At 46.3% G+C, this 72,089-nt stretch overlaps 1 long non-coding RNA gene across 1 annotated transcript; it reads right to left on the bottom strand.

Moving 5' to 3' along the window:
- Positions 1 to 27,261: 27,261 nt before the first annotated feature.
- LOC146188628 (uncharacterized) lies at positions 27,262 to 63,671 on the bottom strand. The gene is made up of 6 exons (XR_014707248.1): positions 63,587 to 63,671; positions 44,951 to 45,099; positions 43,092 to 43,197; positions 36,666 to 36,757; positions 34,471 to 34,579; positions 27,262 to 27,496 (listed from the first exon to the last, which is right to left on the bottom strand). It is a non-coding gene; the product is annotated as an uncharacterized LOC146188628 (long non-coding RNA).
- Positions 63,672 to 72,089: the final 8,418 nt, after the last annotated feature.

Here is a 72,089-nt window from a genome sequence, read left to right as displayed (position 1 = left end):
CGAAAAATTGTATGTGTAAAATTGAAAAATAGGAAACTTGCTGTGTGGAGCAGTGAAATAGCACGAAGTAATAAAATTCCAGTGGAAATCAAAAAGAGAAATATGCGTGCAAGTCGATATAGTTGGAAGGAAGGGTAAGGGATGGTCGTTACTGGTAACACATTGGATTCCAATGAAAGAAATGCTTGCTCGGGAGTGGCAGAAAGTTAGTTGGACACGGGAAGTTCAGAAGACCGCAGAGTTCAAGTGGATGCATTTAGTACAGCATCTAGTACAGCCTTTGGGGTTAGTGCACTTTCAAAGATCCCCAGACGGTTGAAATTGCTCCGTAGCCCTCCCCCACAGCTTCCTTTTCTCTTTCCACTTTATATATCACCTTCCTTCCCTTACGGTTTAGTTCAGTCATCCACAGAAACAAGTGTGGCAGATAACGCGCCTTTCCCATCTTGTGAACCAATTATTATTATTATTAATGTTATTATTATTATTATTATGTGCGCTGTGCTCCCGCCCGTTTTTTGGCAAGCAGCAGTTTTTACGATGTGCCGACTGTGCGAAACGTGTTTACACGAAGTGCGTCACCTGGGCGGATGACGAGCTGCAACTTCTGAAGTCCGGCTCTCGGCCATTCTTGTGTAATTTGTGTGCGTCGTCGTCGTCTGACGGCGTTAGTCTTAGCGACGGTGGTGCTAGAGTCCCTGGTGCCCCGCTCCTGCCCAGCCACCCGACCGGTTTTCCCCCTTCAGCCGCGACCGGCGAACATGGCGGTGAGTTTGCCTCGCTACGGGCTCTCCTCCTCGACGCGCTTGAGGGAATCTCTTTTCTGAGCGATGAGGTTGCCCAGCTACGGGAAGAGAACGAGCGCCTTCGTGTAGAGAACTCGCGGGCTTTCGTACAACAAGCCGAGGTTATCGCCTCTTTACGTGCCGATGTTCGCGGCCTACGCCAGGAGCTTGTGCGGTGCGCTGCTTCGCAGTGTGAGCGTCCTCTCGTCGAGCGTCCTCTCGTTGTCTCCGTGGGCAATCCTACCCGTGAGGAGCAGCCATCTGTGGACTACTCCGCCGCTCTTCATCGAGGGATGACTCCCGGAGATATTCCCTGTTCATCTTCTGCCTCTGCTCCTCGCCGTGCGGTTGACTTACCCAGTGAGATGAAGAAGCACCGAAGTCGAACCATTACTGGCGCATCGAGCTCATCTGTCCTGAACGTTGCCATTTACCAAAAGAAGCGTCCGAAGACTATTTTCGTCTCTAAACTCAGTCCCGATACTACATCGGTAGACCTTACCAACCATCTAAAATCAGTGAATATTACTCCCATTTCCTGCCGGCAGCTGAAAACAAGGTACGACTCCTACTCGTCCTTCCATATTGAAGTTGATGAAGAATCCTACAGTAAGCTTGTTGAGCCTTCGATGTGGCCGATGGGTTGCATATACAAGGACTTTCGTGGGAAGCTTTACGACGATATGCTTCATCCCTCTGAACTGACGCAAAATTGCAGTGGCCCCTAATTTGGATATCTATTATCAAAACGCCCGAGGTCTTCGGACTAAGGGATCAGAATTTTTTTCTAGCGTCTTGTCCTCTTGTTATACCGCTGTTGTGGTTACCGAAACCTGGCTGTCAAGTGATATTCCTTCCAATGATTTCTTTCCAAATAATTACTCTGTTTTTCGTAGCGACCGCCCTGAAACAGGTCCCAAATCAAGAGGAGGTGGAGTGCTCATTGCTATTGACAGTTTTGTGAAGTGTGTTCGACTTTCCGATCTGGAAACTGTTGAAGAATGTGTGTGGCTCGAGCTCACTTTAAATCGACATGAAAAACTTTTACTTGCAGCTTTCTAGATTCCTCCGAATCTACCTCCTTCAGCCTATGATGATGTTCTGCTCTCAATCGAACATGTTATAACCCGTCATAGCAAACACAAACTTCTTATTTTAGGTGATTTTAATACTCCTGGTATCAACTGGAACTCACTTATTTCTTCTCACAACAATCATTACATATTAAGTAAGTGTAACGCTCTACTTGATTTCATAGCCTTTAACTCTTTGCAGCAACACAATTTCATTGAAAACTGTTGCGGTAATATTCTTGACATCTGTCTATCGAATTTTGAAAGTGTTCGAGTCTCGAGTTCGGACATACCGCTGACTCGCTGTGACAAATTTCACCCTCCGCTTCTAGTTACTACTGCTGTCTCTGCCTCACCTTCTACTAACTCAGATCGGGTGGGGAATTCGCCCCGTTTCGCGTATGCACGTGGTGACTATGTCGGTCTTTTCAATTTCTTCTCTTCCGTCGACTGGTCCCTTTTAAATGACATTAATGATTCAGATGGACAAGTCAGTCGCTTTACTGAAATAGTTCTTGATGGTATGCGTCGGTACATACCTTTGCATACTCCTACGCGTAGGAAGTTCCCTTCCTGGTTTTCAAGGGAACTAATAACGGCGTTAAAGCTCAAGGAACGGGCCCATCGTAAAGCGAAACGCCCTGGGTTTCACAATTGGGCAGATGAGTTTCGCCGTGTGCGTTCTCTTTGCAAACGCTTATACAAGCGGGACTACGACTCCTATCTTGAGTCTTTAGAGAGGTATGCCTCAAATCGTCCTAGTCAGTTCTGGCGTTACGTTCGCAAGCGTTCCATTAAATCAGATTTAAGTATCAGCTTAGTTGACTCTCAGGGTTCGGAAATTCGGGATGTTGCCGACAGTTTTGCACAACATTTTTCCTCCGTTTACAAACATCCACATTGTGATTCCGTTTGCCTCCCATCTGGTGCACTATCTAATTCCATTCTCTTTGACGAGGAGTTGATAACTGAGAGTCTTAAGCGTCTGAGACCATCTTTGTCTCCTGGACCTGATGGCATTCCAGCTGCCATAATAAAAGCCTTCAGTTATATCTTCGTACCAGTACTGACTGCCATATTTAATAACTGTTTAAAAAATGCTGCCTTTCCTCGCGTGTGAAAAATGGCACGCGTGTTTCCTGTCTTCAAGTCTGGAAACAAAACTGATGTTTCCAATTATCGTCCGATTTCTCTTCTATGTGCAACCTCTAAGCTTTTCGAATTAGCTTTGCACAGCGTACTTTCCTTCCATCTCAAACATATCATAGTACCGAATCAACATGGCTTCATGTCGGGTCGCTCTACTTCTACCAACCTAGTCACGTTTATGACGTATGCCTCTGCAGCAGTCCTTCAGAGGGGTCAGGTTGACACTGTGTACTGTGATATGAGCAAAGCTTTCGACGTTGTTACTCACTCACTACTTCTTGAAAAACTTCTACTCTCTGGCGTTGAAGTCTATCTCGTAGCGGTCCTACGCAACTATCTCCTTGATCGCTTCTGCTTTGTCAGTGTCAATGGACAGACTTCTTTCGTTTACCCTGCAACGAGTGGAGTTCCTCAAGGTTCAGTACTAGGCCCGCTTCTCTTCTCCGTTTTTATTAATGATGTTTCCTCGGCGATAAAGAACTCCTCGTTTCTTCTTTATGCTGATGATATAAAAATATTCAAGGTAATACATTCTTTTCAAGATTGCGTGTTGTTGCAATCGGACATATCTGCTTTTTCTGATTGGTGTGCGATGAATCGACTTACCCTCAATTCTTCCAAAACTAGGGTTGTGTCCTTTACTCGTAAAACACATAGCTTTCTCTACCATTATTCTGTCAATTCTGTGCTGTTGGATAGGGTTGATGAAATTAATGACCTTGGTGTACTTTTTGACCGCACCCTCAGCTTCTCCTCTCACACTAAACGCATTGCTCAGCGGGCTATGCGCACACTCGGATTCGTTTGCAGACTTTCGAGAGAGTTCCATACTCCACTTCCGTTCCTAAAACTGTACCTGTCCATATGCCTCCCGGTCTTGGAGTATGCGTCGGTTGTTTGGAATGGCACTTGCAAATCGAACTTGGACAAGGTTGACAGAGTACAAAAAAAATTTTTACGGATATTTCATTATCGCTTTCCTTTCGCAACTTCCCCCTCTCGCTCCACCAGGAGCGCCCAACTGAATCTTCCTTCCCTTCACTGCCGTCGTATCAGACTTGATATCATATTTCTGTACAAACTCCTTCATGGCCACATTATGTGCCCTCAGCTCTTAGAGTACATCCTACTGCGCGTTCCGCGAAAGAGCATGAGGGAATTCAGACCATTTCAGGTTTCTCCTCTTCATTCCCACTCCCCTCTGGACAGGATGCAGTGGTTATTTAACTCTTTTTGTCCTCACCTTGACATCTTCCAAAACTCGCTCTGTTCATTTACATTGGATGTTCGTAGCGTTGTATTCTAAATAGTACTTTATCACATATAACTCCCACTTTCTAGCCTTAAATTGTATTTACTTCACTTTTTGCTTTTTCTCCTGTTCAATGCTGTCTGTATCTTGAACTACTTTTTATCCGTTTCTTGCTTATATTTCAACTTTAAACTTTATATTCGAATCTTACTGTCCCTTGTTCAATTTTACTTCTTTATTGTATTATTCTGTATTTCTAGCCTGTGTTTTAAGTACCATGCACTTGTTGCGCCTGGAATGGTTGTTTATTTTATGTATATTTCTATATTACTATAATCAATGTCAGTTATCTGTTTTTTTTTTTCTCTTCTACCTACCGTTCTTTTTTTTTTTCTTTATTTCCTGGTGTGCTAAAAAATTCTCTCACTGTGTATATAAGTGATGATACTCATTGTTTGCTTAATTTCCGTGATACGTTTCGTCTCAGTTTCATTTCATGTATTATTTATTTCTTTTTTTTGTGTTCTCTCTGTGTGTGTAAACATGTTTGTGCTTTTTCATTTTTTTTTTTTGTGCTGCAGCACAAAGACCACATGGTTGTTCCTGCGCACATTAAATAAAGATTGATTGATTGATTGATTGATTATTATTATTATTATTATTATTATTATTATTATTATTATTATTATTATTATTATTATTATTATTATTATTATTATTATTATTATTATTATTATTATTATTATTATTCTGTGAGCAAAAAAGAATGCGTAGCCATCATTTCGACGATTGAAAAACGTCGGCCGTACGTACATGGTCGCCCGTTTTACTTTGTGACTGACCTTCAAGCCCTAGGAAGGCAGGTGAAAACTGTATTGATGAGTCTAAAATGGGAATTACAACCTACGGTTGGCTTGGCTTTGATCCTGTGTGGTGGCCAACAGTTCATGACATGCAGCGACCTTTGCAGCCCACTCTACCAGCCGCCTCTGTGAGGCCGGTCGGAGCTGGAGACCGTGATGCCCCAACCCTCTACGTCCGTGAGGTTCATCGGGATGACGGTTGGAATTCTTGCCATGGATATTAAACGTGGTCGAAATTGGTTCATGGAGCAGTACAAGGAGAACATTTGTGGTTTAAATGGCCGGGATGGATAAGGGCTAAAAAAGCTGAAAAAGGCAACGCGCAATCCTGGAGCTGTCTCCACGTAGGTTGTTGTTCCTTCGAGTGGTGGGAGTGCGAGTCTTTGCTCAATGTAGTCGAGCGCAATGTCATGACAAGCTCTATATTGGCTATCATCTTTGAAGGACCCGCCTGGCTGCCTGTTTTTTTTGGGGGGGCACTCAACCTGCCGGAGTACGGGATTCATATCATTTGCCGCTCTGGTTGATACAAATTCCAAAGCTCTCACCCTTTCTCGTTTGGCTTTTGAGAGTGTGACGCTTGGACCACCTGCCGCCTCCTTCGATACGTCTGCTCTTGACATATCCGACGTGCTTTGGGAACAGCGAAAGGACCTTTGGATACCATCTCTGATCGCCTTGCAATATAGCTCTCCCCATGCTGCGTATCAAAATCTGCAACGGCATACTCACCACTTTACAATTTGGAATTACCTTTGTATCGTCGCAACTGTCTGTCGGAGGGGCAAAAATTGCTCTCAGTTATTTCTCCTCACCTACGTTGAAATGTATGCAACAATTGTTATGGCAACCACAAGTGCGCAGCTCATGCTGGACTACTGAGAAATGCCGAGCGCTCAGAAGAATCTGCAGTGGAGAGATGAGAAAGCCTGAGTGCTGCTATTGCACTAGATATATCGCGCGCCCCTCGTCGAACACTACCAGCGTTCCATTGAAGGCACCAAATTTCACCTTCGTTCTATAATTAGTTTACACGAAAGGAAAGGCTGTTTATCTGTCATTGGCGCAATTCCTCTACTATCACCCTCAAACACGGTGTAATTTACTCTTACAACGTGCCCTCAAAGTAGAGACGGGCAATTATGATGTGCGTTTCACAATCCCGAGCGTTCCAAGCGCTCTGCTGGGGATCCGAGGGATGGAAGGTCGGTTCCCAATTTAGACAAGTTGTTGTTGTTGGTTGGTTCACAGGAAGGGAAAGGCGCAGTATCTGTCACACTTGCTCTGTGGACACCTGAACCGCGCCGTAAGGGAAGGGTTGGTTGGTTTGTGGGGTTTAACGTCCCAAACCAACTCAGGCTATGAGAGACGCCGTAGTGGAGGACTCCGGAAATTTCGACCACCTGGGGTTCTTTAACGTGCACTGACATCGCACAGCACGCGGGCGCCTTGCTTTTCGCCGCCATCGAAAAGCTGCCGCCGAGGCCGGGATTCGATCCCGCGTCCTTGGGAACAGTAGTCGAGCGCCGTAACCACTGCGCCACTCCGGCGGGGAGGAAGGTGGGAATGAAAGTGGAAAGAGAGAAAGGGGAGGCGTAGTGGAGGGCTACGGAGTGATTTCGACCACCTGGGGATCTTTAACGTGCGCTGACAACGCACAGCACACGGACGCCACTTTGTTTCGCCTCCATCGAAACGCAGCCGCCGAGGTCGGGTTCGAACCCGGAAACTCCGGCACAGTAGTCGGGCGTCTTACCACTGCGCCACCCCGGCGGGGCGTTCCCAATTTAGACAAGGTTTTCGGGATTTTATGTTTCTGATGACGTCGTGAGGGTAGTTGACAAAGGAAATCTCGTGGTATTTCACTCATCACAAAATAAAGGGTTTCATCGTGAACATAACTGCGATTGAGCTTGCGGTATTTGGCGACACATGTCCCAGATTTTGTGCCTCTATATAGTCTTGACCAGTACGGCAGTGGCGAGAGGCACTACATCACCCTACTACTCCTCACCTGCAACCTCTCTCGAACCCTGTTCGCCCTTTTGATCGCGTTGGGGTTAATATTTATGCTCCTCTTTCAATGAATGCTGGGGGCATCATTATATAATAGTCGTCATCGACTAGCTCACTTTGCAATTCGAAAACGTCTGCGTTAACACCCGCCTCCGAAAGGAATGCTGCGCTGTTCATCCTCGACACATCATTCCTTGACAAGGGACTCTCAAACAACTTCTGAGTGACCGCAGGTGAATTTTTCTTTCTAACGTAATCAAGCCAGTGCTTATATATTTCGGCGTTATTCATCGTACAGCCTCGGTTTGCCAGCCTAAGAACAACGGCTTATTGAGCGTTTTAATCCTGCCCTGTCTTATATACTCGCTGTGTAAATATGCCGTCATCGATTGAAATAAAAGTATTCGTTTCGTCCCCTACGCCTATAATACCGCTACTCATGCTGTCGCGGGGTTCTCCCGCTTCTTCCTTCTCTATTGACGGGAACCTCTCTGCACCATGGACGCGATTCTACCCTGCCACCTGGACGTTTCCGAATCAACGCCACTTTCCCAAGCTGTTAACTACGTCGAAGAATGCCGCCATTTGCCACAAAAACTGACCACATGAGACACAATGCCGACAGCAAATCAACAGTGAAGGCTTCATTAGAGCTGCCTCTTGAAAACAAGCCTCCCTTGTTTGGTTTATGTCCCATCTTCCACTCCTGCCTGTCAAAAAAAAAAAATTCCCACGGTATAACTGTCCTACCGCATCATGCAGCAGACCTCGCGTGTGAATTGCCTTGACGATTGACTCGGCTCCTCGTCGCACCTGCGTCATCGCAGTCGTGAGACAGTCCAGGTCGACTGTTCGAAGGCTTATTAGAACCCAAATATTATGCGTTTCTCTTGAGTCTCCAGGATGGCTCTTTCTCCGCCGCAGGGTTATTGTAGTAGAGCAGACTAGCGCTGACCACGTGCACGAATCCGAAGAAACGATGATGCCTATTTCTAGTGCGCGAGATTGGGCTGCTGGACCGCTGCTCTATCTCTCTCGACGTCCACCGGTTGCTGTATCTAAACTCGCCTCGCTGGTACATTATCTTGTCAAGCAGTAAATGTCCACGTCCTTTTTAATATAGGTTTATAAGTATATGTGCGCTTTACTCGCCGAAGATTACAGAAAATTATTAACGCTAATGAGCAATGGAATGGGTAAAATGTGTTCCACAATAAACTACACCTCTCTCGAGGTTTTGTGGAAATTCATTCCGCAAGGTTGAACTTGAAATTAGATACTACGGCTGAGTTGGCATTCTTAGCTGACCTCAGACTACTGGAAAATTCATTCTTTCAGTCAGAAGTGAAATTAAATCATTTACGGCAGAAGAAAACATGACATAGCTTGTTCTTTTTATGTTCCGGCTTTTTTACCTCCCGAAGGTTTTGATAGTGTTACTAATGTTACAATGTATATTGATGATAGTTGTTCCTGATGCTGGAGTTTTGTTATTAATGTGATTTGATTGGAACTTGGTGGTCACGGTAGGCATCCTATAAGATGTTTCAACGCAAAAAATAAAAGTTCTGAAGGTAGAAACTATGAGCAGATATTTCTATCAATCGGCAATAGTATGCTAATATGCCCTAGAATAGAAAGCGATGCTTTATTCTTAAGGCAGCTAAGACTATGAAGTGGGCCTTAGTGAACAGATTCGGATTAATCTTGACAACGTGGCAGGTCATTGTACCATCGCTAAGACCATCACTTCAGTTGTTTTTGCATTGGACGTCCATAAAAATGTGGCAAGAAAGAAGAAACAGATCCCCTTGGTTTACGCCATCTTTGTTGTATCAGGATGTTATATATACAGCTATTTACACTTGTCGAAATATTCTCGGTTGGGTGTTTTTCTCCACTCATGAGAATATGTTCTGCAGTACGTTATAAATGCTATACTATACTATTGACTATGCTGACTACACAAACTTGTGATTGTGCTCACCAATTACTTTTGCTCTGTACTTGGTGTCGAATTATAAATGCAAAGTAGCGAATAAAATGGAGATTCCTTATATAGCAATAGGATTGCCCCATTTCACTTTAGTAGCAAACTACCTATTTCAGAATCTGTAATCTCTGTAGTTAGGCAGTAATACAATTTACGCATTGAATCGAAGATCATTTATGCATAATAATTATTCGTTTTCCTATTCATTTTGTAAAGCCTGCTTTAGGTAACGTATAAAATATTACATAGTTGCTAATGAAAGATAAAGCGGATGTGTTCGTGTTTGAAAGAAATCGCGTGAGCGTAAAAGCCATAATTGCTCTGGGCACCAAAAGTGCTCAATAGTGCCTTTAACGAGGTCATTCATCTGTTTTTATATGCATATAGCGTAATGGCACAATTATTTAGAACTATTTCTGCGAGGCAATTGGTAATAAAACTGAAATTTCAGTAACTACTTAGTTTATTTGTAAATGTAGTGAGAGGGCTTTCGTATTGTACAACCAAGAATATAATAGAACGATAATGGCACAAAACAAAATTACTGGGCATTTTATAATTTTTGCACCTCCACTCTAGGAACTCGTTCATGATAACTGGTATTAAGAATTGCGCCTGAGCAAGGAACCTTTCTTGAAGAAAAAAAATTAACGCTTTGGGATATATTTGTCGTGCATTGCTTTTACCAAAGTATTACTGCATTTTGACACAAAGAACAGTAATATATATATATATATATATATATATATATATATATATATATATATATATATTGGTACTACTGAAGACTGTGTAGCACATAACTTTTGCACGTGTCTGCAGTTCTAATTATTTCTACCTTAAGTATATGGCGTATGTGTTTTATATTGATACGTGGCAAGGTTAGTCCACAAAGGTTAGTACAGGACGACACAGCACACAAAACACAGAAGCACAGCAGCGTCAACCTTCTAGCATCAACGTTGCGATCCCTTGTCTTCTTCTGTATCACTGTTGCTGATTGTTGTCTTCTTCAACGTTCAGCGGTGCATGGCATATGTGTCACAATATTTTTAATTTTTTTTAGAATTATGCAACTGTATATACTTCTTCAGGAAGAGCGTTGCTGATAAGCTTTCTACCGATTGCGAAGCAGTATTCAGTAATTATTGCGAAGAACCGTTTCATACTTATGACGTTAAGAAGGAAACGGCGTGCAAATAGAGTGCAGTGCGTCCAATGTTTGTATTGTCGGAGTGTAAACTTTTGGGTTTGCTCCCCTGCCAACCAGAGTAAACCTCCCCGCCTATTTACTGCTGGTATATACAATAAACATATCATTAAATCAAAATAGTGTTAATTTTTTTACTTTGTGTTTCTAAACCTGTGATAGTCCCCTGTCCCAAACACACCCAGCAGACCCTAGATATATGCACCGTACGTCTCAAGTCAGGGTTTTGCGCAGCAGAAGAGGTAAGCCAACTGATCAGTCAGAAAACCAGAGCCGAAAATGGGGTCGTGGTAGCCCTCGTTGATGATGATCAGGAAAACTTGGTAGCATCGGACCACAAAAACAAGAGCTCGTCGGTCAGTCTGCTATTAAGGTGTTGGTTACCTGTTTAGCCAATGCTCTTTTAGGAACTGGTCCATTTTACGTTCTCAGCCACTGCCATAGCACTGACAGATTGCCTGTGCGGACTATATTTTACTTGTTTCCAAGCCGCCTAAACTAGGCCTATATTACTGAAAAGCATAGAAAGCAAGTTGCCAGGAACACTATGTTCGGGAGAAAAGTCACGTTATTTCAAAACTAATAATTATTTCTGTATCAAGGATATTGACCGATAAACGAATGAAAGAAAAGCACTAAACGAGGGTAAAGACACGTAACAGCTTAGTGTTACAAATTTCAGCTTGCAGGAACGAGAAAAGTTGGTTTGTTGGTGTATTGGGGTTTTTGGCGCATAAGCGACTAGGGCTATCACGCATCAAGAACGACGTATTTTGTCTTTATGTTTAGGATGTGACTAACTCATTTTTAAATTGTTACATCTTGTTAACGTCAGTTGCTTCTTTTAGGAACCCAAAAATGTCAGAAAGTTCAACAATTCTGTCTTCTCCCAAATGCAGTCTCGAATGAAAAAAGATCTCTTCATTGTAAAATGGTGCAAAATATTTGTCTAATTTCTATAGTTTTGGTGCATGAGAGTAGAACGCGATTTATTGTTAATTCACTTCCGCACTCTTCAAATAAAGGTTTGTCTTCCTTTTTAAGAATGAAGCCATGAGTTAGGTGCGTGTGCCCGATGCAAAGCCGACATAAAATGACTTCAACAAAATGTTTTTGGGGCATGCATGTTGCCCATTCTTCAACGATGGTTTAACAAAGTGTAATATATTGTTTAATATATTGTTCTATGACATCTTTCATTTTGATCTCAGTTTTATCTTTATGAGCTTCATAGCATCTATATGTCGCATGTTGAGTTGTATTTCATCTTTAGAGGCTGCTGCGGCTCACGTGCCAGCTCTCTCGTAGCCGCGGATTCCAACATGGCATGGTGACCAGAAAAACGTAATTAATTACCCTTGTGTTTCTGCAGCTACATTATGTATTATGCCTCCGATTAACAGTTTTGTAGCATTTCTGCGATGAAGTGCTGTAATTACGCTCAGAGAATTCGTATAAATTATGCTGTTACCAATACTTTTCTGGTGTATTTCTTCTACAGCTACAAAAATGCATGACACTCAGCTGTGAAAACCGACGAACACTCAGGCAACCCTATAGTGCTTTCTCCCATTTACCTTGTACTGCAGCGCTTCCAGTGTAATGTGCTGTCTTAGAACTATCTGTATAGAATTCTGTATAATCTTTGTATTTTTCTTTTGTGTCAAGAACTCTTGTTCTATGTGTTCATGCAGTGTTTGTTTCTTATGAAAGTGGGTTAATGTGAAGTCGCACACAGAGGGAAAAGGCTACCAGGGTGATAGTGAGCTTATTTCGGGGCAGTATTAGGAAGTGAATCCATTATGTTTATTTCCTGGCATGCCTGTTTAAAACGGAGGATTAGTGGTTTGATTGCTGAGGGCTTGTTGTCAGAGAGGGTTCTAGATGGGAAGCTTGTGACTAACAGATGACATAGGTGTTTCGGTAAGGATCTTATTTTCTGTACATATACACGTGTAAGCATTGTTCTGTTTTTAAGGGGCTGTTCATTTGTTTCAATATAAAGGCTTTCTATTGGAGATGCCCTATACGCGCCAATTGAGCGGCGCAATCCAATGTTGTGCACAGGATCCAAGCGTTTAAGATACTATTGTCTCATTGAACCATACACAATGCTTTCCTAATCTAGGGTAGAGCGTATTAGAGATCGACAAATATGCAGAAGGCATGTTCTGTTTGATCCCTAGTGTTATTTGACAATACTTTCAGTATGTTTAATGACTGAGATGCATTCTTTTTATGGGCGGTAATGTGAGGTAGAAATGTCAACTTTTTATACTACGTAATGCCCAGAAATTTATGTTCATATCTTAATGGTAGTATGGTTGTCTTTAAGAGTAAAGTTGGGGCAGTATGCAAGTCTCGCCTGAGGGTGAACAGAACAGCCACTGATTTCTGTGGAGAGAATTAGAACCCAATTTTATCTGCCCATGTGGTTAGTCTTTTTACGATTAGCTGTACTTGCTGCTCAAACGTGGTTATGTTAGAGGACGTACATCCAACCTGCAGATTATCAACTTAAAGCGAGTACAAAATGGATGTCGGGATTTCTCTGGTTATTGAATTAAGTTTTACAACAAACAACCTATAGTACTTAAAATACACTGTTGGGAAACTCCGTTCTCCTGAATAAAGCTCCTCGAAAGGGTTGAGCCCGAGCATACTTTAAATGAACGGTTTGATAGGAAATCATTTAAAAAGGTTAACATCCGGCCTCGAATGCCTAGATCTGCAAGGCCACGTAGAATGCCACATCTCCAGGTTGTCATATGCCTTTAGCATCTCGAACAAGGCAGCAAGGCAGTGTTGTATGCGTAAATGCTTCTCGGACAGGATTTTCGAGTCTAAGAAGATGGTCTGTCGTTGAGTCTGCTTTTTCAAAAGCACATTGATGAATGTGTGAATGTTTACGTGATTCTAAAATAAAAGTTAGCCTAATGTTCAAAACATTTTCGAAAGATTTAGCAAGGCCACTCGTGAGGGCAATAGACCGGTAGCTAGTATAGTTTGGCGGCTTTGGTGAGCATGTTAGTTATTCTCTCATAAAATCGAAAAATCGCCTTTAAATACTGCATTTCGCAGGCTCGAAAATGAAACGTCAGTGAAGCTTCTACTTAACATGAAATATATCTAAGGCATTTAGTGTTACTACACAATGTATTGAAGCGCTGCTTTATCCAGTACGAAAACCTTTGCAGCTGGTGCTGGAATAGGTTCAAAACCTTTTCGTGAGTCCTTTGGGCTTCGCACTTCACTTTTCCATTGGCGCTTCATTAGAGCGTCAATTTATTTCGTGAACATGTACATAATTGTCACTGCAGCTTCGTTCTTGTAGTTACCGTTAGTATCAGTTTGAGGGTGGCATCTTGCTTCTGTGATAAAAACCCGCAGTTTTTATGGTATGACCGCGGCCAACTGTGAGCAAATCAATGAATCACAGGTAACGTAGACGTTTACTGCTGTATTTAATTTTGTAATAAACAGTGCACAGCAGCGGTAGAAGACATAAGCGCTTCTGTGTTGTCCCGTTGATACGTGCTGCCTTTTTGCAAACAGATATCCAACTTGCCCAAGCTGCTTTCCTGGCTGTAGTTATTGTTTGTCAAATCACGGTTGCTAATTTTTTTTAATTATTAAGCTACTAGGAACACGGAAGAACATGTAAAGAGTCGTTTTACGCTGCCTGCACTCTCTGGTTTTGCCATCATTTATTAATTGAGCAAACGGGAGCCATTATCTCCTTCACGCCGTGTACTGAAATGAGGATATTAAGTGTTTTATAGAATTGTATTGTAGTAAGGTTGATCAATCAAGTAATCTATGCAGTGAATGAGCGGAGCATCGGGCTAAATAGATTACAAACTTCTGATTTTAAACCGCCTTCTTTCATCTTCCGCTCTTATCATCCTCTGTATTGGTGGCCTCGGCCTTTCCTCTCTCTTAACTAATCTAGGCTCACGATGAGGCAAGGAAGGAAGATAAGATCTAAAATATTTCATTATGATTATTTTGTGGCTCCACAGCCCATGTGTATATTGTGGTCTTAAAAAGCCTTAGAAAGCCCCGAACAAAAACGCACTTAAATTTGCTGGTCGCGCGTGCTTCACTGGCTGCTTAAGATCAACATTGCCATATTGCATTTCAAGAAACAAAAGCATGGAACCGGCCTGTGCAGGTGTAAATATGTCGCTGTAGTCATTTTTCTTGCTTTCCGAAAAAAAAGGATGAGAATGTCATTCCTGGTGGCCGGTGACGCTTTTAGCTCATTATCGTTCTGATTATAACTACATGCACGGCCTTATGATCTTTTTTGAACACAAGCGTACCGATTTATCATATTTTATTCCAGAACTATGTGATTTGTCACAGCGGTAAATGAGAAAGGAATGTTTGATACATTTAGAAACTGCGGCGAAGACTAGTTGTTCGCAGATAGTCGCGAAGGTTGCCCGTGTAGCGGTAGCCTGTTGTGATTGTTTTTATCGGCGTTCGTGGTTCTATTGCACGCCCGCCTCTGACTAAGCACGAAAGTTGTGGCTGGCAGGTTTACGAGTGTCGCAAATTCCACAGGTCCAGTGAAGCGCCAAAATGAGAGGTGTGATCACTGGCTGCCAAAAGGTAGTCGCGCTACCGATAAAGAGCATGAAAGTAAATAGTCCGTTATTTGAATCTTGCTTAAGTTTCACTACCGAGTAAGACTGTGGTGTAGACGGAGTGACCACTAAGGAAGTAGAGCGCGTGTTAGGTGGCGCACAGTCTGTGATTTGGTGATGCTATCCAGGAACAGATCAGCTAGAAAAGGAGATATTATCTAAATGCCCGGTTGGTGATGTGACAGTTCCAGAGGTTATGCCTTTTTGTAAGCTTAGCGTGCGCTCAATGCCAAAGGAGCTTTCTATTAGTAGAACAAAAAGTAAACACTTTTCGAGCCCTACTGGCATCACATTGGTCGATGAGTTCTCTGATGTGTTACGTTGAGCGTACTTTTCGAGCATCGTTGTGGGTATAAGACGAAGGGCAAGGTTGCCATACTCATAGCCTCATTATTGACAGCCTCAAGGGAAGGCTGCAGCCTGCACGAGATACATTCTGGCTTCGCTGTGCGTCTGCTACTTCGGCGCACGGCCGAGCACACTGTGCTCCGTTCTCGCTGAAAATGCAATCGCGGAATTTTTTTAGTGCGTGCACGCTGAATAGTTATAACCATCTATATGTATAGCATGTACAAGGGTGTAAGTGTTTTTATTACTGTTTATGGTCCAGCAGTAATTACGTAGGCTGACAGGCCGAGCACGATAGCAGCCAAGTTGTAAGAATATCCATAGGCTTTATGTTTATAAGTAATGCATAACAAAAAACACTCTGTTTTCACCTTCCATATTCATTGAATTCCTTACTTTGAGGAGGTTATCCGTTTTCTTTTTCATAAAGCTAGGGTCTTCAAAACATTTTTTTCGGCTCCCACAACTGAAACTGTATATTTAATATGGTGTAACAAAACATAGATACTTGCATGCATACTATATACATACATATATGCACAATCTATCATTCTTGTTACGGATGCATCAGAGCACAAATTGTAGAACGGAAGGCAAGAATGACCGGGGTATTTTAACACACATAATAGGGAGCCAATGGCAATTAACTTCAAGAGCTTAATTTAAGCACTTCCTGCGTTTCGCGGTCTTTCGTCGGTTGAAGCAACATTGTCTGCAGGCTTGAAAACTAGAGATGTGTGTTGATTCTGCGGTCCAGAACGCGCCATGTTACCTCCAGATTCTGCGGTATGACCAGGACATGTGGAATCCACCTGGTGTTCATCTGGCGTAGTCTTCGACCGCGCTTGATCGAGTCGGCGTGTTCTTGCTTGGCATGTTCTTGCGTATTTTTGTTGGTACTCCATTCTTCCTCTTGCTCACATCTGGCGCTCCAGTGGCAAAACAAGAAAACGAACGCCGAAGAAAATAGAAGCAAACTATCGCGAACCGGAAACTCGCAGCTCTCTCTGATAACGACAGGCAGGCGGCCTCAGTTGGCCTATCGCCACGCGTTCCTCGTTTCGCGTTTCATTTGACGCCGGTAGTACGTACATACATACATACATACATACATACATACATACATACATACATACATACATACATACATACATACATACATACATACATACATACATACATACATACATACATACATACATACATACATACATACATACATACATACATACATACATACATACATACATACATACATACATACATACATACATACATACATACATACATACATACATACATACATACATACATACATACATACATACATACATACATACTGTAAGGTAACGCGAAGGTCGGACTTGGGAAATCAGGCTTTATTGCAGACCTGAAGCCTTGGTCGCACACTGCAGCCAAACACACTCCGCGATGACGATGGGTATCTACAAGAAGGAGCAGGATGAAGATGAAGCAGCACGTTCAGCCGTGTGTAAGATGAAGAGACACACAGTGCTCACACTATTTCGCCCGCGCAGTTGGCACGGCCAGCGTGGCCGCAATTAGTCCGCAGGATTGCGCCGAATAAAAGGTTTCATACGTGAAACGTGGACAACTTCAGTGCCATGGTAACAACAGTCCGGAGGAGGGTAAACAGGGGAGACCCGATAGCTGACCCGGGGAGGTTTTTGCAAGAACTCTGTAAGGACCAATGTAACGGGGCTGTAACTTGTCACAAAGGCCAAAAGTGCGTAATGGAGTCGAAAATAACACCTTGTCGCCGGGACGGAACGAAACTTGGCGATGGGTTGCATCATAGCGGTACCTGCGGTCTTCCTGGCTAGCTTCCGTGTTGACGCGAGCAAGCGGGCGAGATTTGGCCACTCGGGAAAGGAACTTGGTCAGGAAGAGAGGATGAGGAACTGGCATGTGTAGAAAGGAAAGAGGCGTCAAGAAAAGTAGCGGGAGAACGGCGGTAGACGAGGAAAAACGGGGTGTAACCTGTGGTCCGATGTACAGCCGTATTGTAGGCGAACGTAACAAAATGAAGTATTACGTCCTAGTTTCGGTGGTCCTGGCCGACGTACATAGACAACATGTCAGAAAGGGTGCGGTGGAACCGCTCAGTCAACCCATTGGTCTGCGGGTAATAGCTGGAGGTCAATTTGTGATGTGTGGTTGAGGCCTCAATAACTTCGGCTACAATCGTCGACAGAAATGTCGACCACAATTGCTGAGAAGCACTGGAGGGGTCCCATGGCGCAGTACGAGCGATTCCAAAAAGAAGGTCGCGACCTCATGTGCTGAGCCATTAGGCAGGGCAGTGGTCTCAGCGTAGCGTGTTAGGTGGTCGACGGCGGTGACGATCCAGCAAAACCTAGTGCGGACAATGGAAGTGGCCCGTATACGTCTATGCCAACAACGGCAAAAGGCGTAGCAGGGCAAGGTAGCGGCTGTGGTAGGCCAGCAGGAGGAGAAGTGGGCCGTTTGCGGCGCTGACATGGCAGACAAGAGGCGACGTATATTGCCACACTTGAGGCGAGGCCTGGCCAGAAGAAACGGGTTTTCACGCGGTGGTAAGTTTTATGAAAGCCTATGTGACCGGCTGTAGCATCATCGTGGAAAGCCACCAGGATACAGGTGCGAAGCGCTCTAGCAATAACGGGGACCCAATGGGTGCCTTCAGAGCAATAAATATAACGGGAGAGCACGTCGTTGTCAAGTTTGAACTTTTGGAGCTGCCTACTCATTCTAGCGGTAGGAGGGTGAGAAGCACCGGTGAGAAGGTTCATTAGAGAAAGACAGTAGGGATCTGCTCGCTGGTGTGAAATAATGGCGTGGCGATCTGGAGCAGGGGCAGGAGTAGCACAGGGGATGTTTGGATCTTTGGACGACATTGGGACGTCGAGGGTGCACGCAGGAAGGCGCGAAGAAGCACTAGGTGGTGTTCTGGGAGCTGGCAGCGGGAAAGAGCATCGACATCTCGATGTTTGCGACCCGATTTGAATATGACATCGAAGTGGTATTCTTGAAAACGCAGAATCCAACGGCCCAGGCGTCCAGTCAAATTTTTGAGGGTTGATAACCAGCACAAAGCGTGGTGATCGGTAACGATCATGAAATGGCGGCCGTAGAGGTAGGGGCGAAAATTCTGAACTGCCCAAACGACGGTGAGGCACTCTTTCTCAGGGATGGTGTAGTCGCGTTCCGCTGATGTTAGAGTTGGACTGGCAAACGCAATTACTTTTTCCGAGAAGCGGTATCACCTTGCAGAAGTACGGCACCAATACCGAGGCTGCTGGCATCGGTGGGGAGAATGGTAGCAGCTGTGTCGTCGAAGTAAGCGAGAACAGGGTCCGAAGTGAGAGCATTTTTTAGGGTTTGGAAAGCTTTTTCGCATTCTTCAGACCAATTGAAAGTAGTACGGTCGGTAGGAGGCGGTGGAGCGGTGCAGCAATGGTAGCGAAATTGGAATGAAACGGCGAAAGTATGAAGACAGGCGAAATAAACTGCGCAGTTCCTTAGTCCGCTGAGGGCGTGCAAAGTTCAAAACTGCAGCAAGCTTGTCAGGGTAGGGTTCGAATGCCATCGCGGCTGACGAGGTGGCCAGGATCTTGATTTCTTTCTTGGCGAAATACACTTTTTTGTGTTCAGCTGGAGACCGGCGGATGCCAGGCACGTTAATACTTGATCGAGGCGGCATAAATGATCAGAAAAAAGTCACAGAGAAAATAACTATGTAGTCCAGGTAGCACAAGCATTTTCTCCACTTAAACCCTCTAAGAACTGTGTCAATCATGCGCTCAAACGTATCGGGGGCATTACAAAGTCCAAAAGGCATGACATTGAATTTGTAAAGCCCATCGGGAGTAGCGAATGCGGTTTTTCTTTGTCGGCTTCGTGCATCGGTATCTGCCAGTAAGCGGAACGCAAATCCAATGTGGAGAAATATTGGGCGCCCTGAAGACAGTCGAGGGAGTCGTCAATTCGTAGCATAGGTTAAACATCTTTGCGAGTGACTTTGTTAGGTGCGCCGTAATCCACGCAAAAACGCACGGACCCATCCTTTTTTTTTAACCAAGACGACCGGAGATGACCAGGGGCTAGCTGAGGGCCGAATAATGTCTCGTCGGAGCATATCATTCACATTATCTTCTATGATTTTATGTTCTGATAAGAACACGCGGTAAGGGCGGCGGCTAACAGTAGAAGTACCTTCTGTAATAATGCGGTGATGTGCAGAAGACGTTCGGCCCAAAATCGGAGAAGTGACATCAAAGGAGGCTTGGTGTTTTCGATGTAATTCCTGCAAAGCTTGGCGGTGGGTCGCAGGAAGGTCAGAATTGATGGTGCCAAAGAGAACACAGAGAGAAGCATCGGAAGAAGCTGCTGGTGAGGAAGAGGGGGCGGTAAGGGTGGTGAGGGACACCGGGTGAATGTCCAGGGCACAAGGAAAACTTGTCCCTTTAGTCAGCACAATGGGCTCTGGGGAAGTGTTCGAAGCAGCGACAAGCGCTGTGCCATGCTCAAACCGAACAAGACTTGGTGGCAGCGCGATTCTGCGGGTCAGATGGCGATCAGAAGGCACGATTAGCACATCTCCGTTATCAATGTCAGTAAAAGTAAGCGCGACAAGTTTTTCGCATCCAGGGGGCAACACTGAGTTAGTAGCGGCAAGCAGGCGATAACGGGGCTCGGGAGGTTCAGAAGACGGATCGCTCTCTTTCATGTAAACGACCCTGTCGTGACACGAAATGCTGGCTGATGCAGCAGACAGAAAATCCCAGCCTAAAATAATTGGGTGAGCGCACGGTGACATCACGGCAAATTGTACGAGGTGGCGGACACCATCAACAAAAACTCGCACAGTACACATAGCAAAAGGCCGAATTATTGCACCATTAGCTCCACGGCATTCAGGTCCATCATAAGGCGTTTTCACTTTTCACAAGCAGGAGCACAAGTTAGTGTGTATCACAGAAACAGCGGTGCCCGTGTCAACCAAAGCCTCAACAGATAAACCTTCAATCCACACTAAAATGATTTTCCAGGGACGTTCCGGAGGATTTTTGGGATGGCCGAAGAGTGCAGTTTTCCCTCCTAAAACTGCAGTGGTCAGTTTTCCGATAGGCGGGGGGTCGTCAGAGAAGCTTGACGGAGAGGAGAGGTTGAGCGGCGAAAAGGCGAAGGAGAACGGCGTCTTGAGGGCCTGTAACCAGCAGGCTGAACGGGGCTTTGTGGCGGGGGTGATGAACGTCGGGGATTATCAGGGAATTAACGGTGGTTAGAGCCGGAAAAGCGAGGAGGGTAGTCTGCTTCAAATGAGTCGTAGCCGCGGCGTTCATTCTGGAGCCTGCGACGACAGAAGCGGGAAATATGGCCGCGGTACCCGCAGTAATAACAAACAGGGCGGGCTGGGTGCCAGTTCGGGTAGTATGTCGGCGCCGCGGTAGTTGGTGCCAATGCAGCGACATGAGCAGTGGTAGGCGCCGGTGGCGTAGGCGCTCCAACTACAGGGGGCAAGGATGTGACCTGGGCGTACGTTGACACCTGACAGATGGTAGGAGCGACCGATGTTGGGGGGGAATAGGTCATTGAGGCCAGCTCTTCTTTGACAATGCTACGCTTGCCGGCACTTGAAGGATGTGGTTCAGATGCAGGGCGGCACAAATTGCCTTGAGCCGAGAGCTCTTCACGAATTAATTCGCGTATAGGCGCACGGAGGTCAGCGTCGGCAGTGAAACCAAATGAAGTGGGATCAGGCTGCAGGCGTATTGACTGCAGTTCGTCAAGGCGTTGACAAGTCGATATGATGGCGTCGATTGTGGTAGGGTTCTGCACGGCCAGGGCGTTATAGGCGAGTGGCCCAATACCTTTAATGACGTGCCGAACCCGCTCGGCCTCTGGCATGGTCTCATTTATGCGCCAACAAAGTGCAAGAACTTCTTCTATATAAGAGGTATAGGTCTTATTAGACCGCTGAAGTCGGGCTTCTAGCTTCTTGGCGGACTCCGTGCGAACGGTAGGAGCGCAGAAAGTCTGGCGTAACCTTTGTTTAAAGGTAGCCCAGTCCGGAATCGTCGATTCATGATTTAGGAACCACGCTTCGGCCACATCCGTCAAATAAAAGGACACATTAATTAGTTTAAGAGAATCGTCCCCCCGGTTGAAAGCACTGACCCGGTCGCAGCTGTCGAGCCAGTCATCAGCGTCGTCGCCGCGGAGACCGGCGAACATCTGCGGGTCGCGCTGACGGCTACTGACAGTCCAAGTGGCAAGGGGAGCTGGAGTCGAGTTGGTAGAGGCCGGAATAGCGGAGAGGCCCTCTTGAGTCATGACGATGGTGGTCGGGGTCACACGGCGGCCAGAATGAAGCTTCAGGTGGATGCAGGTGACGAAGCAGCGGGGGAATCAAGGCGCACCTCCACCACGTGTAAGGTAACGCGAAGGTCGTACTTGGGGGATCGGGTTTTATTGCAGACCTGAAGCCTTGGTCGCACACTGCAGCCAAACACACTCAGCGATGACGATGGGTATCTACAAGAGGGAGCAGAATGAAGATGAAGCAGCACGTTCAGCCGTGTGGAAGATGAAGAGCCACACAGTGCTCATAATACATACACACACACACACACACATACATACATACATACATACATACATACATACATACATACATACATACATACATACATACATACATACATACATACATACATACATACATACATACATACATACATACATACATACATACATACATACATACATACATACATACATACATACATACATACATACATACATACATACATACATACATACATACATACATACATACATACATACATACATACCTTTTATACTGCAGGTTGCGTTACAGATACAAAAAGAAAATCGCAGACATAAGTAGATGTTACGGCCGTCGACATACTACCGTTTTATACTTATGTGAATAATATACAGGTATGGGATTTTACTCGCAAAGTTTCCGTGCCTAGAGCGCGGCATATATTACAAAAAAATCGCGATCGAAATCGGAATCGAGAAGCTCCTCCCACCGAGAGCGACAGCCAATTTGAAATGCTCGTGTCGCTCGTTTGACGTCAGAAGAGAAGACGCGGTGGAACTTCGTCTAGAATGCAAGGTCCAAAATCAAAGGACACCTCTTTCCTTTTTGTTTATGATAGACAAGTCGTCATCGCTGATGCAGAAGTGCTTGATGAAGATGTTACCGCACGAAAGCGACATAGGATAAATCATGTTTTCTTCAGCATAATGTGTACGGTCACAGTCACTGGGCTGGATGACCGGTTAGGTTCCTTGGCTGTTGTGTGAGGTTTTCGGTCTTTCGACGCCGGCGAAACTGATCAACGGATGGTCGCCCGGTCTGTTTTGATCGGAGGCCGAGCGAGATCTTGACGCTCGATGAGTTACACAGATGCGCTTGTCTGTAGCTTAACTATGTTAGAAAAAGGAAAACAAGCAGCTACACTTTGCATGTTTCCCATTCTCATCAGCAATGGCCTTGGCGAGGAATCTTGGTCGGCCCCGAACTGCCGGCCCGATCCGCGATCAGTAGGCCTAGCGCGAGTACGTGGGGTTCGGATCCTGAGTTTTGGCGATTACGGAGCACGCATTCAAAAGGTTTAGTGGTTGCATGTGGCAATCGAGTGTAGTTATGGCAGTACCCTATTGCAAAAACCAGCGTCTCCAGTGCGAAACCAGTAAGATTTTCGCGCTGGTTTTGCACTGGATCTGCTGGGCACGCTGGAGGTCTGCGATATTCACAGGAGCAGTAACGGGAAGACACTGGCTGCACTGGTGCGATGGGAGAAAAACGCTGGGATTAGCCTTCTGACGCTGGGTGTGTCGCTGGCATCCGCGATGCACTGGGAGAAGCGCTGTATGTGCGCTGGGGCCGCACTGGTCCCAGTGCCCCAGTATAGCCGGTGCGCCCTGCGGCGTCAGCCGGAGTAGCATCCCTCAGGGGCCAACAGGGCAGCAGCGTACTTTCAATCGACCATCGGGGGGCATATGAAAAATGTGGTTCAAGCAACGCTTTTTGCTGCGAAGTCGTTGCGCATTTGTAAGAAAACAAAGGCAGTATTTTTTTCTAGAGTTTCCATGTTTCGATGGGTCGTTTCGAGCGTTTCGAGAGCGACAACGATCGCCGCGCCTCGATCTCATGACAGACTGACGATTAATGCACTACTAAAGCTGGAATTGAATAATGTGGGCTACCATGCATAACCAACTTCACAGCTGATCTTAAGGGCACTCTAACACAATGATTACTGTCAAAATGTTCAATGCGGGCTCAATCGCAGGCGAGCGTAGCCTGTACCACGGCCCAGTATAAACAGCAGAAAGAAAAACTAAAACCAGGGAGAGAGTAGTTTACCGAGCGATGGGCCCATGAGAGAAAAAGCAACAACATACAGTGCTTGTAATACATAATATTTGGCGTGTTTCTCAAGCTTTTGCGCTCCTTCTTACTCTGCGTATCAAGCACCCGAGCCCTCGGTCATCGCAACGCTTCCCGCAATGTTTACATACAAATAAGGTTTAGTTACACGCAATTAGAGTCATCGCGGCGGCGCTTGCCGGTATTGAAGCTCGGTCGCACTTTTTTCCTTGAAGGCTTCTAATAAAGCTCCGTGTTCAGCGAAAATTTCGCCCACGGTAGCAGAGCACCACCCAAGAGCCAGCGTCGGTAAATTTGCCAGCGATGTCAAACTCCACATGTTAAAATGATTCCAGTGCACAAAATAGCGCGCGTAGGCATCCAGAACATTAGTTGCAAGTCATGAGAGCAGACAGCAAGCTAAAATGATCTAGAGGTTGCAATTGTTAGAGCGGTAGCAATGGCCTGTAGACTGCGAAACATGAAGTCCCGGCCTTATAAATGCGGGTCATGACATATGCACAAATGTTGCGTGGCCGAGTGGTTAGCGGGCTGATCTAGTGATTGATAAGTGCCTAGGGACGTAGTTCGAGGCGCGCTTGGTGCACTGATTTTTTTTTACTATTTCTAGGGGTTTTTTAGGTACCTAACTTGTTTCGTTACTTTTTACTTTTTAATTTTTATCCCACGCTTTTTTTTCTCCGGACGAACAGTGCGGAGCGTCCCAGTATGCCGCGTCCCAGTGCGCCCAGTTTCCAGCGTCATACTGGGACCATAATCAGGTATGGCGCTGGGACGCTGGCACCCAGTGGCACTGGTTTTTGCAATAGGGTAGTGACCCCAAATCGACGACTATTGACATCACAAAGCATGTGCACGTTCAGCGGGAAGTATCGATGTGTGTCGTGTGAGCGCGCCGGCAGCTGTCGGCGCCGCTTGTGGATACCCAGAGTAGGCAGGGGACGTAGCATCCACAGCACCTATTGCAGCGCAGGTATATTTTTTTTTGAACAAATAAAGGGGCAAATGGTGCGAAAAGTGGATAGTTTTTGTATTGGTAGCTAAGCACGCATTTTTTGCCACGTGAGCGAGGAGCATACATCCAGTCATTACAAAGCTATGTAAACAAACACATAGCTGGGCCATGAGCCCGTGCAGTCGTAATCCGCGAATCGGCGCATTCATGCGGGAGGTTAGAGCTCACATACACAACACTAAATGGTGTATGTTGACGCTCTGTAGAACCACTAGAATAACGCAAGGTGAGGCTCGGTAGTCGGTCGTATCGCACGCGCCGCTGCAGGTATGGAGAGTCGCAGATGCCGGTGGATGAGAGGCTCTTGTTCGGCACGGCAGGAAAGCGCATTCGAGTCGTGTTCGGTTTCGCGATGACAGTACGGAAGCAGCGGTGGTGGCTCATGCTTTCGTGCGCTGGCCAAGCTCAGACTAAACATAGGTTTGCGAAAATGCTTTACCAGCTGAAACTATGTAAGTTTGACTAACACGTGCATAGTAGAGCAAGTCACGAGGTATCGCTTCGTCCAATATTTCTGTCTACTTCTCTCATGTCGCAAGGTATGATATCGCATCAGCGTATGCTTGTTCGGGGTTTCCTCTCAGTTTTTGAACCAAAAGATTGACCGGCAATATCTTAGCAATCAGCAACACAACGCTAACCCATCACTCCTTTCGCCGCGCACACGGCGGCAGGAAACGTTGGACACGTCCCTTTTTATATGCCGGAACGCTTTTGTTGCTTAAGAAGCTGTAATGAAGCAAGAATAACATGCAACTCATGGTATGCTCAAATAATACAGCATGAGCCCATAAATTTCAACCTCCGCGACCATCTATAGACAAAGCTCACAATAAGTACTAGGATAACTAAGCTCGCATAATAGTGTGAAGGCTTTTCAAAAAAGGAGCATGATAATAAAATAGTTACTGAAAAAAAAAAAAAAAACTATCGATGACCACGGTCGACGGCTTGCATGCAAGACTTCAGCCGACACAGCGAGTAGCACACGACATGGGGATAATATCTCGTTGCGACGTAAGCGATCAGTGGTTGCCAAACAAGAAAGCCGCGTTCGATATTAGTAATAAAAATTCATTTTTAAATATCTACTGCACCGAATGAGCTCAAATTTGGCGGATTTTATAATTTAACGTGCGTTGAGTGAAATTAATTAATTATTTTAAGCTCAAAGGTTAGCTCTCAATAACGCTGTAAACGAAAATCTCAGTTGAAGTATGCAGCATCACTATTTTCTGTGTGTAAATCGTTGTAGCTGTGAGTTCCACTCAGCCTATGCTACGCCGGAAGACAGTCATATTCACTGTAATTTAGGCTTCATTGTACGCAACGCTAAATTAAGAATTAGTGCTGTGCGGAAATAAAATTCAGGGTGTGTGCGTGCAAGTTTAACGATTAGGGCAACGACCTCTTTGCGTGTGTTGAGCCACTTTGTGAGATTGAGCGCCTAACTAGGGAACAAAGGGCGGAGTTAAAAGGAGGATGATGTGCGCACAATCCATAGAAGCGGGGAAAGAAGTGATTTTGTGGCAAGAACCGTGCCTCCTATTTCCAGTGATGAAGGTGGATAAATGTTACCTTCCGAGGACTTATTAGTGATTTCTCAGCCATTCTAATGTACCATAGGAGATTATGTTCGAATCATGGCAGCGTTGCAAAATTCAGAAAAGAGTTTGCTTAGTTCATGAGAACCACTGTGTTATGTAGTGTCGTGGTCACGTTTAATATAAGGCTGGCGCAGAATGTTAGCTAATTTCTTACTAGGTGCACATCGTGTGTATAGTTGGTTTTGTGCTGTTTAACGTCCCAAAGCGACTCAGGCTATGAGAGACGCCGGAGTGGAGGACTCCGGAAATTTAGACCACCTGGGGTTCTTTAACGTGCACTGACATCGCACAGCACACGGGCGCCTTGCTTTTCGCCTCCATCGAAAAGCGGCCGCCGAGGCCAGAATTCGGTCCCGCGTCCTTGGGAACAGTAGTTGAGCGCCTTAACCACTGCGCCACCCCGGCGGGGCACATCATGTGTATAGACAATCTATCGAGAAGTGTAAATGATGACGCTGCTCTCCATGCTCCAAATGTTTTACTAAAGGGTGATGAGCTTTTTGTGCATGCTCTGCTGAAAAAACCTCTGACGTGCTAGGGATTCAGGAAACAGTTTCGTCTCAACAGCGAAAGCAAAGGTGATATACCCACGTTTCAAGATTTATTCCTCAATTTCTTTTTCCCCTTCTTCTTTGGACAAGCTGGAAAACGAATGTCGCAATCCGGCTACTGACGTTTGACAGAAAGCGCTCTTGTGTCCTCTATGCCGGACATAGCTGCAGTACGAAGGAAGGCATTTTGCATGGCCCTATTCAGAGCAATGATAACAGAATCTATGACACGTATTCGAACGTGTATTGGTACGTTGGCTGCCTTTTCGAACAGGCAGCGAAGTAAAGTATAAAACATGATTGACTATTTTTCTTGCTTTTCTTGAAGGAAATGCTGGTGTTTATTAATCAAGAAGCTTTACTTTCACGTTCTCTTGTTTTAGAATCCATTATTTACATTCTGCTTTATTTTAATTTACACATGGAAATTCCTTTTCAGCTACCATTGTCACCGTCTTCTTCTTGAGCAGACAATAGAGCCACAGCAGTCCGGGTAAGGCCGGCTACTGTCAGCTTGCGAGACAGCGCAGAATGGGTCGTTTGAAGTACGGCACCTGTGAGGAAAATGTCTTTTTTTGCACACTGCTGTGCTTTGTTGTACACATACGTTCATTAGTTAAGCCTGATATTCAAGCCACATTTCCGTTTCAGACAAATAAAATTGCTACATCAGATGTGATGACGATACTTAAGTTACCCAGGCTGTCCTCAACTTCTGCTTACTCTATGCGCTTATTATTACCAAGTGATTAGGTGGAGTCCGATTCAAAGAAACATTGACAGGGAGCGAAACGTTTTCTCACTTCATGCAAGAAGCAGGGAAAAGCACTAAAATAATTCTGCATAATGTGTAGAGAATAAATGTTAGGCCAGCGAAGCAGTTGGAGGTTTTTAAAAAGGTCAATTCCTCTCGGCAACGCTTTATTATAAATCTGTTTTTATGCAAGTTGTTCATGGTGTACTGTGATAGTCAGCACTTCAGCCATCGACATGCACCAGTGCGTTGTGCGACGAAGACAAAGAAAAAGTACGCTGGGCTCGCCGTTGCAAGGTCCTCTCCTCACAGCTCTCCATCTGAGCGTCAATAAACGCCCTATTACAATTGGCGGAGGTGCCGGAAACAATCCCAGCAAAACTGGAACTGCGAAGCCGCACACGGCCCTCTACGACCGCCATGCAAGACGAGTCCACTTCGACGCTGCCGGCCGTTCCACCCACGATCATGCGTTGTGGCGTCGTGCGCCAGCGTGACCCTTGCCTCTTCAGTGGCACGGCCGATCAAAATGTCGACGACTGGCTGTCATCGTATGAAAGAGTAAGCAGCTACAACAAGTGGGATTACTTACAAGCTCAGTAACGTCATATTCTATCTGACGGACGTGGCGAACCTCTGGTTTCGCAACCATGAGGCTGACCTGTCTTCTTGGTTGGAATTTAAAAAGAATTTCGCGGAAGTGTTAGGCCGCCCGGCAGTGCGTAAGCTTCTTGCCGAACAACGTTTACACGATCGTGTTCAGCGCGCTGATGAGACCTTTACCAGCTACATAGAAGACATCGTTGATCTCTGCAAACGAGTCGACCCGGCCATGCCTGAAGCGAACAAAATCCACTACATCCCCGAGGGCATTACTGAGGACGCCTTCCACATGCTTGTAGCGAAAGATCCCACCAGCGTTAGTGAAATCGTGAAGCTTTGCCAGAGCCACGACGAGCTCCGCAAGCGGCGCGCTTCTAGGCGCCGCTCCAGTGCGTGCGACGAAGGCGTATCCGCATTAGCCCTGGGTGGTTCGCCAACTTCTGAAGGGAGCCTGCTGAATCAAGAGACCAAAGATTTTATTCGTGAAGAAGTCGCACGTCAACTCTCACTCCTTCCCCATTTTCAAGACTCGGGCCGCCTAGTTCCTGAACTGGCTCCATCTTTGGCCCCTACTATACGTCGTGTCGTGCAAGAACACGTCGCTGATGTCTTGCCGTTCAACCCCGTGCTGCCGCCTGTGACGGCACCTCTCACGTATGCCCAAGTAACGGCTAGGCCACCAACTTCGCCCACGTCTGGCTCCTATGTGCAGGTCCCTGCCTACCGTTCACCGCCGCATGCTGGGCCTTCGTTCCAAGCCCCACCTTCAAGGTTCCGCCCACATCCTATGAAACCTTGGCGTACTATGGACAACCTTCCGATTTGCTATGCCTGCGGTCGGCCGGGCCATGTTGCACGCCTTTGTCGCCAGCGCCTCCAACCTTCACAGCCTGACATTCGACTTTACCCGTACGATACCGACTCACGCTCGCAAATGATTCCGCCCGGTTCTCAATTTGTCTCACAAGATCGCCAAACCTATGCCACTCGTCGATCACATTCTCCTCGGCGCCGATCGCTTTCTCCAATGCTGCGACGTCCTACCAGCACCGTTGAGGGAAACTAACAGTCGCAGTTCCGGGGGCAAGAACTGCGCTTGTTTCCAATTCCTCAAGTCCTCCGTGTCGTCCCGCTAATGTTATCAAAGTTTCTGTAGAAGGCGCCACAGTTCTCGCTCTCATCGATACCGGTAAGCCGTCTCCGTCATCAGTGAAGCGCTCTGCCGTCGAATTCGCAAAGTGACCACTCCGATTTCCGACTTTTCGCTCCGCACCGCCTCATCACAACACATTCACCCCTCCGCATCTTGCACAGCCCGTGTGCTCATTCAAGACGTCTTGTACCCCATCGAGTTTATTGTTCTGCCGAACTGCTCGCATGATATCCCCCTCGGATACGATTTTCTATCGACTCATCAGGCCGTTATTGACTGTGCTCGTGCGCAAATTGCCTTCGCCCCCCTATGTGATGCCCCCTTCTGTGATACTCCTCCCCGCACTGCAAAACTTCTCGTCGCCCATGACACCGACATTCCTCCATTTTCTGCTGCCCTCGTACCACTGTCTTGTGAGTGTGTAACTCCTTTGGGTGTGATTTTTACACCTTCCGAAGCCGCCTCCCGTCATCCCTGCCTCCTTTTTCCGTTCGCAGTTCTCGAAATTCAAGACGGCGAGAGTGCACTTTACGTCTCGAACCCATTTTCTTGCCCAGCAGTCCTGCTCCGTGGCGAATGCATTGGACGTCTTGAAGAGCTTGATCCCGGTCATATCACAACTCTTGCTGACTCAACCCCCTCCTTCGACGTTAGTCTGTGCTCTTGCGATGTTGCGACCGCTTCGACGCCCTCCGGCGTTTTCCAACATGGTATTGATGCTGATGTTCCACTTGCGCAACGTGATCAACTTGTCGCCCTCTTGCAGAACTTCGCTTCTTCATTCGACCTTCCTCAAACTGACTTTGGCCGCACGTCTGTCGTAGAGCACACCATCGACACCGGTAAAACCGCACCTTTGCGCCAGCGCCCCTATCGCGTGTCGGCTTCGGAGCGCCAAGTAATTGCTGATCATGTGGACGACATGCTCCGTCGTGGTGTCATTCGGCCATCCCACAGTCCCTGGGCTTCTCCAGTTGTGTTGGTATCTAAGAAAGATGGCTCCTTCCGGTTTTGTGTCGACTACCAGCGGCTCAACAAGATCCCGCGCAAGGACGTCTATCCTCTGCCACGCATCGATGACGCACTGGACTGCTTGCAGGGCGCCGAGTTTTTCTCCTCGTTGGATTTACGATCTGGCTACTGGCAGGTGCCTATGGATGACGCTGACCGCTCTAAAACTGCCTTCATCACACCAGATGGACTATATGAATTCAACGTCATGCCCTTTGGGCTTTGCAACGCCCCGGCCACATTTGAACGCCTCATGGACACTGTGCTTCGTAGATTCAAGCGGCGAACCTGTCTTTGCTATCTCGATGATATCGTAGTCTTTTCTACCGATTTTCAATCCCACCTGCTCCGACTGAAGGACGTTCTCACTTGTCTCGCTACCGCCTGCCTCCAATTGAATCTGAAGAAGTGCCGCTTTGCTGCTCGCCGACTATCTATTCTAGGTCATGTCGTTTCTAAGGATGGCATTCTTCCCGATCCCACGAAACTTCGTGCAGTTGCCGAATTCCCACGCCCAAAATCACTGAAGCAGCTCCGAAGTTTCATCGGCCTGTGCTCCTACTTTCGCCGCTTCATCTTAAATTTCGCCTCTATTATTGCTCCTCTCATCCAGCTCTTCTCCGACAACTCCGACCTGTCCACATGGACACCTGCTTGTGGTGACGCCTTCAACACTTTACGCCGTCTTTTGGTTTCGCCTCCCATCCTCCGCCACTTCGACCCGAATGCGCCAACTGAGATTCACACTGACGCTAGCGGTATTGGGATAGGCGCCGTTCTCACCCAACGCAAACCTGGTATCCGAGCCTATGTGGTGGCGTACGCAAGCCGCACCTTGACCAAGGCAGAGTCCAATTATTCTGTTACGGAAAGAGAATGCTTGGCCATTATTTGGGCCATCGGCAAATTCCGTCCGTATGTCTATGGCCGACCATTTTATGTGGTCACTGATCATCACGCTCTGTGCTGGCTGGCGTCCCTCAAGGACCCGTCCGGCCGCCTTGCTCGCTGGGCTCTTCGCCTCCAAGAGTATGACATTCGTGTCATATATCGCTCAGGCCTCAAGCATACTGACGCGGACGCTCTTTCGCGCTCACCGCTGCCTCCCTCTTCGTTGTCTGACGAGATCTGCGCCTACGATTTGTCTTCGCTTGCCACTATCGACATGGCCACGGAACAGCGGCGCGACCCGTGGATATCTACACTTCTGGACTTTCTTTCAAGTCACTCTCCAGGTTGTTTGTCTAGGGCGCTTGCACGCCAAGCTCACCATTTTTCAATTCGTGACAGGCTGCTCTATCGCCGCAATTATCTTCACGACGGAAGAAAGTGGCTTTTAGTCATCCCCCGTCATCTCCGGGTCGAAATTTGTGCTGCTTTCCATACTGATCCCCAGTGCGCCCACGGCGGAGTGTTGAAATCTACACGCGCTTGCGTCTACGCTTCTTCTGGCGTGGAATGTACCGCTTTGTCCGCCATTTTGTCCGCTCTTGCCAGTCTTGCCAACGTCGAAAAACTCCTCTCAAGTCTCCTGCTTCGTTGCAGCCGTTGCCCTGTCCTGCCCGTCCGTTTGATCGCGTAGGCATAGATCTATACGGTCCCCTTCCTACAACTTCAGCTGGCAACCGCTGGATTATCGTGGCAGTGGATCATCTGACCCGCTACACTGAGACATCATCATTGCCCTCTGCTTCCGCACGCGACGTGGCTGCCTTTATTCTGAAAAACCTGCTTCTTCGCCATGGTGCCCCTCGCGAACTGCTCAGTGACCGCGGACGCGTTTTTTTATCAGACGCTCTTGAGGCTCTCCTGAAAGAATGCCGCATCATACACCGCACCGCTACCTCGTACCGCCCTCAGACGAATGGACTGACAGAATGTTTCAACCGCACTCTCGGTGACATGCTGGCTATGTACGTGAACACCGACCATTCCAATTGGAACCAAGTTCTACCGTTTGTTACTTACGCATATAACACGGCGACACAGACCACTACTGGATTCTCTCCATTCTTTCTCCTTTACGGGCGCGAGCCACCCTGTACTACGGACACACTTTTTCCCTACCGCCCCGACGTTTCCGAATCTTCCCCGCTATCCGATGCCGTCACGTACGCAGAAGAATGCCGTCAGCTCACCCGCTCTCTCACAACAAAAAATCAGTGGCAACAAAAATACCTCCGTGATACCGGCGAAGCTTCGTCATATCTCCCGAACTCTCTGGTGTGGCTTTGGGTTCCCTCCACAACCCCTGGCCTTTCAAAGAAGTTTCTTGCTCGCTACCACGGGCCATATAGGGTCCTCCAGCAAACATCTGCAGTCAACTACGTAGTTGAGCCCGTCACGCCCTCTGCGGACTTGCGTCGCCGTGGTCATTAAACAGTTCACGTGAACCGATTGAAGCCATTCTATGACCCCGCTGTGCTTTCCGCGCCATAAGTCGCCAGGATGGCTCCTTTTTTTTTTTACCCGGGGGGAAAATGTACTGTGATAGCACTTCAGCCATCGACATGCACCAGTGCGTTGTGCGACGAAGACAAAGAAGAAGTACGCTGGGCTCGCCGTTGCAAGGTCCTCTCCTCACAGCTCTCCATCTGAGCGTCAATAAACGCCCTATTACAATGGTAACAAATAAATTAACTGTATGAAGCGCGACTAGACCTGCCGGGTACATGAATTTCCGCAGTACACTCTGTAACATGTTGAAATTAAGAAGCTCTAATCTAGACTTCTCGCTTGACTGGTCAATAAAGAGAGCAAAAGAGAGACTTTGGTTGCTGAGGTAGAAGACCTGGCTCTCCGCAATATAGAGCAAGTAACGATAATTACAATTTGCCGGCTTAACATAATGAGGGATAAAATTGGCTATGCTAGCGAATAATAAAGAATAATATGGACTCGCTCCACAAATTACAGTATATATAATGATTTTTACTGTATGTCTCTTGACTACTAATTTTAGCTTAAAAAGTAATACTCGCCTGAGGCAAATATAGCTTAGGGTTTTCTAATCATCCGCACGCATCTCGTACGTCACCTTGCGAGTTGTGTGGATGACACGAGCACTTATTAAACTGCCATTTAAATAATACTAAAGTAATTACTTTACATTTTGCCACTGGTAGGGTAACAAATAAAACAGCAGATTCAGATGTTCTGCTCAGTCAAGTTATCGCTCAAGTATGTAGTGCTATGCCCTCGTAACCGTTGAGTGACCACACAGTTATGACTGATTCTTTGGAAGATAATTGAAATTGCACTTGCTCTGTTTAGCTCGAGCTTTATGCTCGACTTAAAATAACAGTAATATTAACGCTATGATTACCAATATAAAGGTAGTCATACCAAGGTTAAATCGAGTGTTATGCGAGGACAGTTTTTATTATACTTTACGAGTGGAGTATTGACAAATAGTTTAACAAATATATCTACAGAGATCGTCTACGGTTCTTATGGGTATGAAAGTTTTCTTTCGGAGGTTTGTCCTGCGTTTACGTCAATTATTTTCGTCTTCCATAAGAAACCAATGCGATGTGTTTTTGTATCAATGTATCATATTTGCCTTTGGAAAGGGGTAAATGTATGGGATGTTATGGTGAAGTTCTACTCTGAAACGTTTTGGTGCTCGCATTTATATTGCTCTTTACCCTACCGGGTACCTTAAATTACTGCAGATCCCACCCATTCCGGGACATTTTCAAATTTTCTCCTGTATGAAATGCTTAAAATTCCAAGTACCTAAAATTACGCAGTGGGCGAGATTGGCAGGTACGTGCTTCTACCATTTGGATTATGTGCACCAGAAGAAAATTTGATTACGTTCACTGACAAAAGCAGACGCGGGTTCTACATAACTCATTACTGTTCCTGGAATGCTGTTTTCGTACAATAAATCAACCACTGAGTACCTTTATAACCTAGCGGCTGATATCTGCTTCTGGCTTTAAAAAGTAAAGATGACTTTAAATTCAGAGCTATTTCATTGTTTGATGCAATCGATATCTTACCTCTCAGTTTCAAGTGTTCCTTTTCTGCAGGTGTACTTTACACATGGTGACGTGCAGCTGAAGCTTTGTCCGTCTTCTAACAATACTCCATCTGGTGTCAGGCAACGGTCTGTGCAGGAAAACAACAGTTCACGAAGTGCAAATGCCGAAACATCCAATTTTCGTAGCAGAATAGCGCGGAGCTTTAGTACTTTGTGAAGAAATTTTTCTATCCTTTTCTTTAAAAAAGGCATTCTTTCTTACTTTATTGTAGAGACTAAAACGTGCTGTTATGACTTGCCAACAAGCAACTTTGGAATGTTAAAAAGTTTGAGGCGGCAAGGTTTATTTATTTATTTATTATACCTCAAAGGTACTTAGCTGGGACATTACGTGAGGGGTGGGGAAACATGGCAAAATGCATTTATGAGGGAAGGCTTGAAAGATGGGCTTCGATTGAAGAATTGAAGCGTGGCAGGTCACTGATGTTGGCAAAATGGTAAGGCAGGTGATTCCAATCATTGGCAGTGCGAGCGAAAAATGACTTTTGGTATGTGACAGTGCGCGTGGGCGGGAGATAAAAAGTGTTGGAATGGGAATTGCGGGAATAGCGGTAGGGTGGTCTGATAACATTATTGACAGGAGGCAATGAGTGATAAAATGTATGAAAAAGAATTAGAAGAGCAGTTTTATGACGTGATGACAGGGGGTAAGGCTAAGCTGCGCTTTTAATGATGTAATACTGCTGCTGTCATACTGTAATACTGCTGCTAATGAAGGCATGCTTTTACCATGTGCAGTTCCTTCTAATAGCGAATTGATGGGCTGTTCAGCTCCAGCTGGGAGGACATCCTCGATGAGTTAGATAATAAAAACCAGATCCAGAATTTATTTTTCGCAGGCTTTCAAAAAACGAAAACCTAGAATCCCTCGCTCGAATTTACTGTGACCATGTTCGTCAGCCATGTAAAATTTCCTCTAGGGAAGAAAAAAGCAACGAAAGACGACTACTTATGACGTTTTTGAAATAATTGAGCAAGTATGTATTGTCAGCAATATATGCTGACAAAACCAGTATGAAAATTTCCTTGTATGTTCCTAGAACTCCAAGTGTGTGAAGGTGTAAGGTTTTCTACGTCTAGCATAACTAGCAATGATCTATGTTTTTTTCACTAATGATTCGTTTTACTGTATCGATGGGCTCAGCATAGGAAAGTTGCGTAAAAGGCTTAGAGCGTAGTTATAGCCACAATTGCAGTTTATGCTCTGACACCGATGACGTAATAGGATCTTGACGCCGAAATTCTGATTAGGAAAATTAGTAACGCCCTAAACTTTATGTATTTGGCTGCCCTTCATTACAATGTTTGAAAAGAACTTAAAAGCTTCCTAACGATGAGTTTAATATAGGAAAATATTTGCACCAAGAAGCTATAGTTCTTAGCGGACATATAGTTTAGAAAACATTTCTATTTATGGAATTAACTAACCTGAAATAATTCATATATTTATGAAGATAGCCTAGTTTTAAAATGTAATGGCAACTGTCTAGTCCTGGAGAAGACTGTACCTAATGATATTCGAAACGACGAGAAACTATTTTTGTGAAGACCCGCAGAGCGCTAATATGAGGGTCGTTATCGCACATGGAACAGAAACAGTGCATTGGATGCGCATGAAGGCTCGACGTTGACAGACAGTCTGCTGCTGCCAAGTTGCCGATACCGCACCAAATTTGAACTTACTGCTCTGTATGCATTGTGATGCCCTATATTTTGCTTCTTCGCAATAAAACTAACATCTTTGCTTGTAGTTGCTGCATTGCCTTTCAGCAGGCTGTGGAACTAAATATTATACTGCACGTAACGCAATAACGCTTTGAGTAAGAATTGGCCTCAGCGGTCAGTCAATGGAAAGTATCATTAGCGCATGTGGAGCCTCACCGAGCTTCCTGCGTCTCTAGAACCGACGATATTTACAAGACGGAGAGGAAAAGTTGTGGTGTGTGGGGGTGACAGATTGCGTCGAACCTACAGACAATTACCCGCCATTCTATACTACGCAGCTTTCGCGATAGCATAAGATTTGGCTCATAGCCACACGATATACAACCGAAGAGAACGTGGACTCAGAACATTTTGAAACAACATAACACGTTTGGAAGCAAAATGCTTCGCCAATCTTCAAAAATGGGATTGTGTGTCTAAAACTCTTACATGTTTCTTCGAAGCACGTCGTCTGACAACACTCTGGAAATACTTTTCCCTCACTGGGCCTTTGTACACAATTTCGTTTCGGTTGCTTACACCTGAAATTCATTCGTACGCTTGTTAGTTTCATATCATCGCTATGTTATCACTTTTTACAGCTGATGATATACGTGACTCATATTCAAACGCAGATATTAACCACGGAAGCATGTATAGAAGTAGGAAGAAAGAGGACAAGGCGCTGTTTTACATTATTGTTTACTGGTAACTGGCATACGCAACGCACATAACATAATAATCATGTTCTAACAATAAAGATATCATGGCATTAACCCAGCATGCTGATGTTCGTCTTGTATTCTTCCGTGAAAATAACGAGACGATTAATCAATAGAAGGGAAAGGTGGATTTTTAACTTATGTATTGTTTGTTGCTTACTGCGTTAGCACTCAATAGGCGATCAGACTGTGAATAAGCCTTTGTGGGTGTTTCGAAATCCAACTCTTGGAAAGAAAAATGGCGTGAAAAGGCAAGACTATAGTATTGACAATCTACGCTTCGAGGACGGCGTCGAGGTAGGCGAGAAAGCGCACGTGCGTGATCGGAATTCCCTAGACTGCTTCCTCTTCGTCAGCGTCCAGAAAAGAGGGCTCATTTTCTTCTTCACAATGCCCGCCCTCCCCCCCCCCCCCCCCCCGAAAAAATGAAACCATTCTAGCGACTTAAGGGGACAAAGCTACAATGGGATCGTAGAACAGCTTAAGGCGCTGCACCTGTACAGTCTCGCTGCCACAGCGTCGCAAATCGGAAGTTGGCGGAACCGGCTCAACAATGTAGTTCACTGGTGAAGTGCTCTCAATGACACGGTAGGACCCATGATACTTAGAGATTAGTTTTGTTGAGAGACCAGGGCTGCCGGGTGGAACCCATAGCCATACGAGTGAGCCTGGCTCGAAGTGTGGTGCATTCTTCTGATCGGTGTCATGGCGATATTCTTGGCGCCACTGAGAGTCGGTCGTGAATGTGCGGGCAAACTGGCGGCATTCTTCGGCATACTGTACAGCTTCGGGCGCTGGGGGGCATTCTGATGCGTCGGGGTTGTAGGGGAGAACCGTATCAAGGGGAACAGACGAATGCCGACCGTTAAGCAAAAAGAACAGAGAGAAACCCGTGCTAGATTGCGTATCAGTATTGCACGAGTAGGTCACCCAGTGTGCGAATAAATCGTTCAGTAAGGCTGTTTGTTTACGGGTGGTAGGTGGTACAAGCACTAAGCTAATTGCACTAAGCGAGAAAGGCTTGAACGGCATTAGATAAGAAAGCACGGCTTCTGCCACTGAGCAATGCACGAGGAGCGCAGCACCGTGAAGGAGAATGAAGTTCTTCAATAACAAACCAGACACATTGCGGGCTGTTGCAGCTGGGAGCGTGGCGGTTTCGGCATATCGCGTCAGGTGATCGACGGCGACGATGCCCCAGCGATTGCCATCAGGTGTGTAAGAAAGAGGACCACATAGGTCAACGTTTTGCCATAGCACAGGGCAACCATATAGTGAGCGAATCAAGAAACAGGCACCGTATATTCCTAGTCTCCTAATAGGTTTTACCAGTCGGTTACTTCAACACATTACCATCGTACAACGTAGGGGGTGACTTTTTTTTCTGTCTCTGTCCCAATCGGTTCGATCGCCAGTGTCGCGGTGGGACGTACCAGCTTTATACCACGTGCATACGAAAGCTGCCCCTGCCTGGTAAGCTGAAAAATTTCCTTAGCTTTCGGCATATTAAAATGAATGTGATAAATACATCAATAAAAGTAATTCCCTCACTGTGAAAAAGAAATTAATTAATTCAATTTATGGCTCTTAACGTCCCAAAGTGCCTCGGCCTATAACAGACTCCGTAGTTAATAATTCCGGAAATTTCGGCTATCTCGAATTCCTTCACTTGCATTGATATTGCGCAGCACAAGGAAGCATTGTTTTTCCTCCATAGAAAAGCGGCTGCCATAGCCGAATTTCGTAATCTCATCCTAGGGCGAAGCATCCGAGCCCCATTACTACTTTACCAACACAGCAAGTGCGAAAAAAACTGTTCCAATATCTTAGGTTATTTTTAGATTTTAGTATTCACAGTTAATAGCTAAGGTTGGGAGAAATTGAAGAAATCCTGTTTACACATATCCGCAAACAGTCATAGCGAACCACATATTCCCCGATGCCAGAGCGATAGGTGTAATCTTAGTGGGGCGAGATGAACCCTGGACTACATAATTTGGGAATTCTCTTACTCTCCCGCGGGGACACACAATACCGGCATAGAGACCCAGGGAGACCCTGCTGCACAGCTTGGACCCTGAGCTCCACTACTACTCGTCTAACTGGCTGAAGGAGCTACGGGGATCCAAAACCCACTGAGGTTGCATTTGCGGCGGCGGCACCCGGTCCCTGACTTGCGTTTGCGGGGGTGGGTAGATCACCTTATCCGTTGGATGTTATAGATTGTTCTATCTATGGAAAATACGCGGCACCTGTGAGCATTACAGATTACATTGATGGGATTGTAACTGCATATTTGCTTGCAGGCTGCTTGCTAGTATCATTTCATTTCACTTGTGCGTCCGGTAATCTTCAGTACATAGCGGTGCCTTATACTCTCTGGTTTTTCCTCTGTTGCCTCTGGAGAAAGCATGCCTAGTGTCCCTTGTCAAATGCAAGGTAACTCCCAGAGGCGGAGCAGACCTATAATAAACGCGTATATTTACTTCGCTACCTGATGACGTATGCACGGGTATAAGGAATCTGTGCAGCGTACTGAACTACAAAATATTTTATAAAGATGCTTAGGTTTCTTTTGCAGCCGTAAGGCCTATTCTCACGTGGATGTTCAGGAGAAATCGCTTACTTATTAAACTGGCCCTGTATGCTACATGCTAAGGAGCAGCTTGTCGCATCGGTGTTTTTCCACGGCGGAGCCAACTACTTTTTGCACTTAGTCGTTGGTGTAGGGAAAAGCAGGAACTGAGAGCTATACCTGCCCCTTGGGCCCGGTCTATATCCTCAGCTTTCTACCACACTCCACATCATTAGGCGCCAAGTATCAGCTTAGCGCACGCCGATGAATACGCTAAGCCACTCCTAACTACTGTAAAAAGCTTCATTCATTTCGGAAGTATATATCATTCTCACTCACTACTGTTAATTTACATGCTATACACCAAAGGTATTATTTATTTACTGGATGTGATTACCCATCTCTGTACGCATCTCTACTCAATATTTCTCAACTGCAGACACTATTTCATCAAAACGAACCCTTTAAGAATCTCTATAAACCCCGTGAATTTATTCAGTCATTTCGATACTATTGAGCATTCTTATAAAGGGATGACATATAGTAAAACTAGTTGGTACACTGAATCATTTGGAACATTTTGAAAGCTATAATACTTTTCATTGTCCTCGATTATAAACACAGGTACCACCAGGAAAAAGAGCAATATAAAAAGACTGGCCGCAAATAAAAGGCACAGGCTGGTCCAGCATTAATGCGACATCGAAGCAGGAGATCGCGCTCTTAATTCTAGGCTTGTTTGAATCTGAAGTACCCGGATATCGAACATAAGTGGCTGGCTGTGAGATACACACCACCAGAATTATGTTTGTTACACCACTTTACATCTACGTGAGGCCGCTTCGGATGCTTACTTCGCTTCGGTGGACGACCCTTAACGAACCGCAACGGTGTTGAAAAAACGGCAGCACATGGCTTTGCGACAATGCGGAGAAGGCGAGTGCACTAAATTCAATGGACTAGCATACCTAATATTTGAGTTTATAGATTTGCTATATGCGTACATTGTTTTGCATGAATATAAACATAATTTGCATGCCCTCCCTGGAACGGTTTGTAGATTTTGCTAATAATGCTCAAATACGCGCCCTATGGTTTTCATTTTTCAGTCGGGCGTGTTATATTTAACAAAATTCAAGTTTATTATGTACAATTCTTTCACGATACTTATAGAAGCATTTAATAATAAAACACATATGCCTCACAATTGTCTAAAAACGCGCGGTTGACATTTATATACCTTCTGAATTGTTTCGTAAAACCACTTTGCATTTAATCCGCACTTGCCCTTCACGGTTATTTTCAGAACAAAAAGCGATTAGGGGTTTTCATAAAAGCCTCACAATTCCCGGTGCGAGCAGGAAAGAATAACGCAAAACTTTGCCATGTAGGGGAAGCTTACTTTATTCACATCAACATCCCTGTTATAATATGAAGCCATATTTCATTGGTTACTTATAGTGATGCGGTCGACATATTTTGGGACACCTTTAACGACCCAGGTAGCACAAAGTGGGCGATGAAGGGGGGCCCCTGGTGGGTTCGATGTAACAAAGCAGGACAGCCCCGGTGGGCTTAATGTGGGTGCTGCAAGAAGGGCCGACCTAGGCCTGAAGGGGGCTGTCGACAAAGCCCCGATGGGCCCCACTAGGGACCGATGCAGGCAGCCCTTGCGGGGCTGCCCACATTTTTCCCGCATTGCCAAAAGGACGCATCCTGCCAACTCCCCACGATGGTCCTACTTTGGACAGATTCGGGCAGCCGCTCAGGATTAACATTTATTTTTTTTATTTCGGTTAGCCCCTCATATAATGACAGGACCGATGTGGGCTCTATAGCGCAAGCCGCACTTGGGCTTGCCCACATTGTAACTATAGGGCTCCGATGCAGGAAATTGATGGAAAGCCCTTTTCCAAGTTTTCCAATCATTATTTTGCACATAATTAGGTAATTATTTTATGCTTGTCTGCTCAATTCTAAACAGCCACAATATTAAATTTTACAATACTTCCTAACATTATTCTAGCCTTAATGACTTTGTGTACATCTTGTTCAGGCTATGGAGATGTGTGTTCTGAACAGTAATTTTGTGCTGGGTTTTGCAGGCTATCCAAAGCAACCACATTAGGAGCAACAGTTAGCAATCAGTATGTTTTAGTATTTTTAGCGCAATTTGCATGAGCGCGAGAACTAAAGCCACGTAATATTTCTAACCGACTAAACATGGCAACAGCTGTTATACAAATCATCTATAATAGTAATATAGGGCAACATTTAATACAAGTAAAGGTTGGAAAGAATCATTACACAATTGCACGCACGTCTTTAGCCCCATTGCGGCCGATGCGGGACCTACAGCGGTTTTGTATGGGCAGCCCCAATTGGGCTGGGTGTTGTTTTTGAACCAAAATCCCACTTGCTGTTGCACGTGCCTTCACATTTCCCACAAGGGACCAATTTTGGTACCATGCGGGCACGCCCGCCTTCCAGCCCCATTACAGCCTATGTGGGACCTAAAGCGGTTTAGCTAAGGCTGCCTCATTTGGGCTTCAAGAGGGCTTGCCCAAATTGAGCTCGTGTTCGTATTTCACCTGCCCTCAAGTAACCTACAAGGGGCCGATTGGGGCAGCATGTGGGCTTGTCCATTTTTTTGCCCCCCTACGGCCGATGTAGGTCTCACAAAGATGTTATTGGGGCGGCCACATTTCAGATCTATGAGGGCTTTCCCATAAAGAGCCCACATTTAGGTTGGATTGCCCTCAAATATCCGACGAAGGACCCTTGCGGTTTAGATGCAGGAATGTGGGCTGCATTAGCCCGAGCAATGTCGCTATGGGACCAATGCAGGAGGAGCTGGGGCAAGCCCAAATGGGGCTTGCCCACTTTTGCCCCATCGGGGACCGATGCAGGTTTTATGATGGTTGCCCCAGCCCCACTTGCCTACATCGGACCTACTGGGGCCCCACATTCTGTGCTACCTGGGGAGTAAACCGGATGCCATGGTAATATAATTATTTGTGAGGAAGCGCACAGTAAAGAAAAATAAATGGTGCAGCTCACATAACGATACCTGACTCGAAAAAGGTGAACTCGTAACAAGAGCTTCTCAGAGAACAAAGAGTAAAACAAATTGCTCAAGGTCGCTACTGGAGCGTTCTAAACTGGCAAGAAGAATTTTAAAAAGCCTGTTTCCAGTCGCACTACACAAAACCTTGCCTAATTCTTTCTGCAATGTCCTCAATTTAAAAAACATCGTTTTCTTGTAGGGTTATTCCTTCGTGTTGCCCAATATTGAGAATAAGCATGTAGGGCTCTAGGCTGATGCCCTCGTGTTGGTTAAATATTATTTTGTTATCGCGCGAAATAATACGCAAGAGGGGATAATGTTTTAGATCTGATCGATTTCGCACCCCAAAAATATAAACGGATATGGATGAGTGACGTATTTATGACTGACTTATTTATAACATGTTCAGAAGTAACCAGGAATACAATAAGCATTCGAGTGCTCTCTCAGCAAGAAATGACATTAAATATTTTAAATGCATTAACAATAAACGAATAAAGTTTATGTCGTACTCAGAAATCACCACTTCTTGTTTCCTCCAATAGCACTCCAGCGACATGCAAGGATCCGTCAGGACAAGTGTCGAATTAAAGGTGTAATTTCTGTATTCGCATGTATCTGTAAGGAAAATATTTGCTTTCAGAGAGAAATAATACACAGCGCTTCCAGTGCTCTGGCACAGCAGAGAAGAATGTGATTCCTGCAGAATATTCTGTGTATAAGAAAAATTGTCATTACCAAGATGTTTGCTTCGTGATGTTTTTTCAGCAACTGCATCGCCAACAGTAAAATGTTTTTCAGCATGCATCGTGATCTCCTTTCTCCACTCTTGGGAAACATATTAGGCAATGCAAAACTACGCTGGACAGGCAGTCTTAGTTCAAACGTGGATCAAAGGAGCCTAGAAACAATCACCTCCCAGCACGACAATAAATCCACCACTGGTGAAGCGCAGTTAGCTATTTATTAGTTAATTTTACATTGCATCTAAAACAAGTTATAGAGCACTGCAGAATTTATGTTGGAGTAGTGCGAAAGCACGGATGCTGCTGTTGGTTGCTTCTGATTGCTTGTAGTAGCTTAATTCACTTCAAGTTTGCTCATTTTATTCCTTTGTACTTTCAAATTGCGCGCCAAGCCCTACCTATGCCCTTTTGCGGCTCTTTTTCCGGTTGCCTGACGTCACATCCTCCACCTCACATTAATTCATTTCTTGTTTATCTCTCTTAGTTTTTGGTACTTTCAAATTGCGCGTCATATCCTTCCTATGCCCCTTTTGGCTCTACTTCCGGTTGCGTGACGTCAGATCATTGACGTCATATCCACTACCGTACCCGTTTCTCTCTTTCCGCGGTCACTCCCACCTTCCTCTCTTCCCTACGGCACGGTTCAGGCGTCCACAGAACAAGTATGGCAGATACTGCGCCATAGCTTTCCGGTGAACCAGTTATTCTAACTTGTTACCTAGTTACTGTTTTGGCCTAATTATTTCTTCTGCAGCAACATTTCGTCAGCCTCTATCGATTGACACCCCTCATTAACCTCTATCACTTCTTAATTACCCGCAACTGCTGCGGACATGATCTTGTGAACGCGGTCTGCGTACATGGTTTGTGAACACGGTCTGCGGACAAAAATTTGTGAACATAGTGAATTAATGCTTTCGCGTTAATAAAGCGTAAAACGGTCAATAATTATTTTATATTGATGCCTGGCGAAGTTACGTTTTCGAGCCACATTCCTGCAGTTCCATGAGTTCAGAACAAGTAACCGTTTTTTGTTCAATGTGGGACTATATTGAAGCAGCGAGATGAAAGCAGGAATCAAAACTGAATTTATAGCCAGGGACGAGGCTTATGTAAGTGAAGCGAAGACGCGTCAGATCATGAATACTATGCTTTTAAAATTGATTTTACAACCTAATAAGAGCAAGAAAAATTACATGAATCCTTGAGCTCCGCCCGAATTGCGCGGGATAGCGGCCCATGGCCACCTGGGTTGCTGATTGCCAAATTAAAGTGGAAGTGCAGGTAATATTTAGAAAGCAACGTTCAGTCTTTTTACGCCGAGCCGCCATCTGTTTTGACAACGATATGTCAGATCGCGATCAGCTCCCGCAGCCGCCGAAAGCGGCCGCTTAATTTTCGGACATTGTACCTAATTCTGGGTTAAGGCGACGGCGATGACTTTCAGTTAGAAAGCATTAATTGTGAGGTTGAGATACTAGCAAAACCTTTGTCGTGCTTTTATTGCACAAAATTCGCCAGAAATAAATGACGGCGAATGTGCAAAACTGAATTCGTCTACTCTGGAAAGTACCTATCGCACTATATTTGGAATTCATGTTAGAAAAACGATTCAGAATACTTACGTTTAATTTCATCCACTTTGACATTCTGAACATAAACATATTTCACGTTTTCTAAGATGTTTGCACGACCAAGTGAAAGCAAGGAAAGCATGGCACAGGGCAGAATATTAGATCCTCTGTTCCTCATTTTGTCACTTCCGACAAGTGTTCTAGAATAATAAAAAGCAATTTAACATAATAAGGTTACACTTTTCTATTTAAAACTTCATCCTGTGTAAATGAATAAAGCAACCAGGCCAAAATAGGATCTCAAACCACAGAAGACGCTCCGTTTGGAGCTTATATTGTACTATCATAAGCAACATGAGCAAGAACACACGAGCGCGTGGCAGATAGCCTCGAAACCCACTTGGGGCGATACGGTGCGGCCGCTGTGGGAAACAAAGTGGAAAGGGAGCCGTGGTTCCGTTAACTGTTGTCACTCCCGCCTTACTGGCATTACTGCGAAACGGCAGCTGATTGCAAGACACCGGCCGCCTGTCGGAAGTGATGAGGCATTTTTACATATTGTTCTTCGCAGATTTGAACGTTTGCGTGAGAGGTGTGACTGGCCATATCATAGGCCATTAAAAAAACGTCGACCAGAAAAAGGTCATTACAGCATGCTTGCCAAGCACATACACCCAGAAAGAAAAAGTAAGAAACGAAAACGTAAACAGCGTTATCTGGCGCAGAACTACAGATACCACTGTTCACAATCTGCGCTTCAAAACCGCCTTATCATCGCTAGCGGCCGGTGCCTCGCAATCAGCTGCCGTTTCGCAGTAATGCTAGTAAGGCGGGAGTGACAACAGTTAACGGAACCGCAGCGCCCTTTCCCTTTTGTTTCCCACAGCGGCCGCACCGTATCGCCCCAAGTGGGTTTCGAGGCTATCTGCCTCGCGCTCGTGTTTTCTTGCTCATATTGCTCATGATAGTACATACCATATCCTGTTCCCAACACAAACCTGACGAATTCATTCTGTCTGGATCCTTCATTAGACTAAATATCGCAGCTTCTAAACTGAAACCGGACCGCCGGATGAGGTGAGCCCGACCACAATAACCATATCAGGGCATGGAAGCGCTATATGGGCAAGAAAACTTGCAGAAGGTTCAACCTATTTTGTATATGTCGTATAGATGCGTGTTCTTTCACGAAACCCAGGAGAGACCACACTTCGCATGAGCGAGAAGGGAGTGACGTCACACGGAGCACAGCTGGAGAGCCGCGTCGGAGCCGCCGCCTCCGCTATGGTACCTCCGCTATAAACCCTATTCACTATCAGGTTTCGCAGGTGGCAGTTGTGGTAACCCTGCATTGTGGAGACGCCATAACGTTGGGCGGTTCCAAACTAAAAGCACAAGAAAAAACGTTTCCGTCGCGTTTCGGCGCCGGTCTACCGGCGTCCTCCCAGCTGCGAACCGTTCATCTTTCATACACTTGAGATGCCGTTTGCGACGCAGTCCAACCAGAGCTCGGATTTCACATATGCCGTGTCATGATTCGCCGTAGGTCCCTCTCTCTCTCTTTTTTCTCCCTCTTTGATGTTGCATTGTGCGTGTTCGTGTGCTGTGCTGTGCGCCCCGCCGGGGTGGTGCAGTGGTAAGACGCCCGCCTACTGTGCCGGAGTACTCGGGTTCGAACCCGACCTCGGCGGCTGCGTTTCGATGGAGGCGAAACGAAGAGGCGTCGTGTGCTGTGCGATGTCAGCGCACGTCAGAGATCCCCAAGTGGTCGAAATTACTCCGTAGCCCTCCACTACGGCTCCTCTTTCTCTCTTTCCACGTTCACTCCCACTTTCCTCCCTTCCCTTACGGTGCGGTTCAGGTGTCTATCGAAAACAAGTGAGACAGTTACCGCGCCTTTCCCTTCATATAAACCAATCAGTGCACCTGCATAGGCGTCAAGTGAATAAACTCTATACATGCGCTAAGAGGGTGGGTCGGAGGTGCCGCCGCAAATCCAGCTACGCATGCGCCAGGAGGAAGTGACGTCACAAAGTGCGCAGCTAGCGCGCCATGGCCACTGCCGACTACTCCGCTGTGTCTCTTAAAGAGGAGAATGGAAAAAGCCTATCCTCTTTAAGAGACACCGCGTAGTCGGCGGTGTCTCTTAAAAAGGAGAATAGCAAAACCCTATCGCCTCGCCGGGGTGGTGCAGTGGTAAGACGGCCGACTACTGTGTCGGAGTTACCGGCTTCGAACCCGACCACGGCGGCTGCGTTTAGATGGAAGCGGAACGAATTAAGTGGCGTCCATGTTCTGTGCGATGTCAGCGCACGTAAAGATCCCCAGGTGGTCGAAATTACTCCGTAGACCTCCACTACGGCTCTCCTTTCTCTCTTTTCACTTTCACTCCCGCTTTCATCCCTTACGGCGCGGTTCAGGTGTCCACATAGGAAGTGTGACAGATACTGTGCCTTCCTCTTCCTGTGAACCAATTATCAATCATAAGCCTATCCTTCCTCTCCTATCATTTGATTCTCATCGTTTGCCTCTAATCGGCGTTCGGCGCAGTGCTACACCGCCCCTGCTGCATGGCGTTCCTTGGACGTGTTCACGCCTCCTCCGGAATGCTGATGGCGCCCCAGGCCACAGACTGCAAGCAGCGTTCCGTTTGGCCCCAGCGGCTGTAACGCTCACAGGGCCAACCCTATGTATGTAATTGCGCCGCGTTCATCACACCTCTCCTTCTAGCCATGCAACCAAAGTGGACAGCTATGAAGTAATTTCGACCACCTGAGGATTTCAACATTCACAGCACACGGATCCCTCTCCATTTTGCCTCCATCAAAACGCAGCCGCCGGCGGTTAGGTTCGAGCCCGGGTACTCTGCCTAGAAGTACGGTAATTTTGATGCGTTCAACGGAGTGCTGGTTGAGTTCAATGCGACGCCGGGTCGTTTGAAGCAAAATATTTCGCTTGAAATTCTGTTGAGCAGCGTTGGAACCCTGACATTTTTTTCACATTACCTCGCCGCCATGAGGCTGAAACCAACCCTAGAAGACGCTTAAGCTGATTGCGTTGATGGTTGCCAGCTTTTCAGTGTTAGCGTCTGCGTTGATTACAATTAGCAATCAATGAAGCTATTGCGTTACCAGGGCACTGAAATGGAACCTGTAATGCGAATGTGCAAGTGAAAACGTAGCCTTTCGCAAGGAATAATAAAATATGAGCCAGCATAATTTTATCGAAATATGCAGTGATAGCGGCATATCATCATATCCTTCATGTACACATAAAAAATGTTTATGCGAAAGTGAATGAATGTGAAGCTGCTTTCTACTAGCATTCCGCGGTGGTCCTTTAATGTTTCGGCGCGCGCGCCGCAGAAACCGGCGATCGAATGTTCTACAAGCTTCGAGAACACGACGCGACCGATTACGTAATCTCGGCCACCGCGCTGCGCCTCCTCGCCCTCGTCGTCATGGGCGATGTCACACGTGCAGTCCCCCGCTAGGTCCCGGCCCTCCTTCTCGCTTCGCGCGGGAGGGCCGCGCGTGCTGACCACGTTCGAGTAAATTCGAGGCCTCTCCAGAGGGACCAGGGAGGGAGGCATAGCTTTGGCAGCGCTAAGCTGTTTTCCGTTCCTGCTCCGCGCCTAGAAGCTTCTGCGCTGGCTATTTAAGAGCGCGCCGCGCAGCCATCGACGGTTCTCGTTCTGATTTTGGTTTGATTCTCGCTCGGAGAAGACAGCGTAGCAGGCAGGCCCCGACTGAGAAGTCGCAAAAAGAGCGATGCGCTCAGTTTGCAGTTAGTCTTTCGCCCAAACTCCTTTGTAAAGTGTGTCGTCTCTTTTGTAAATAAGTTTTCTGTATCTTGTGTTATTGTTATATAAAGTTCATTTTCCTTTTGTTACTGCAAGTTCGTCGTCCTACGTCTCATTGCGTGTTTGTGTGTGAACTGCACGTCGCCTGCCTAATCGAGGAGCACCATGGAGAGGTGCGGAAGATTCGAAGAACGAGAATAACCTGACGTTTACTTGAAGCTACAATATAAAATAATAAACTGACAATTCTGCCAGAGATGCCTGTATGTAGAAAGAATAATCTGGGTCCAAAGACGACGAAAAAGCAGCCAGCACAAATTATTGAGGGTATTCTTAGATATTGTTTATTTATTTACCGCACCCATAGTAAAACAATTCGGGCGAAGGCGTGGGGAATAGATGGGCTTCCCTATACAGTAGGTGTTTCTTGCTGTTTCTTCTGCCTTCGCTCGTACAGAGCGGTCTTGGTGACCACCGCTGCGTCCGTGGCTCAGCGACACATTGCGGTGCGGAGATGAGGGCTTCCCTTCTCGACTGAACACACTTATTTACACTTTTTATACAACGTATTTACAATAATGTCGTCGGGTGCGACATCAAACATAGAGGGCTAACTGCAACTGCTGAACTATCAGAGGCTATCAGGATCAGGCCTTGGCCTCCTGCTATACTTTAGGCCGGAGTCCCTTGAAACCTCCGTCAGCCTAGCCACTCTCCTCGAACAACCCGTCTGTCCTCGACTCTCGCCTGAGCCCCACTATGCTCCGAGCCCAACTGTCTCAACGCTCCTTCCTTAGCGCTCAAAATTCGAATCTAGTTCGTTGACCAATCAACGACTAGTCACTCTGTGGCGAATAACGAGCAGTGCTTCAAAATGGGCTGGCCAATCACTGTGCCGCATATACCCCTCTCCTATGCATGTTAAGTCATACAAACACAACAGCGCACATTAAAGATCCCCAGGTGGTGGAAATTACTCCGTAGCCCTCCACTACAGCTCCTCTTCTCTCTTTCCACTTTCACTTCCCATCTTCCTCCCTTCCCTCATGGCGCGGTTGTGGTGTCCACAGAAAACAAGTGAGACAGTTAACGTGCCTTTCCTTTCCTATAAATAAATCAGTTCAAAGCACGCACTAAGCGCCGAGTGGTTGCGCACACAAACACATACATCTGCGATTTACTCCCTCTCCAAAACCCTCCCACGCAAGCGGCACCAAGCAGTCGCAAAGACGAACGCCGTTGGTTGGTTGGTTGATTGGTTCACAGGAAGGGAAAGGCGCAGTATCTGTCACACTTGTAGCTGTGGACACCTGAACCGCGCCGTAAGGGAAGGGAGGAAGGTGGGAGAGAAAGTAGATAGAGAGAAAGAGGAGCCGTAGTGGAGGGCCACGGAGTAATTTCGACCACCTGGGGATCTTTAACGTGCACTGACATCGCACAGCACACGGACGTCGCTTCGTTTCGCCTCCATCGAAACGCAGCCGCCGAGGTCAAAGGAACGCCGTCGACGGTTACACTTTCGAAAACACACACACATATAAACACACACACGCAAACCTCAGGCCCACACATTCCGATCCCTGCTCTTGGTCGGTGGCGCGCGGGCGGCGGATTCAAAGGGACACAGAGGCGTCTTCCCGGGAAGACATGTCAACAGCGACTCCCTCTGCCGCGCGTTCTCCCCAGGACCGTGTTACGCCTCGTTTCGGGATTTATGGCCTCTGTGCCCTCTCCATTCGAAGCGGGAGACAAACGCCGAACCCACAACCACGCGCTTACGCTGCGCCTTCTACTTGTACTGCTCTGCCTCCCTCGCGGCACGGGACGGACAGGGCCGGCAGCGTCGCCCGCTGCCATGTGTTTTGGGCTTACTTCCGAGAAGCGGTCACCTGCGCGACCGTCATAAGTCAGCCCGCGTCAAGCTGCCCCTTGACCTTGGTCGCCCCTTCCGAATCTCGCTTCTGTGCGAAGCCAGCAAACTTAACTCCCATGAATAGCAAATGCCTTGGTTTAGAGTGCACAATACAATATACAGTCAAACTAGAAAAAGAATTTGAATTCACCTAGCGTGAATGCAAAAATGTCAACAACATTATCATCATCACGGTTAGCTAAACTGTTAAACACCAATTGTAGTCGTATGACCCAGTTACTCCTGCAAACTGTTTTGACAGAAAAAACATAATGGTAGCGAAGCGTTGTTGTTTTTTGTGAATTGAAACATACTGCTTTCAAGATGTGTGAGAAGTCTATTTGAGCGTGTATAAAGTTATAAAAGAATATCAGATCCGGTTTCTCTCTCATAGCTGAGAGGTTTTCGAGGTTGCACTTTAAGGAATACGTGTATACTCATAATATTAACGTCGGCCGAGGTATCCCTCATAATACATGCCTGCGAAACGACGTTGAACATTTAAAATTTTTTTTCTTCCAGTACCAAATAACAGAAGCAAATTCAACAAATTCAAGCTTTCGGAGCACCAGTGAAGAAAACAATCGCATCATACAATGGGTACCACTGAATCCGCGTGTATTCCTTACAATGAACTCACATACCCAGGAAGTAGAATTAATAATGTAGTTAGCATGTTCATCAAATCTCAAGCATGAGGCAACGTAAACACCGAGATCCCGAATTCTCTTCTCTTTCTTCAGTCTTTCATCGCCAACAGAATAACAAAAGTATACAGCATCGTGCTTCCTTGTAAATGAAGCAACTTTATTCTTGGGCGGGTTTAAATGAGACCAGTTCTAGTGCACCATTTTTCAACATTACAAATATCTTCTTGTAACGCTGCATATCCTTCTAAATCAGGAACAGGCATAAAAAAACTTCACATTATCTGCATATTGATACATATGTTCCATTTTGATAGTAGTGGACAAGTCGCTAAAAAAAATATTAAACAAAAAAGCAAACACGTACCCCGTAGGCACTAACCTTTTCAATCAGTAAGGAGTGATTTACCAAATCAGACGAATTAGAAAGATCGAAATATATACAGTCAACTTGTCCTCCCATCGCAACTACTGGAGTTGCATGATCGAGAAAGGACACCAATTTAGTTAGATTCAATCGATCTTCCTTTCGCAAAGTCATGTATAAATTAGATATATTTTTCTCGAACTAGAAAGCAAGTGGCTTTCGGAGGACATGTCTCAAATGTTTTCGCGAAGGTGGAAAAGAAACCAGTCGCTAGTTCTTAACATCAAGAGAGGTGTTACCTTTATGCTCAGAAATAATCACTCTTCTCCGGGAATACCATATGCGATAAGCATGGAATACAAATGTACGCCAGCACATCAATAAAGAACATAGTGCAACCTTTTAGAATAAAAGACGGCCCGCCGTTATGGCCAACAGACAATTTGGATTTCAACAGACACATGGCTTCGCGGACACCATGGAATGAAATAGACAGTAATGCACTGAAATCTTCTACAAACTCATTGCAAATGCTCCGCTTAAAGCTGGGAGCTAGGGATTATAACTGTGAAAATGGTCTGTGAACGCCTGCGCAATGATCAGACGCTATCCGGTCAGAAGAAGAGTTGATTACTTCAGTGGTCATAAATCGCGACCTACTGCTACTACACATATATTGCAAAATAACTTTTGGCAATGTGCGCCAACTGGGATTTGCCTGAAAAAAAAATCTGTCGCCGGGAAAATGTTTTGTGTGGTTAAAGGGAGATCAGCTAACTACAACTGCAGTCTCTGTACTTGAGGAAAACATGCAAAATGCGAATCAGCACAGTTAAGTATCAAAAAAAAAGAATTTAACCACTCTCCAGACGCTGGGCGTACAGCAAATCTGTGTTCCTAGTGGAGTGCGCTTTGATGCACAAATTATATGATCCGCTGGCATAGCCACCAATCTGTAGCTACCCGTACATTGATGATCGTGTGTGTGTGTGTGTGTGCCTTGCAGACTTTTGAAATTCGCGATAGTGGGGAAATGCTGAGGCATGGCGGGCTTATAGTATGCAACCCGGTGGTTTGAGGAATTTGCAGTTCGGAATTTGTTTTCAGTTGTAAAGTGCTAAAAAACAAAAAACAAGTCCAACCTAGTGTACTGGTTAGCTTACTCGACTGAGGCGTGGATGGAATGTGGTTCGAGTCCTGCCGTGAACGCAACGTGGTTTGTCATTGTTGAGTTTATTTTTAATCTAGCCATGTTATTTGACAGCTCTCAACAAATTTTTTTCTACAACCCGGGGCCGCATTTTCCTTAGATTCCAGGGAAGCTGGCTCATAGAAGGAAACCCTCAATGAGAGCTCCGCCCGTATCCTGATGGTTCAGGTAAAACAACACACCGGTATAGCAAATCTGTAATAGAATATCGCCGACTTTCTAGTGATTATTGGTAGGCTCCAGTCTTGACGTGTTCCATGCGCATTATTTGACTGGCCCAATGCACATTATTTGCAGACGATGCCCTGCCACCTATCTATTGGAAATTAAGATGTGCGAAGATATTAAACGTCACCCTCTAATATAAGCGACGCTTTTACCTACGACGTGAACGGGCGCACGCGATTCTCACAGCGGCATGTAATTCAATAAATTGACGAAGTGTCAGGTACACCTTCGATTAATAATAGAGTCGAATGATGAGCTAGTTTGTCACACATCTCTTGGATGAAGGCAGCAGAGCAGGTAACACCAACACAAAGCACAAAAGGCACACGCACGAACACAAGGACTACGCTGCGTCCTTCAATGCGCAAATGCGCAGCGTTGTCCTTGCGTGCGTGTGTGTACCTCCTGTGCTTTGTGTTGGTGTTACCTGCTCTGCTGCCTTCTTCCAAGAGACACCTTCGATTATTCGAAGCTTAGTCTTAACGACCACGTTGCATATGTGCCCTTCGCACTGTCATTGATGCCACATATACTGGATGGCCAACAACACTACCAAGAGAAAGTTTATTCATATTGTCACCAACACACGTAGCAAGCAGCACAACAACCGAGCTGGCCCTTTTTAATCAAGCGAAAACTCGAGAGAGACGAGGAAGACGTATAGCCACGTGCCAAGACATTCGGCCACTTGGTGGCGCCAGAAGATGGTCAGTGGTGTGGCATTGCCCCCCTTCGAAGGGGCATCGACCCGATGCCGCAAGCGTAGGGGAATAGTCGAAAAGCGGGACAAGTTATAGGGGAAAGTCTCTGGCTCTGGTTTGGACCCTGAAATGGTTTAACGATTGTAGTATGGCTTCATTCTTGCAACGTGAACTATTTCAGATTTCGGCTGCCGAGAGGAGCGTACAGTGCCTTGTGGTAGCACCTCGTAGTTCACCGCGCTGAGGCGGCGGAGCACCTCATAAGGTCCAAAGTATCGCCGCAGAAGCTTTTCAGAGCGCCCTCGCCACCGTATTGGGCTCCATACCCAGACTTGGTCGCCGGGCGTGTAAGTGACCTCTCGGTGTCGCAGGTTGTAACGCTGGGCGTCGTGTACTTGTTGGTGCCGAATTCGCTGTCGGGCAAGCTGGCGTGCAGCTTCTGCGTCACGAATAAATTCATCAGCCCCCACGACAGTGGAGGGAGCAGAATCTGGAAGAAGCATAGCATCCAGCATAGTCAAGGGTTCGCGTCCATGAACCAAATGAAATGGAGTGAAGCGTGTTGTTTCCTGGAGTGCAGTGTTGTATGCGAACGTGATGTACGGCAAAATTCGGTCCCAGTTCCCATGATCGTCGTCTACATACATAGAAATCATATCGGCAATTGTCTTGTTAAGCCGCTCAGTCAGTCCATTAGTTTGAGGATGATAGGCTGTTGTCTTGCGGTGGGTGGTGCCACTGAGTCGAAGTACCTCACTCGTGAGTGCCGACGTAAACGAGGTTCCTCTGTCAGTTAAGACGACTGTTGGCGCACCATGACGGAGTACAATGTTGTGAATGAAGAAATGCGCAACTTCATCTGCGGTACCACGGGGAATGGCCTTGGTCTCACAGTAGCGGCTAAGGTAGTCAGTGGCAACCGCTATATACCTGTTACCCATGGAGGACTTCGGAAATGGGCCCAGTAAGTCCATGCCGACCTTTTGAAATGGGAATTTCGGGGGATCGATAGGCTGTAAGAGCCCAGCTGGTTTAATGGGTGGTGTTTTTCGCCGCTGGCACTCACGACAGGTACGGACGTAGCGGTGCACAACGGCAGCTAGCCTGGGCCAGTAGTACTTTCGGCGTATCCGTGCCAATGTGCGAGAAAACCCGAGATGGCCGGAAGAAAGGTCATCGTGGCACGCACGAAGAACTTCGTCATGTAGCGTTGTGGGTACTACAAGCAGATAAGCAGTTTCTGTTGGACCGTAGTTCTTCTTGTAGAGCACACCATCACGCAGGCAAAATGACGACAGTCCGCGCCTGAAGAGCTGAGGAGGAGATGACACGGTGCCTTCGAGGTATTCAATGAGGGGCAAAAGTTCAGAGTCAGCCCGCTGCTTTCGGGATAAGGTGGACGTCGCGATAACACCGAGGAAAACGGAATCGTCGTCGGACCCGTCCGCGTGGCAGGGAGTAGGGGCGCGGGACAGACAGTCAGCATCACTGTGTTTCTTGCCGGACTTGTGCACGATTGTAACGTCAAATTCTTGCAACCGAAGGCTCCATCGAGCAAGCCGACCCGATGGATCTTTCAGGTTTGCCAGCCAACACAGAGAGTGATGGTCGCTCACTACACGAAACGGACAACCGTACAAATACGGACGAAATTTCATGACTGCCCACACAACAGCGAGGCACTCCTTTTCGGTAGTTGAATAATTAACTTCTGAACGGGACAAAGTGCGACTGGCGTAAGCAATGACACGTTCTGCACCGTCCTGCCACTGAACAAGGACCGCACCGAGGCCAACGTTACTGGCATCCGTGTGCAGTTCCGTGTCGGCCTCTTCGTCGAAGTGGCCAAGTATTGGCGTACATTGGAGACGGGACTTGAGTTCCGTGAAAGCATTTTCCTGGTCGGGGCCCCAAAAGAACGGCTCGGCGTCTTTTGTCAGGCGGGTCAGGGGCTCAGCGATCTTGGAGAAATTGTTAACAAAACGACGATAGTACGCGCAGAGGCCGAGAAATCGACGCAAACTTCGTTTATCCGCTGGTTTGGGGAATGAAGAGACAGCGGCCGTCTTCTCTGGATCTGGGCTAACACCTCGAGCGCTGACAATGTGGCCGAGAAATTTCAGCTCGTTAAAAGCAAAGTGGCATTTTTCGGGTTTTAGAGAGAGACCGGCAGATCGGATGGCCTCGAAGACAGCGCGCAAACGTTTCAGGTGCTCGTCGAACGTGTCCGAGAAAATCACAACGTCGTCGAGATATACGAGGCATGACTGCCACTTCAGACCAGAGAGTACAGTGTCCATCATTCGCTGAAATGTGGCAGGGGCCGAACACAGGCCAAACGGGAGCACTTTAAATTCATACAAACCGTCCGGCGTAATAAAAGCGGTCTTCTCACGGTCTCGCTCGTCAACCTCTATTTGCCAATATCCACTGCGGAGGTCAAGGGATGAAAAGTAAGTGGCATGGCGAAGGCGATCGAGGGAATCGTCTATGCGTGGCAGGGGGTACACATCCTTTTTCGTGACGTTGTTGAGGCGTCTGTAATCCACGCAAAACCTCAATGTTTCATCCTTCTTTGCGACGAGGACAACAGGCGAAGCCCAGGGGCTCGTCGACGGTTGGATAACGTCGTCCTGGAGCATTTCTGTTACTTGGCGGCGGATGGCATCACGTTCTTTTGAAGACACCCGGTAAGGACGCTGACATAGTGGACGTTGGTCATTGGCAACTATAATTCGGTGCTTCGTTAGTGGCGTCTGTCGGACCTTGGAGGTTGATGCAAAACAATCTCGAAACGAATTGACAAGATTCTCTATGCAGCGTTTCTCACTGGGCAAGAGGTTCGGGTTCACATCAGTCTGAATGGCTGTAGGCGTCGCATTGTCGGGGTCTGACGTGTTGGATAAAGCGTACTGGCCTGTACATTCTCTAAGTTCTTCAAACTAAGCGACCGTCGTGTTCGCCGTCAAATGTTGGGGTTCACATGTGAAGTTTGTCACTAGCACGTTGGCTTGGCCACGGACAAGTTCGACAAGGCCCCGAGCTACACAAACTTGTCGAGTTAGAAGCAGTGACATGTTAGCTTCAGCAATGCCACACGTGCCAGTGCTGTGATCACATTCGACTGTGACGAACTTGCTCGCACGCGGAGGGATCGTTATGTGGTCGTCACAGACGCGCAACATCGTTTTAAGGAAGTCCGTGTTGCTATCAACGGCTCGCTTGGTTGAAAACGATACCATGAGCTGCTCCCGAAGGTCTATAACAGCACCATACTCTTGAAGAAAATCCATGCCGAGAATCAGATCTTTGCAGCACTCTTGTAATACGGCAAATGTGCCAGTGAAAGTAAAACCGCAGATCTCTATGCGGCAAGTGCATATGCCAATCGGCGACATTACATGACCACCGGCGGTACGCATCATTGGCCCAGACCAAGGCGTTAGAACCTTACGGAGTGCCGTGGCTAGCTGGCTGCTCATGACGGAGAAATCGGCGCCGGTATCCACAAGTGCGGTCACATCACAACTGTCGGCGGTTACAAAAATTTCCCCGGAAACAATGCGTTCGCAGCACGTCGGTAAGTTCGTCGGATCGGGTCGTCGCCGCTCGGGCCGTCGCGTCAAATCGTCGGGTGGAGGCTGTTTAATCTGAAACGTAGCGGCGGCCCCACCCCCGGAGGTCGCCGTGTTTAGTTTTCCCGGTGAGGGGACGTGCCTCTGAATTGCCCAGAGGAAGAGTACCGACTGGGCGAAGCAAAACGCTTCGGAGATGTCGATCGCGACCGCCGTTGTGGTGACGTTGGCTGCATCTCGTTAGCAGCCAGGTACTCCTCAATCTCCTGTGGCCTTTCGCCATAGCGCGGTCGAGGCGCGTTTGGTGGGAATCCTCTCAAGCCCATTCTCCGGTATGGGCAATTGCGAAGAATGTGACCAGGTTCGCCGCAGTGATAACAGAGCGGCCGTCTGTTGGGCGTGCGCCACAAGTGCGCCTTGCTAATAGCGGGACGCTGGTATTGCTGTGGCTCGACGGGGCGCAGATCTTGTTGCTGCTCGACGGGGCGCATGTAGCGTGGCGGTGGTCCGACAACGGGACGGAATGGATTTGGCTCGGGAGCAGGTCGTCGTAAGACATCACTATAAGTCATGATGCATGACTCCGGTTGTGGTGCTGGTGGTGGTGGTGGCTGCACCGCTCGCCGAATTTCATCACGGATGATGTCCACGGTAGAATAATTATTTGCAGAGGGAGCATTCAAATGGAGGTTTTGCAGCTCTTCGCGGACAATGCTCCTCACAAGCTCCCGCAATGCCTCGTCCCTGGCTGCTGGCACGGACGCGCAGCAGGGTGTGGCCGCTACGCTTGCCTGGCGGCCGTATTGGGTACTCCGTTCCTGCAGGGAACGTTCCATGCTGGTAGCTTCTCTTGCGAAATCAGCGACAGTTCTTGGGGGGTCGCGAATGAGGCCAGCGAACAACTGCTCCTTCACCCCGCGCATGAGGTGCCGTACCTTCGCTGCCTCAGGCATGGTAGGGTCGGCCCGATTGAAAAGCTGCGTCATGTCCTCGACAAACATGGCCACACTCTCATTTGACTGTTGAGACCTTGAACGAATCGCAATCTCTGCATTTTCTTTGCGCGCACTCGAGCTGAATGTTGTAAGTAACTCACGGCGAAAGGCTGCCCAGTTGACAAAGGACGCCTCGTGGTTCTCGAACCACGTCTTGGCCGAGTCTTGCAGCGCGAAGTACACATTCATTAGTTTTCGCTCGTCGTCCCATTGGTTAAATGCAGCCACACGGTCAAAACTGGCCAACCAGTCTTCCACATCCTCTAACCGGTCACCATGAAATGTTGGCGGTGATCGCGGTGCGAGAAGGACGAACGGTGGGGCGTTGCTGGAAGGCTGGCTTGTCTGGCTGCTTGTCGTGGATGTCATGGTTCGTAGCGGGGTGGACAGCGGTTCAAACTCAGGTTGTAGGCCTCGCAGGCGACGGCTGGCTTTATGGACAGGAGTCGCGTCCACGCGTTGATGAGCAGCGTCACTGACGTCCTCGGGGGCAACGTACATGGGATCTTATCCTGCACAATCCACCAAATGTCACCAACACACGTAGCAAGCAGCACAACAACCGAGCTGGCCCTTTTTAATCAAGCTAAAACTCGAGAGAGACGAGGAAGACGCTTAGCCACGTGCCAAGACATTCGGCCACTTGGTGGCGCCAGAAGATGGTCAGTGGTGTGGCAATATCTAATACGAGCCACCAACTATAAGCCTTCATATACAAATGCCCAATTTTTTATTCAGAAATGTGGCGCAACAAACACAAACACAAGAGCAGATACACAACACACGCGCGTGTGTTTTGTATCTTCTCTTGTGTTTGTGTTTGGTGCGCCACATTTCTGAATAAGATGAAGCACCAACTAGCCCCTCAAGCCGTTATTTTGAGATGCCCAATTTTTTAAACTACGCCGCTTGCGAACTCGTTACTATAATTTACCGCACGAATTGGTACTTAAACGTAAGAGCCTGTCATTCCGTTGTCTGATTCACTCAAAAATTATCTAAAATACGCATCGCTGGTGCGATCTAAACCAAGCAAGCAGAATACATCGCAATTGTTCTTGCGAAGCATCTGCTCTAAAATAACTTACCAAAGTAAATTTGCCGGCACTTCCAGTTTTCATCCAATTCCTGCACTTCAGTTAATTCTGACAGATTAAAGCAAAACTGTAATTTGTTATTTTAGTAAAAAAGCCATTTGTTACTAATCCATGCGTTAAATTTATGTACAAATCAGGAACCTGCTAAATTGAGAAAAGCATTCTACGTTTTGAAGTTAGAGACGCAACGCTCGATATTGTTAAAAACGTCGGCGGCTGTACTTTGCGAAGGAATCATACCGGTGGTACCGATTGACGCTTTATGAGCGAAATAGAGAAAATTGTGGTACGGAGCTATGCCCTTCTGTATTTGTAAGCCAAGCCTAAAACCAGCCTAATGATCCTGCGCACTCAGTTAAAATATTTCCTTTTTTGTATTGAAAAGAGCTCCTTGGAGTAGCATCTTCCTAATTAGAACGCAATTGTCTGTGGACAACGTACACATCTGTTTTGGTCTTGGTGGCTCTTAAGGCATCACGTCACTTCCATCAAAATGCTGGTGATGAACCCGGGGTCGATCCTACAATTTTAGGCTAGGCCGGGGAAGGCGAGGCCACCTCTGAAAACCAGTACGAAAGGAAAGGACGAATCGCCTTGGCGCACTCAAAGCGAGTCAAGGGTCGCCGAAACAAGGGAGGAAGTAGAGTATTCTTTTTGTTCCCTTGACGTGGTTAGTAGGTGGACTGTTTTTTCATCAGTCCACTGGAAGATATGTGATTAGAAAGCTGTGGACCAGAACACCTTCTGCAGGCATTGCGATCCGAACCCACGACCTATGAATTTCGCGTACAGTTGTTGCGATCTTTCAGATAGAGAACATTCTCGCGTAGATGCACAGTGGGATTTAAAGAGCGGATCTAACATTGTGTACCTTCCTTTCAAACAGCTGTTTACGGAGTCCAGTACTGCGTGCCATCTCAAGTAAACGCAAGTGCTCGAGGTTGCATCTAAATTGCACATTTAAGAAAAGAAAAGAAGCACCTTTACATGCCAAACATAAGGGCCATAACAAACGACAGAGATTCAATACTTCCTAAACGTGAATTGAATACTCCTCTTCCTTTTATTCAGCTGTATTGCACCCATGCTTTATCCTTGGGTTGGTTTAGTCTAATTTACTACCTGTGAGTAATGCTTGTGCCTTCGGTTTTCATTTTGTTAAGAACAAGAATTTGTGAAGAAAAGACCCCAGTGGTACTATGGGTGGTAGCACGAGAAGTCTACACATGTGTAGAATACATTAACCAAATTTTTATTATTGCCACTACTCCGCACTCAATTGATAGTTGTTTCTGAAGCTGTGCAATTATTCTAAAAATTTTAATATAGCGATAAATGTTTTTCTATTCACTTCGCCAGAACTTTGTAAAGCGTGCTCAAAATTATTTGAAGCGTGTCCCCCCAATATCTACTCGCGTCTTTCATTGCGGCTTGAAATATTGGCAGCAATGGTTTCATAAGGCTCTTCGTATTCTTATCGGCCATTAAGTCTAAACACGCATGCACTAAATCAAGCGCAACTGAGCCTTGGGGCGCGCTACCGTGACGGCTGCGTCAAGGAACCAGAAAACATGTCAAGTGATGGGGCACCTGCAAGCTTGGTGTTCTGATTTCTCACTACTTCACGAACCCCGCCCACCGATCAGCACCCGTCAATTTTATGTGAGCTAACGACGGCAATATCTCGAGGAGTAAAGTTCATTGTCATCGAATCACTCTGCCAAGGTTTTCCTGCTCATGTGGACTGCAACACTATATCGTGACTCATATGTGTGCGTTCGATCATATTCGCCTGAGCTTCGCTTTTATCACACAAGCAGCCACAAACAAAAATAGTTTTCCTAATGCAGCTTTTCCTGCTAAAAAAATGAGTGCAACAATTACGGCATGATAGCAATTGGTACTCGCCTATCCAGAATAGGTTTAGTTTGGTTTGTGAGGTTCAACGTCCCACAGCGACTCAGGCTGTGAGAGACGCCATAGTGAAGGACTCCGAAAATTTCGACCACCAGGGGTTCTTTAACGTGCACTGACATCGCACATAACACGGATGCCTCGCATTTCGCCTCCATCGAAAAGCGGCCTCCGAGGCAGGGATTTGATCCCGCATCCTCCGGCACAGCAGTCGAGTGCCGTAACCAAGGCGACACTCAAGCAGGGCGCCTATGTAGTACTCAAAGGGGACCTCTCATTCTTTTTTAGTTTCTCGGGAGTGTGCTTCGTTCAGATGCTTAAGTGCTACCAGTTTATTGACGGGTGTTTAGGAACCAATTCGGATTAACTAAAAAGAAAACAATGCGTTCTGTGCTTGGTACCTAGAAGCTCGGCAAAATAATGGTGTAAATTAATGCAATGATTTTTTTTAAAGATATCTTGCATGTTTTGAACGCAAACCTATGTGCGAAAATGTTATTTCAAATAAAGAAATCTCCCTATGTATTATGAAAGACCCGAAATTAAACTCTTAGCTCAAATAAAAAGAGATAAAAGCGTCTGCACTTACGAAAGCATATTTGAAACGCAAAAACGGCATACGTTTACGTATACGACAGTTATTGTAAATATAAGGGGAAAAGACTGGTTCCTTATTTGTCTTAACGTACTCTTTCAGTGACCAGGGGGAGAAAAGAAGATATTTTTGTCTTACCTTAGAGGAGGAAAGCCCTATTGTAGAAGTTGTACTATAGAATTTGCAACATAGCTAAGCCATATATACGCAATCGAGCGCACCCCTTCCCTTCATCCTAGCTCCGATCCTACTAAACCGGCTTGCACATAAGAATAAAGCACTTCCTAAAAATATAAAATGACAACAGGATATTTTTATTTAAGATGAAAAGATAAAAAACAGATGAAGCTTTCTCTGCACTAAGCAAGAACACAAATTGCATAAATTCTGGGTAGAAAGTGAATATATATTCTCGGTATTAATGACAGACCAAAAATTAAAAGCGCAGAAAAAGCCTAAAACGCGTGAACTGTTCCGAGTTGAATTGATTTGAACCTTAGTAAATATCAAATTGCACTGAACAATAAAAGCCTCAATTAAAGGTCAGTCCCTCTCATATTGCTGAAGTCTTGGAAAAAAAGAGTCTCCAAAGTGGAATCCGCATATTGACATAGAAGGATTATTGATCTTACTGTCAAGCGTACACAACAACAGAGCACCGATAAACAGTCATTACAAGCAGCCATCGCTCTTTAGTCGTTGACAAAAATGAGGTGTGCTTAGCACGTTCATTTGTTTATTGGTGCCTATAGCTCATTACTCGATAATTACGTTAAAAAGAAATATTCTAGCAATGATAGATGAGTTCCTGATGACTGGCTTTTAGGAAAATTGGTCCCAATGAAAAATATGAACTGTTCAACTAAGAATATAATGCTACTTTGCGTGTCTTGCTGTGTTTTGATGCATAAAAAATAAAAGCATTGTATAAAAAACCCTGAACCAGAAGCGCTTTCTTTAGCAAAGCAAGCACAGCATTATAAGAAACAACCGTACCGCACCTAGCACAAAGTTATCAACTTACCTATGGACCTGGATGTAAAAAAAAATCAAAAAGAGTACAGTACACCTAGAAATTTCCAGCAATTGCGAGAGAGGTCATAAATGAGATTTATTAACACTACTTAGAATTTTCCTGAACATAGGAACCAAATGACTGCTTATAATAAAGATAGAGCCCACTCTGTCGAAATGAAAGGTGACAAGAATAAATTATTTACCTCGCTTCTACATCAGGGTTCATTCCGTTTTGCGTTGCTTTTTTCTATAGCAGTTATACTAGTAAAAAAAAGTGTTACACTAAATGTTTTTTTTTTTCTGACAGCCACCTGCAGTGAAAAATGTACTAAGGAACAGAGATCACCAAAATCATCAGTGACGGTTTTGAACCAGCACATCATAAAAAACACCATTTCACCACGTGCGTAATATTTTGACAAAATTTAGGCGCTGGGGAGTTGAAGCTGGTCCTGTTCAAAAAGAGGGAAAACTCAGAGGCGAGACACATTGAGAGCTGATCCTGAAAGGCAACATGCTCAGGGAAAGCAAGAAACATTGAATGACAGATACAGCAATACTCGGTCACTATGTCAAGGCCTAAGGCGGGAGGAAAACCCTCGAGTGTTTTTAGGCAATTTTGCTTACCTTGTTGGGAAATGGAAGTTCAGGCATCAAATTCTCAGAATACCAGTTCGTTGATCTTCGTTGTGTGGAACATGCTGGAAACAAAAGCATATTCTTTCGATCACAAATTTAACAGTTTTTTTATTCCTTTCTCTGCACAATGTTTCGAGGGAATTTATTCAAGAAGGCATCACGACTATTTTGAAGTATTTACAAAAGCACCTGGAAGCCTGCATCAAAGCACTACTTGCACAGGAGAAAACGAAATATAGTCCTTTGTATGGATTCATTGTGCTCTCGAATAAAAAAGAAAATACACTATTTATTGTGCGTTAAAATTTACTGATCCCTTTTTGGTTCACAGTATGTTTATCCAACCGTTAATCACACTTTCACGCCCTTCATTCTCTGGCACGCAAAAGCAATCGTTGCCACCAACGCTAGTGTGTCTATAAATCTTCGTTGCTGCGTTTGTGTTGCAAAATGCCAACACATGCGGCAGAGTATGTAAAGCTCAACCTAGCTTAAGGTTTTAAATTTTGGACCTTCTAATACTCATACTGTATGACTTTCTGATTTACATCGGGGGTTCAGCACTGCGCGAAGAGTTTTTCGCAAACATTTTGCAACATATGCACACCCCTGAGAATCTGTGCACAGCTTTCTTCTCAGCCGGCTGTACAACCTTCTTTTCCGTACATGTGGGCGTCCTCATTCCTTGCTTACGATGTGGAAAAGAAAATGCCCTCCCCCTTAGATAAGTGACTTGTTCTGCATTGAGATGAGAATTGGAGAGAAACGCACCGCTGACAATCCGAGAGGACGCGGTGGTCGGTTACTGGTTGGTTGGTTGGCTGGTTGGTTGCACAACGTTTATTTGTATCGGAAATGGGCGTCCTCTTCCCCGCCCCCGGAACGCGTGCTGGGGATGAGGAGAAGTCGAGCCCCCGCGGATTAGAGACTACCACGTAGCCCTTGGCTTGTTGCCGCCTCTTCCGCCAGATGGACGGTGTGGTGCTGGATCGCAGGGTCCGTGCTTCGCAGCACGGTATCTACGTGTTGTCTTTTGTCATATTCCTGAAGATTGTGGGCGATCCCAAATTATGCAGTTGGGGGTCCCTTTCGCCCCACAGTGTTTGCGCAGATCATTGTCCCTAAGGTCTGGTAGCACGTGAAACGCCCAGACCGGGTTCATGAAGGTTTTATTTCTAGCCGCATCCACGCGACAGCTTCTCTATTGTTTAGGCTAACATCTGGCGGGGGTACCAGTCTACGTCCCAATTTATAATGGTCGATAATTTCCCCGTAATTTTCCAGACGCTCGTCGTATGCCCAGTGTTCAGGGGCTCGACGGCTACCCGGAAGTAAAGAGCTCGGGCTAGCTCGTGAGCCGGCTCGTTACCAGGAATGGCAGCGTGAGCGGTTGTCCAAATTAACTAAATGTTCATATTCAGCGTTCTTTGGGCGATAATTTGGCTGCCTCCCGCGATAGTCTCCCCTTCCCAAAATTTTATATATCAGTTTTACTGTCGCTAATTATAAACTTGGTTTCCGTTCCTACGCAAGCTAGCGCTATCACAACTTCCTCCCCAGTCTCTATGATATCCGCGGCCTGCGATGATTGCCGCGGATACCGGCGCCCTTCGGCCATCTACTACCGAAGCTACTGCCGCACCTGTTCTGCCACTTGCTGCATCAACATAAATTACTTCCTTCGCTTCCATGTTCTTGAACCGTCGCTCTAGAGCTTCGGCGCGTTTGACCCTTCTTCGACATTAAATTTTGGATGCATATTTCTCGGGAAGGGGGGGGGGGGGGGGGGCTACCAACGCGTTCCTGCTTCCCCTACTAATTATGACTTTGTTGAACTCCTCTGCCTGCGTTTAGGCTTACTTTTGCAAGGATCACCCTGCCCGTCTCGGTCATGCTTAGTCTCTCTAAGTGGGCGACTCGCACTGCCTCCGCCAATTCTGCCCACGTGTTATGCACCCCGAGTTCAAGCAGTCGTTCGCTCGAGGTACCCATGGACAGTCCTAGCGCCTTCTTAGCACATCTTTGAATCAGGCAGTCTAAATTTTCTTTTTCTTCGTCCTTAATGTCCAGGTAGGGCGGGACGTAACTGATTTTGTTTATTACGTACGCCTGGATTAGTCTGCGTAAAATTCTTTCTTTGAGGCCTCTTCCTTTAGTGGCGACCCTCCTAAAGAACTCGAGGGTTTGCATCGCGTAACTTTCTAATTTCTTCAGGACCTCTCCGTTAGGACAGTGAGATTGGATGACTATCCCCGGAATCCTAGTCTGATTTACTTTTGACATCGGTTTGCCCTCTACCTCAATATGAAACTCGCCGCTGTTCTTGCAGCGAAGGTACTTTGGGTTATATACTAACAACTCCAATTTTTGCGGAGAACACGAAAGTCCCCTTTCATCCGCGTAACCGACAATGATGTCGGTCGCTGCCTGCAGATGTTCCTCGTATTCGCATCACTGCTCTGTTTATTGCAAAGGTTGATATCGTCTGCATACATGCTACAATTTAGTCCCTTGATTTGGTCAAGTTTACACGGGAGGCCTCTCATAGCCACGTTGAATACGAAAGGAAACATCACTGAGCCCTGCGGCGTGCTTTTGCTTCCTAACTATATCGTGGGAGATTCTAAATTTTTAAATGTTATGCAAGCTTTTCTGCTCGATAAAATTATTTTATGTAGTTGTACGTTCACTACCCTACTCCGAACACTTCGAGCCCTTCGAGGATAGCCTCGCTCCAGACATTGTCGAAGGCTCGGTGAGGTCTAGGCCCAGGATCACTTTAGCGTCTTTCGATTACGAGTCTATGATCTCATGTTTTAGTCGGAGAAATACGTACTGCGTGCAAATTGTGGTTCATCTCGTGCGCCCGCAGGTCGTTTTGCTCCATGAAGCATGTTAATCTCGTCTGTTGGACGTGCTCTAGAAACTTCCCTATGCATGGGGTTAGGAAATTCGGTTCCAAAGATTCCAATTGAGGGGTTTGCCCGCTTTGGCTATTAGTATGTTTGCTTTTTCCGTTATTCTCGCAACTGGCTCGTTTCCAACACTTTTCCAATGAATTACGTTAGACGACAAATGGAGTCATCGTCCAGATCACTTAGTATTTTATTGGTGATCCCATCGGGGCCCGGGACTCCAAACGACTCTCCCATTTAATACGACCAGCTTCCTTATCTCACATATCAGCTCATATTTCACGAGAAGAGTGCTACAAAGTCCCAAAGACATACACGGGTGAGGCTTGATTTCTGGTTCATTTGGTGAGGCTTCCAGCAAGCCACAGAACACAAAGCCATGTACATACTTGTGGAGAGGCAACCCGCCTCCCCTGAAGAGCTGAAAAGCGGCTCTTGAATTACCCCATTCAAGTAGCAAGAGGTCTATCATAAGCCTCATGCCCTTGGCTAGAGTAGTAGCGGTAACCCCTGTGATAACGGTATCTCTTGCGCATTCAAGAACGTGTTCGGGGACGCGGTCCCCAACATGAACGCTGAGACGAATAAACGGCAGCCAATGGCTACGACGCCATATTTAAAGAACATCTAGCTTCCCGCGCTGCCTACCGATCATTTCAAGGTTGTCTTCAGACCGCAAGCTCCGGTCGATTCCCCTCTCAAATGAGAAGCCACCCTAATACAGTCCACTGGTACCGCCGCTGGCAGCAAAGGCGCCGCACTGTTCGAAGAAGGTATGGTCCAGCGACACCCAATAAACAAAACCGCTACAGTCACCATCCCAAATCCCAAGCAGTACTTGCGGAGAAGCCTATAGACAAGTAGTGGCATTCAGCCTATACGACAAGACGTACGCTGTTAAAAACTGCATACCAACTCGGATTGCTCTAGAAAGAGCATTGTCAGTCAGTCAGTTCAGTCGTTCAGTCGTGTCCGACTCTTCGTGACATTATGGACCATGTCACGCCACGCTTTCCGGTCTCTCACTATCTTCCTAACATCACGTACCTTCATCTGCAGTGCCTCGAGGATGCCATCTAACCATCGCGTGCGCTGCCTACCCCTTCTCCGGCGACCCTCAACTTTCCCCAACATCAAATCTTTTTCAAGCGACTCCTCTCTTCTCATCAGATCACCAAAGTGGCTGAGCTTCAACTTTAGAATTTGACCCTCCAATGAGCAGTCAGGGTTTATGGTCGACAATCTCGACTGATTTGATCTTCTGGCTGTCCAAGGAACTCTCAAGAGTCTTCGCCAGCACCACAATTCAAACGCGTAAATTCTTCGGCGGTCAACCTTTTTCACAGTCCAACTCTCGCATCCATACATCGCAACTGGAAAGACCATAGCACGAGTTATACGGATCTTCGTTGGCAGACTAATGTCTCTGCTCTTTACTAGGCGGTCAAGGCTAACCATTGCTCTCTTTCCCAGAAGCAGTCGTCTCCTAATTTCATGGCTGCAGTCTCCTTCCGAGGTAATCTTGGAGCCCAAGAAGAGAAAATATGTCATTGTCCATTGATGCTCTAGGGCTTGATAGGGCAAGACGCCATGATCTTTGTCTTTTTAATGTTCAGTTTAAGTCCAAACTTCTCATTCTCTTCTTGTACGCGCATCAGAAGTCTCTTGAGTTCCACTTCACTTTCTGCCATTAAAGGGGTATCATCCGCATATCTAAGGTTTTTGATACGTTTTCCAGCAATCTTCACTCCAGCTGAAGGCTCGTCCAGACCGGCCTTCCTCATGATGCACTCTGCATATAGGTTAAATAGGCAGGGCGACAGTATGCAGCCTTGCCTCTCTCCTTTCTCAATCGGAAACCAATCAGTAAGACCATGCGCAGTTCTGACTGTGGCCTCTTGCCCTTCATACAGGTTCCTGAGGAGACAGATGAGGTGAATTGGAACTCCCATCTCTTGGAGAGCTTGCCACAATCTGCTGTGATCTACGCAGTCAAACGCTTTCGCATAATCAATAAAGCAGAAGTAGATGGGTTTCTGGAACTCTCTTGCTTTTTCCATGATCCAGCGAAGGTTGGCAACTTGGTCTCTAGTTTCTCTGCCCTTGCGAAACCCAGCTTGCACGTCCGGAAGCTCCCGATCCACACACTGATGAAGCCTACCTTGGAGGATTTTCAACATCACCTTGCTAGCATGCGAAATAAGCGCGATCGTGTGGTAGTTGGAACAATCTTTGGCACTGCCTTTCTTTGGAATGGGGATGTAAACTGACCTCCTCCAATCCTGTGGCCACTGCAGGGTTGTCCAAATCTTCTGACATAATGTATGCAGAATGTTAACAGCGTCATGGTTGAGGTTTTGAAGCAACTCAGCTGGAATGCCATCAATTCCGCTAGCTTTGGTCTTAGCAAGGCTGGCTAAGGCATTGTAAGGGGCATTGTACACAATGAATATAACGGCGAATCAGACGAGAAGAAGAGACTCAACTACAAACACATCAACCCCGATGTAGATGTTATATACGCAAGAAGGTATGGGAAATCTAACCACATTGCTGTAACTGCGGCTGGTACGACACACCCCAGAGTGCTGCGGTATCTGGGAGCTCTTTTAAGTGGCTCTGGTTCTCAGAAGGGTGGGAACCAGGTTGAACTAGAGACCAGGACATACGACGAATGTTTCCAAAGTAAAAAAAGGTATATGCCACCGAAGCGTAGATAATCACTCGACACCCCCGAAAGACCGAAAACCAGCTAGCAGGGCCCAATGCATTGTATGCAAAGGGCCTCACAGCACATGCCGCAGCAAGCGCAATTTCCATTTTGTCAAAGGCAAAAGAGCAGAGACAAGCGCCAGGAAGACTGACACCAACAACTCCCAACTATCAAGACGAAAAACGGAGACTCGGAGCCCAGCTGGCTACCAGAGACTCATCTTTCATCCCGCCTATGCAAACGCACAGGAGAAAGTCCAGGCAACGGAGCATATATTTCGGGCGACAATCAAGAGACTGCAGCCAAAAGATGGACTCCAAGAACGTCTGCAACGTGGCGAAGGACAAGACCAGATGATAAGGTAAGGGGTACCGAAAAAGTTATCGAGAGGCTTCTTTCACGCATCGATAAACTAGAAAAATTGATAGAATAAAAAAAAACAACTCATTCTATAAGAATTCAAAAATCTCCAGAAGAGCTCATGACGCAAACTTTAGAAACCCCCCCCCCCCCCCCCCCCCCTTGGAAAGAAATTACGTCACCTGAAACTGGCGCCCACTGAGGAGATGGAGACCAAAACCGATAACGAAAAAAAATGAGGAATGCTGCCAGAGGAATGCCACAAAAGTACCACTCTCTAAAAGAACGAATTAGAAGAGCACTTAAATGGCAAAGAGTCAGAACTTGGGCACAGATCTAGTTTTAGCACATTCGATCGGTACTGTATTATGTGATGGGGCAACAAAGAAAAACACGAATTCCGCCAAATGGAAGACAAGTGCAATCTGGCAATGGGATTGTAGAGGGTACGCACGCAAGAAGGCCAACCTGCAGATCTACACGCAGAACACCCCTGTCAAACCAGATATTATCGCACTACAAGAACTCTCCAGAGTGGCTACTATTTCAGGAAATGTTACCGTTACGCAACTGCGAACTAGCCATAGAAGACCAGCAACGGCTGCACTGGTCAAATAGGACACCAGCTGTATACAGCATGAAATTGATGACATAAACCTAACTTCTCCCTTGTTAAAATAATTCCCACCTAAAGGGTACACAGGAGCGCGAATATCGTTAACGGCTACAGCTGCCCTGAGGATCACACCTAGGGAACAAGCAAATTTGTTAGAAAATTATGATTAAGGCGAGAAGGAATTAGCTTAACACAGTAGGCGAGCTCAACGCTCGTCACCCTAAACGAGGTTACCTGAAAACCAATAGTAAAGGCCCACTAATATTAGTGAAGATTCAGGAGATGAGCCCCACGCTACTGAATTATACTACTAAACCCATGAGAACTGGCAACAGCATATTGAGGGATATATGTCTTGGTATCTTACTTAGCTGAAAACGCAATCAATCCCACGTTACCTAACACCGGAGAAGACCTTAAAAGCGGCCTCTACACTCTCGTCATTACATAGGAAACCAACAGCCCTAATAAGAGGGCATATAAGTCGTGTAAGCGCACCGACTGGAATAAATTCAGGAACGATAGGCGCATTAATGCGCAGCGCACCGTCTCTGAATTGGAGAAGTGGGTCCAGGTTATATGCAAAGGCGCCAGTAAGCACACCATTAGCAAGAAACGGGTGGGGAGCAAACCAAAATAGGCTCCCGGTTAGCCTTCATGTGGAAAGCCAGACGCTTCCTAATAATAGAATTGAAAAGCAGAGAATTTTTCGGAAGCTCAAGCTGCGCATTGTACGGCTTAAGAAGGAATTGGAATATCGCGTCATTACCTCACACGCCAGAACTGATATCGAGTATGCGACGAGCATAACGGAAAACTTGGAAACAAGAACACGTGGGACTATCTCCGCCCCCTCCTTGACCCAACCCAGTCTAAGACAGTCAACACAGACACTATAGACCAGATGAGCCACACATATTCCGGAAACTGTTATCGTCGCTACAGGATAAATACGTAAACTCTCGTAACAATGTAGATCTGTACCCGAACTACGCGGGAAGCGACCACATAACTCTTGCAAGCCTTTCATGGACGCATAGATCTGGGCCGTATACTGTCTGATATCGAGACGAAATCTCCGCCTGGACCAGCCACAAATCAATAATAAGATGCTGCTGTACCTAGATCTAAAATCGCTCACTCCGCTCACGGATTACATGAATGTGTGCAGGGAGACTGATAGCATACCCCAATCAAGCCGACATGATTTATATCTAAAACCAACACGAGAACACTAACCTCGATAACCTAAGACCAATCGCGCTTACCTCCTGCTTACATAAAACTAATGGAGCAGCGTGTGCTTAATAGGCTACAAGACTGTGCCGCAGAATTCGTGTTTCATATATCACACGACATTATAACCTAAGTACGTAAATACCTAAGCCATTTTGGCTGCCGACCTGAAGAAAACAGTTCACATTGGCGCCTATTACACTGTACCACAACATCTAAACAAGATAGATATATAGATGTATTTATTGAAAGGAAAAGCGGAGAGGTTGGCCGGAATAATTCAAATCTGGCCTGCTACTCTGCACTGGGGAAGGGGAGAAGATTATGATGGGTGACGATGCGGGAGAAGGCATATGAAATATATATACAGACACAGTAGCCTGCCTCATAAGCCCGAATTAAGAGCGCTGGCGCACAAAAAGCGGCAAAGGACACGCACTGCCTGGACACCCTTCCCCTTGTCCTGCCAAGCGTCCAGCAGCAGTTCCTCCGACAAAAGCCTCTTGTCCAAACGCTTCAAGGAAGCGGATAGCACACTTCTTTCGCCCGCATACACTGGCCACACCAATATTATATGGTCCACAGTCTCTGGGATGCCACAAGTTGAATATTCCGGCGAGTCCACAATGCAACTACTTGTGCGTGAAAGCC

This window comes from Amblyomma maculatum, chromosome 5, assembly GCF_055883805.1.
Source record: "Amblyomma maculatum isolate TAMU_Amacu chromosome 5, ASM5588380v1, whole genome shotgun sequence".
Classification (NCBI taxonomy): Eukaryota; Metazoa; Arthropoda; class Arachnida; order Ixodida; family Ixodidae; genus Amblyomma; species Amblyomma maculatum.
This window is presented reverse-complemented; position numbering and strand designations above follow the sequence as displayed.